Source organism: Protopterus annectens, chromosome 1.part0, assembly GCF_019279795.1.
Source record: "Protopterus annectens isolate FY-2018-M chromosome 1.part0, PAN1.0, whole genome shotgun sequence".
NCBI lineage: Eukaryota > Metazoa > Chordata > Ceratodontiformes > Protopteridae > Protopterus > Protopterus annectens.
Window position 1 is genome coordinate 710,514,552 of NC_056725.1, and position 72,089 is coordinate 710,586,640.

The following is a 72,089-nucleotide window of genomic DNA, read 5'->3' on the forward strand; positions in this document are numbered from 1 at the left end:
CAGCAGCATCTGTGGCCAGTGGTTGGAGACACTGCCCACAGCAACAATCTATTTGTGTTTTTGTTTTTCTTCCTCCTGAATGAGACTGAGGTACCTGTGAATAACCACAACCATGTCTGTTTACATTGCAAAGCAAACTAGAGACCGGTTGTCTAAAAGAGCCAGTCTTGATGTTTACCAAATCTCATCTTTACGGATGCCCCCCCCCCCCCGCCTTCTAAAGCAGCAGGATGCAAGACCGTGTGCAGTGGTAACATACCTCTCAACTCTCCAGATCTTCGCAGAATGTCCCAATTTTTTTTGCCTTATGAATTGGTCTGTTTCTCATAAATTTTGTAGTTTTCTGGCAAATCACTGTTGATTGAATTCAGTAAATAAAGACACCCATTTGAGTTTCAGACTTCATATAGTTCAGAAAGTGCATGCCAACACAAAATCCGATTATTGTAGGAACTTAATATGTGTGTGTGTGTGTGTGTGTGTGTGTGTGTGTGTGTGTGTGTGTGTGTGTGTGCGTGTATATACATACACACCACACACATTTTTATCTATATATATATATATATATAAAATGTATGTATAGCACGTGTGCATGTCAGACCTATGTCCCTCTTGGACAGGACCAGTTGGTGCTGTTCACAGACTGCAGCTGCAAATATAGACCATACAACATGGTCAATAATGGAACAAGGGTATAACATGGGTAGGCTTATAAAGGCCCGAAGGCCATTAGCTAGTAACTTCCTCTGAACCTATGAATCTGAGTCTCCAATGGACTAGAATGTTGGATTCTGTGGTGACTTGCCTAATGGGCTTAGAAGCAGAGGCTCCATGAAATGCAGCCATACGTATTGATGTGAGTGTTGTTTTGAAAGAGTGTGTTCAGGGTTATTGAGGGAGCTTGTTGTGTACTTCAGCTAGGATGTCTTTGGGGTTTAGGTAGGTTACATTTACGTGCCTCACCATATATGGGCCTATGTGTCTGCTTAGAAATGTGTGTGTGATAGGTGCAGAGTGTGTATTACCAACCTCATTCACAGTACAGGTGCTTTTATGTGAGAGCTTTGCCTCCAGTGACATTGTGTAAATACATCTCTCACATTCCATATATTTGTTTGAGAATTAACTGGTTATCAATAAACATGAGATAATTTCTACATTGCCTCAGTATGCCCATATCCACCAAGCTGGTAAGGGAGATAATGGGAAAGTTCATATTCATGGCAACAGACCCTTTTATCAGCTGGAAAGGCTCACCCAGACTCTGCTACAGTTTGCTCTGAGGGAAAGGTTAGTTTGCTTTTTATTTGCTGTATTCTGCATTACTTTATTGCCTTTTTCTATTTTGTATACTGATTTGTTTTCTTTACACTGTTTTACTTGTATTCTGCTTTTAACAAGAAGTTATGTACTCACCATAACGTTCGATGTATGTAGTCCATCTTGCCTCACATTCTTACCCGTGGGTTTGGAGCCGAATGTCGGCTCCGACTCGACCAAACCTTTTTAGCTTGAAGTCTTTCTATTGGCTGGGCTAAGATGGTATCCCCTGCTGCACTGCTCTCTATCCCCAGATCTAGTTTGCTGCGAGCACCAGCACTCATTCTCCATGCATAACAACACCTAAGGAATAGAAGAACAAACCAAGAATGAAGGGAGCTCTAAAACCAGACCTAACCTCCAGATCCTCCAGGACGGGGGAAGGAGGGGGGGGTAAGAATGTGAGGCGAGATGGACTACATACATCGAATGTTATGGTAAGTACATAACGTCTTGATGTTATGTAGTCCAATCTCGCCTACATTCTTACCCGTGGGACAGTGTCCCCAGCACCTAAATCCTGGGAGGCTCAGTGGAAAATACTCCAGAGCACTGTGGAACCAAAGGAAGACCTGCCCCTAGATACCACATCCAACTTGTAATGAGTAACAAAGGTGTGAGGAGATGCCCAAGTAACCGCAGCACAAATATCATCCATAGACAATCTGGCCTGAAAGTTGTAGATGTAGATGTAGATACAGATCGATTTAGAGTGAGCCTTCACCCGGAACGGTAAATCTTTACCCCCTGACGAATAAATGAAAGAAATACAACTGAAAATCCACCTGGACAATGTGACTTTGGAGGCAGGAGACCCAATTCTGTTTTCCGAAAAGGAAACAAACAACTGATCAGATTTTCTGAGGTCTTTCGTTCTGTGCAAATAAAAACATAATTGTCTGTGCACATCCAATTGATGAAATTTGAATTTTGCCTTGTTTGAGAAATGGGGAAAAAATAGTGGCAATTCAATAGATTGGTTAACGTTACCGAGTGACGCCACTTTGGGAAGAAAAGAGGGGTTCGGTCTGAAAGAAACCCTGTCCTTATGAAAAATCAAATAAAGGAGTTTGATTGATAAAGCTTGAAGCTCCAAAACGCGTCTGGCTGATGTGATGGCTACTAAAGACAGTCTTCCAAGTTAAGAATTTTAAATCGCAAGTGGCTGCAGGCTCAAAGGGGGGTGAAGTAAGACCCTGCAGAACAAAGTTTAAGTCCCAAGGCATAACAGGTTCCGATACCGGAGGATGAAGTAAAGTGCACTTCAGGAAAGCCTTACATCATCTATGTGCCATCAGGCTAGGCTCGTCTGTGACATGAAAGGTAGAAATCGTCACCAATTGGACTTTAATGGTAGCGGCCGCTGAACCCTGGTTAAAGAGCATAGACAAGAACTCCAATACTGACGAAATTGGAGCTGTGTAAGGGTCAATCTTTTCGGCATGTGCCCAGATTGAAAACCTCTTCCATTTGCTGTAATAAATCTTCCTGGTCGAAGGCTTATGAGAGGAAGATAAAATATGAACCACCTCTGGCGAAAAATGATGAAGCCTAACTAATGATGGAAGTGGAGTAGCCAGGCTGTCAACCAGAGGGTCTGAAGAGAGGGATGGAGCTGCCCTGACATGTGTGTCAGTAAGTCAGAATCAATGAGATAGGGATGGAGAAAGGGGAACCAAATTCGACGAGGCCAGTGTGGTGCAATCAGAATCATTCTGCTTCAAGGATTGCGCTTTCTGAATAACCTTTGACAGCAAGGGGACCGGAGGGAAGGCATATAGTAGACCGGAGGGCCAATCGTGGACTAGAGCGTCCCTGGGTTACTCCCCCTGAGGGGGGATCAACGTGAAGTAGCTGCTGCATTTGGCAATGAGGGGGCTGGAAAAAAGGTCGCAGCAAGGCTGACCCCACCTGCGGAAGATCTGTTCCGCAACTTGACAGTTCAGGGACCACTCGTAAGGCATCAGAATAGCTCTGCTTAGCCTGTCTGTGATCACACTGGACATCCCCGGAATGTGCGTTGCCACCAGAAAACGTTGGGAAGACACTGCCCACTGCCACACTCGCATGGCCCCTCTGCAAAGGTGTTAAAACTTGGTTCCTCCCTGCTTGTTCAGATACCACACCACTGCCATATTGTCTGAGTGGACTGCAATCGTCCCGAGAGGAAGAAAACTCTGAAGTGCTTGCAACGCCAGTAGCACAGCTCTCATCTCTAGGACATTGATATGCAGATGCATCTCGTGCTCTTGCCACGTGCCTTGAACAGTCCTGCCTAGATAATGCCCCCTCACCCCATCTGGGAGGCATCCGTGGTCACCGTGGCAATCGGGGGCGCAGGAACGAACGGCTTTCCTGCATTCAGGTTGTCGGTGCGAAGCCACCAACTGAGATCCTGTTTGCACCTGTCTGTGAGTAGAATAGGGTGAGAAAGTGGAAGACGTTGAAGAGACCACTGGGCAAAGAATAGCCACTGAAGGAACCTCATATGTAACCTTGCCAGAGGGACTAACATAATCGTAGCAGCCATTGTCCCCAACAGTTGAGGACCCATCTTGAATTTGCTCTCCTCAGAGGGAGCAAGGTGTGAACTTGTTGTTGTAGGACTCTGATTCTTTCCTGTGGTAGAAACGCCTGCATGAGGACGGTGTCTAGTTCGGCGCCTATAAAAGTGACACGCTGTGAGGGCAACAAGCCAGATTTTTCCCAGTTCAATATGATGCCCAACTGTTGACATAGGTTGATAGTAGCGTCCCTGGTCTGATGTAGTAGATGTCTGGTGGTGGCAGTAAGGAGCCAGTCATGCAGATATAGAAACACTTGGAATCCCTGACGTCTCAGGTGAGCAGTCACCACTGCCATGCATTTGGTAAACACCCTGGGGGATGTGGTGAGACCAAAGGGCAGGGCTCAAAACTGAAAATGACTGGCTCCCAGCCAGAAGCGTAAGTGACTTCTGGATGCCCTGTCCATCTTTATGTGGTAGTAAGCATCCTTGAGGTTGATGGAGCACATCCACACTTCTTTTCCCGACAATGGGAGAATAGACTGCAATGTGACCATTCGGAACTTGGACTTTTGCACATGGGTGTTCAACTGACTGAGATCCAATATGGGTCTCAGGTCCCCTGTCCTTTTTGGCACCAAAAAGAATCTGGAGTAAGTCCCTAATCCGATCTGGTCTGAGGGGACATGTTGGATGGCTCCTTTTCCTAGCAGCTTTGAAACTTCTGAAGCTGCGTAATACCTTTGACTGGGTGGAACATACGGGATTTTCTTGATTGGAGGGGGATTTGACGAGAAGGGAATGACATATCCTCCGGAAATTATTCGTAGAACCCATTGGTCCTGGGTGATGTCTTGCCAGGCCTCTGGGTATAATGATATTTGACCCCCGACTGGCTCCGGAAATGCACAGTCGGGCCTCCCATCAGGAGCGGTGGTAGGGAGAACCATGAAGCAATCGCGGTCTCCTGAGTTGCGGGGACCTCCTCTGCCCCTAGGGCAGTGTCTCCCTGAAAAACCACCCCCTCCCCATGCCTCTGGAGGGGGGCTCACCTTGTGCACCAGGGAAAAAACCTCTCCGATTTCTTGAACCACATTTTGCCACCCCTCTGGGCCTTGGTATAAGGCCTAGAGGGAAAGGAAAACCGGACTCCTACGGCAGATAGAGTTTTTCCCTCCTGCTCGCACCTGGTGAGAGTGTCTTTCACCTTGGTTCCGAACAAACAGGAACCATCAAAAGGGGTGCCTGTGAATGAAGACTTGAAGGCCTCCGCGAAATGTCAAAGGTGCATCCAGGCCTGCCTCCTAAGAGCAACTCCTGAACTTGCTGCCCTACTCGCTCCTTCGGCTACATAGGAGATTAGCCTCATGGAGGAGTTTGCAATGGATTTGAGGCTAGACATCTGAGCGTTAACCATCTGAGCCACAGCCTCAGAAACGTTACCCGTGAGAGTATCTCCAAGCTCCTTGAGGAGATCTCTCTGGAGCCGTGTAAAGTGCGATAAATAATTCAGTGACCGTAAGGTAAAGGTCGCTGAAGAAAAGGCACGCTTCCCGTACTGGTCCATGGTCCTAGACTCCTTGTTAGGGGGATGGACGGTGGAAGAAGTCTTGGCTAATTCCTTCTGAGTGGCAGCTGCCACTACCATAGCATCCACAGGGACACCCTTGGACAGAAATTCCTTATCAGGAGGAGCAGACAAAAATTTATTGCGTCTCCTGGGGACTGGTTCCACAGAGTCAGGGGTTTCCCACACCCTTTGACAAACCAAATCCAGAAGCTCGTCGAAGGGTGGAGATGCCCAGGAGTTGGAGGGCTGAGCACCAAAGGCCTTCAGGAAGACCAACTCCTCCTCAGAGGGGGCTTTGGATGGCCAGTCACCTCTTTGTTTCAAAATCTCTAGGATGTCCGAGAAAGAAACATCCTCAGAGGATGACTTGGGGGACCCCTCCGATTCCTCGAGGTCGGTGTCTGATGTGAGAGACTCATTCTGGGAATCTATGTGCTTCCTCTTGCATGTCTTCTTTCTGGGTGGCTCCTCAGGCAAAACTCTGAAGGGCCCTCAGAAATGTGGGGACCACTCATGGGGGTACCCTGAGGCCTTGGGGCTCCGCTGTCTAGAGATAGATGATCAGAGACCTGCACTGGTGTAGTAGGGGACAGAATGTCTGACCCGCATGATGCCACTGATGACCTGGCCAGCACGCTCTGCATGGCCTCGAAGGCTGGTCCCCTCCAAGTATGAAGAACAACCAGCCTCCAAAGCCACCAAAGGAGTCAAACTTCCCCACGCCGAAGCACCGAGAGGGAGACTAGGAGCCGAGAGGTGTCCTGAAGCCTCTCCCTCGGGTCCGACCGAAGAATCCTGAGTCCTGAACCCCATGGACGGCGCCGACCGGGTTGGAGCTGACGTCGGCACAGATAAGCCAGGAGGGGCTGTCGGAACTGACCTAGGGACATCATGCGGAGCTGAGCACTCTGGCTCCGAAAGCGGAGGTGTGCTCGGAGGAGGAAGTATCGAAGCAGGTTGAGGGACCGGCTCCAGAGCCGAATGGGTCAGAGCCAAGAACAATTTTGCCAGAACCGGTGACTGAAGGAGTCTTTGCACCACTATCGATGTCCACATCTGATAAGGTCCTGAAGGATTTAGAGGATAGAGAAGGAGATCGAGACCTCCTCTCCAAAGACGACCTGCAAGGAGGGGATACTGGCCTAATGATAGGCGATCGGCTCCGAACATGTTCCAAGAAGATTGGAGCCGAAGCAGGTTCCATAACAACTGACACTTCCTGTGGCTCCAAAGACACTGGAGCCGAGGATGTCGAAGCAGACTTTGCTATTTTCTCCGGTGGCTCTGAGGAGACTGATGGAGCCGGAGATCTCTTTTTTGATTTAGAAGATTTAGTCTTAGAGCTGGAAGCACTCTCCAGACCCTCCTCAAAGGAGGGTTTCAGAAGTCCCTTCCAAATCGATTTATTCTTCTTTTTCTGAAGAACTCGCAGACTAAAAGCATGACAGAAGCTGCATGACTCCTGGAGATGAATCGGTCCCAGACAATATACACAGACGGAGTGTCCATCGGTAATGGACATTTTGTAACTGCACCTATAGCACTTCTTGAAGCCTGAGGGCTTGTGCTCCTTAGTATCTTTGGACATAGTTAACCAACAATAATAAAGCACCAAGACAATCAAACACTGAATAAAAGGACCAATGGTCAAACAGTCACAAGGCGGGAAAAATCTACAACACAAAAATACCACAAGATCTCTAAGTTAAACGATCCTAGACACAAATACAAGGGAGAAAGGACTAATACCTCTAATTTAAATGGTACTTAGTCCCGGTAAACTTAAAAGACACAAGGAAAGCAAGGGGACAGACTAGGTCCTCTAACTGAAAACAGCTAGTGGGATACCACATAAAAAACTATCCAAAACACAATTTTTTTCACAAGACAAGAACACACAATAGCTATTAAAATAGCGTTTTGTTTGCAACAAATTTCTCTGATAAGGAAGAAAAAGGGTACTTAGCCACAGCCAAGAGTGAGACCACGTCCGAGCTTCACGAGCGGCAAACGAGATCTGGGGATAGAGAGCAGTGCAGCATGGAATACCATATTAGCCCAGCCAATAGAAAGACTTTGAGCTAAAAAAGTTTGGCCTAGTCGGAGCCGACATTCGGCTCCGAACCCACGGGTAAGAATGTAGGTGAGATTGGACTACATAACATCTGCATATTAAAACGTGAAAAGACACTACAGCTCTGTTTCTTAAGAGTTAGAAATATTCCCCACCCACCCACTCGGTTAATGTTGTATTTTTTACTGTAATTGCCTGTCTGTCCCTTATGTTAATTTGACCATATATCTCATTCCCTCTCTGCTTTTACTGGCTGGTATGAGTAAGCACAAAATTATCATTTTGTGAAATCACTCCCCTTCAACTATTTAAATTTATTGGTCATCCTACTGTATTCTATAGTACCAGAATACAAAAGTGACCACCCCCTTTCAATCTATCTTGCCATTTTAAAAATAGTGACTCTCCACTAAAACTTAAGTTACCTACTTTCACATCTAACTCCTCTAGTGCACACTGCAGTGTTTTGGATAAACCATTTTTTCATCTTACCTTTAAGCATCTATTGCAAGACCACCAGTTATTGGAGAGCCCGCATTCTGCCTCTCAGTAGTCATCTTGGGATTAGTGCTTCTGTTTTCTCCTGGTGAGAGAAGGAGTGCAGTTACATTATTTCCTGGAGACTGCTGATCACCAGAAAGCTTAATAACTGCTTTATAGGTGACAGCTTGGAATCTGTGCTTATATTCTGATCCTGTTAAGAGAAGTAGCAGAGTCCATTGATTCCTGACTTTTTTCTGGTTGGAGAGTGAGAGTCTGTGCTTAATGTACCTGATTGGTCTGGTTGCTATTTGAGGCATCTATCAGAAAAAGTCTACAAGCCTGCAGACCCTTGCATCATCTGTGACAAGACTTTGGCTCACCAATGGTCTGGTTGCTATTCAAGGCATCTACCAGAAAAAGGTTACAAGCCTGCAGACCCTTGCATCATCTGGGACAAGACTGTGGATCACCAAATAGGCCATGGCTTGCTTCTCTTATTGGGATTGGTGCTAACATTTTGCTTCTGGTGAGAGAAGAAGCAAAGGAGTACCGTATCCCAGCAAAGTGAAGCTGTGCTGAGACCAGCATTAGTAGTAGCCAGGCAGTAGCCATTCATGCGACTCCCCTCTTTTCATCATTCTTGACAAGCTAATTCTTTATTTTTCTGTAAGTACGGCTTGATTTCTTCCCAACTTCAGAATATCTGCCTAAATACTTCATCCTTAAATTTTCAGGGTCTAAGTATTAGTTTCCCCTCAAGTGTTTGGCAGTGCTCTGTACAGACTCAGACACTTTGAGTGACATTTTTCCTGTAAAAGGAATATATAAGGAAACAGCTCCAGGACTTAGTAATATTGGCCATCCCTCCTGGTATGTCTAAAGGTCAGTTCCCTGTGCTTTCTCCTATTAACCTGGTGAACGTGGACATTCTGAGGCAGTGTAGCAACTGCCTCATGTACACAGACGACCCTCTCCTCTTACCTACCAACACTCAGACTTGTGAGAGATGCACTTATATATCCAAATTGGCAGCCACGCACTCTGAAGCCAAGACCGGAATAGCTGGTTCAGAGAAGGTCAACACCTGCACCACACCACATGCAACACATAGCCCTCCAGAACACCCACCATCACAGCTCTCACATAAAAACACAAACCACACACCCACCTTCGTGGAGGCTCTCAATAGAAATCTACCCAAACAGCAGAGACCTCCAAGGCAGAAACGCACTCGACCACCACAACACAGCACACACCACAAGACACATAGCTCACCTACACAGTGTGCTCCTCAACCTAAGCCCCTAAGGAAAAACAGCTCTCTTCATTTCATTTCCACTCCCTCTCCTTTTTTCGTTTCTCATAACTCACCCTAGTGACTCCCTTCATTTCATTCCCACTCCCTCTCCCTTTTTCCTTTCTCATAACTCACCCTAGTGACTCCCTTCATTTCATTTCCACTCCCTCTCCCTTTCCTCCTTTCTCATAACTCACCCTAGTGACTACCTTCATTTCATTTCCACTCCCTCTCCCTTTTTCCTTTCTCATAACTCAGCCTATTCACTTTCACTGTTCTACTCTCCTGGTAATTCTTCCCACCTCTCACCTCATGAAACTGAGTGCATTAAGTGCCTGCACTCCAAATTATACTTGTGTACTACAAAATACTTGTTTTAATTTCATTCAGTACTTTGTTACAACACCTTGCTCAAATGTTATTTTTCTCTATATCGCTGTGTTTTTAGTAGTTTTGAAAACTGTATTGTACTTAACTTTGTTGACATTATTTTATTTATTTATTTATTTACCATTTGTTGACCGGGAAAGTCCGACTAGGTTCCACAGAGCCTGTTTTCAGTGGAGGCCTAGGGAGAAATGCATATCTTTGAATCTATTAGCTTTGTAATAATTGTATAGGGAGCTTTTCTCCCTGGGCCTCCATTGAAAACGGGCTCATTTTGGCCCAATGGTCTTTTCCGGTTATCAAACTGCAAATAAATAAATAAACAGTCAGCTGTCTATCAAGTGCCAGAATCCGATACATAACACACACACTCAGGTCACTCCATAACAAGTACAAGTATGACTCTGTCACTATCCGCGTGGGTATGAATGACCTTAGATGCACCTACCTGGAATACATGAAAAAAGTCATGGTGTAGCTCTCGGATTATGTGGCCCAGGCAGGTATGTCCCTAGCCCTGAGCAGCATCCTGCCATCTTCCAGATTGATACAGCAGTACAAGCATAAAATGATTGACTAACAATTGGCTATGTTTCTGGTGTCATTCTAAGGGGATCCAGTATCTGTCTGCTTGGGATGACATGACTGACAGACTCCAATGCTTTGCCAGAGATGGCCTGCATCTGTCACCCATGGATTTCCAGATACTGGCTAAGGCTCTTGCCACCCCTATAGTGCCTTTTCTACACGATGTTCTAAAGACCAAATTACCACCGTAACAGCTATAAATAAATGCATTCTGATGGTCATGCTGCTCAATGCTATAAGTCTAAATCTCAAGATGCACTTGCTTGAAGCACTCCTCAAAATGGAGAACATGGACATTTGTGCTGTAACGGAGACCTGATTTAAAGCAGCAGAAAGCACCCCTGCAATACCAGGCTACAACTCACTCCACACCTTTCGGCCCCAGAACATGGGCCGAAGCTCCAAAGGTAGTGGTGTCTCCATATTCATAAAGGATATGCACACCTTCAGACTAGCAGCCCAGCATAATGCATCTGAGACACTTCAGATACAACTAACATTGTAACATTGGTAGAATGGTAATTCAGGTCGTAGCCTGCTATAGGTCCCCAACCATGTCCCAAGACTCTCACTCCACATTCCTAAGCACCCTGGAAACTATTAATGTCCAACCCAACACACTCATACTAGGTGACTTCAACTACCCTCCCATCAACTGGGAAAACTACTCATACACTAATACACTGGCCCAATGCTTCCTGGAATTTATGAATTCCAAAGCCCTGGACCAGCTCATTCTTGCCCCCACTAAAGGAAGCAACATCCTTGACCTGGTTATTACTAACATGGGCAACCATTGCTCTACACCAAAAGTCAATTCCTCCCTGGTTAGATCCGACCACAAACTAATCACCATGGAAATCCACATCTCACCCCCCCCCCCCCGCAAAAGAAATCACCATGAAAAACTTCTCCAAAGTTGACTTTGGGCTCCTAAAAACAGAGGTGGCTGATTTCACAGCACCCATGTCAATGGAAAATAGATGCATGACTGCCGAATCATACACCAATGCACTGTACAAACACGTACATAAATAAATGGAGCTATCAATACCCAATAGAACCAAGACACTCTCCTCCAAGAAGCCAATCTGGTGATCCTCTGCCATTAATAAACTCTACAACAGAAGGAAGAAACTGTTACAAAAAAAGGTGAAGTCCCAAGATTGGAAAAACTCCCTTATTAGCCACAACAAAAAGTTGGGATCGCTCATCAAAACCTCTAAAGTCAGCTATGAAGGCAAAATTGCGGCAGACACTAAAAACAACCACAAAGCCTTCTATAGTTATATCAAGAATCTCCACGGCAATACCCAGGTTTGCTCTGAGTTACTGCACAATGGTACCTCCTATACTGAGCCAACAGATATTGCCAACATACTGGCCGACAGATTCAGTGCCAACTTTACCCCTCCCCCCAAAGGACCAATCACAATACAGGAGGAATGCCAGGTACCCAGTATTACTGCAGCACAGGTTAAAGTTGCATTGTCCAAGACCAAGAATACAGCTTCCATGGGACCTGATAATATCCCTGGATGTGTTCTACATGAACTACATGGTGAACTGGTACCACATCTGTGTGCCCAGTTCAATCACAGCCTCACCTCAGGCCTTGTCCCTACCAAATGGCGGACTGTTACAGTCATCCCTCTCCATAAAGGGGGAGTGACTACAGACCCTGGAAATTATTGCCCCATTAGCCTGACAAGTCTGATATGTAAGGCTATGGAGCGCATCATCATGCACCTAATTAATGATACAGGGAATCTCCAAACTCTAGATCCCACGCAATTTGGTTTTGTGAAAAGTAGATCATGCCTGCTCAACCTGGTTGACTTCTTTCAGTCCGTCACCAGAGCTGTGGATGAGGGCAAGGCAGTTTATACAGCCTACCTCGATCTGGCCAAGGCCTATGATACCATTCCCCACTCAGGAATTATTGATAAACTCAACAAACTAGGCATCAAGCCCTATATCACTAGGTGGGTTGCAAATTGGCTCACAGATAGAATCCACAGTGTGAAAGTAGCAGACTCCAAGTCAGACTGCCGACCAGTCAGGACTGGAGTCCCACAGGGATCAGTCCTGGGTCCCCTCCTATTTGGCATCTACTTCTCAGAAGTCCAGGCCAACACAGAGGGACTCTGGGTAACAAAGTTCGCAGACATCTGCAAGCTGGGAGCCATTATTAACTCCCCAAGTGATGTAGACATCCTACAGAAAGACCTCACTGAGACCAATGACCGGTGTCGAAACCATGGCCTTAAGCTTAATGCCAAAAAAAGCGTCATCCCCTTTGGGAAAAACTCAGGTCACACTAATTACCACATCGATGGGAGCCCACTGAAGGCGTTATAAGAGATCTGGGGACACAGATTGACAGCAACCTCTCCTTTGACCACCACATTGCCAATGTGGTCAGAAAGTGCTTCTATGTGGCACATCTCATTACCAAGGGTTTTGCATCCAGGAAGAAAGAGGTTATCATCTCTCTCTGCTCTTCCCTCATTAGGCCAGTCATTGAGTATAAAAACCCATTGGCATGTACCTCAAGAGACACATGCAACAGCTGGAGAGGCCACTAAAGTACCTGACAAAGAAGATCCTAGGCCTTAAACACATGTCCTACATGGACAGACTCAAAAACCTCCAGCTATACTCTGTCTCATATCGTCTGCTAAGAGGCGATCTCTGCTTGACTTACAAAGCCATGTCTGACCCAGCTCTGTTAGAAATGCTACATCTAAAGAAATCCCAATCCCTCCGGACCACATGCTCCAGAGACCTCAACCTCATTACCACAATCAACAGAACATGCTGGAGGGACAAGTTTATAACCCAGAGACTGCCCATGCTCTGGAATAGACTTTCTAGACACGTCAAGCAGAGCACCTCACTGGCCCTCTTCAAGAGAAATTTTGATGAGTGGATGGGAAATAAAGTTCACCCCAGAGATCACTGCAGTGGCTCTACTTGATAGAGGCACTGGGAATTAACTTCAGGTGGCACGATGCCAGGGCACTTCTACGGGCTAGGCTTGTAAAGGCTCCAGGGCCATTAGCCTAGTACACACCTATGAACCTATTAGACAGCTGGAGACATTTTATTTGTTTTGATGAATGTACTCATTTTTTAATTGTAAACAGTTCTTGCAAAGGACTGTAACAAACATGATTTTTGTTTCTGTTCTGAAACAAGTTGAACCTGAAAAAAATGGAAAAAGTGTCCCACTCTTCTAATGTGGTCAGTAGCTTCATATGTGTTAGCACAATCTACCTGTGTATGTATGTCATGTCTTTCAACTGTTACCTTGAAAATATGGACAAAGAAAAAATAATTAGGGAGAAGCTTTCATATTAGGTACTGTTACTGGGTGCTGTTAACTCAAAATCATTTTCAAATTTAGGAAAGATGGAACAAAGGTTTGAGAACAAATTAGATTTGTTCCCTCAAATTCGTGAGACCTGAAAGGTGCGTGTGTGCATGCGTATTGGACTTTTATGATTTATGACTGAATATTAAGCCATTTTTGGTTTCAATAAGTTAAAGAAATATCTATATGCACACACACACACACACACACACACACACACACACACACACATGAATGAAATATTTAGTAGCAAGGCTTCAATAACAAGATGGCGGTGGGTTACTAATGGCATTCTGTATCTTCACAGTAACCAAGCTGTGAATCCCTGCAAGCTGTTTTTTTGTGTTGCAACTAGTGGTGATGGTAGATAAAGCTAAAACGAGGTGCTAATAGCTTGTATTTGTATTGCACAGGGACCAGTTTGCACACATTTAAAGATCACTACTTGCGAATGTTCTTCTTTGTCATTTAACGAGATTGCTTACTAAAGCTGAGGCCTATGCTGAGGTAAATTTGGGTATGAATATGTTTTGTGAGTAAATAACTTAGACCTAACCTTGCTGAAAAAATGTATTATGAACTACAGCTGACCTAAGTAGTAATTTTTATAAATTTATTTATTTGTATGTTAATCAAACAGTACATAACATACACAGACTCCATTAGTAGTTTTCCATGATGGTAGGTATAACAAGATTAGGAAATTGAAACTCTAATTTCATCCACAAAAGATTGAAAGAAAATAATATTTACTTTTCATCTGGAAGGGGAAAACAACCCATTTTTGGAAAAAAAAATGGATTTGCTGTTTTTATTTGTTTTGTCCTGAATTCTAATCTTACAGTTATCCAAACTGGTTATAAAGGTTGCAAAAGAAGTACCGCTTGACATGTAAAGTCAACCTATTTTACAAATGTGGAATGCATTGGGTAAGTTACTTATCCTGACGTCTGGTATTGTTGATGTGATAGTCTAGGTCTACAAGTAGTTTTATTACGGTGATTGTGATCTTAAAGTGCTGGGTCATTCATAGCATGGGAACTTTAGTGGGCATGACCCCCTCAGAAATATGCAGGATACTTTGTAGAGAGACAGGTCTTTCAGTCTATCAGAGTAACTAATGTTAGTAAAACCCAAGATCTTTTTGTTGAGGTAACATTGAATTATTATGAATTGTTTTCAGTACTTTGTGAGGTATGTGCCAATGGGGGCATTGTTTTCAAAGATGAGCCTAATAAAGAATGAATACAGTAAGGGTACAACTTATTTAGAACTTGAAGAGATGCCGCAAAGGATAAGCTGTGTAAGGTAGAAGGATTTTACAACTACAGAGTCATGGTGATTAAAGGAGATTCTGCAAGCAATACAGAGACCCAAGTACCTGGTGACTGTGCCAGAGTAAGATATCTGTATGGTAAGTGGTACAGATATAAGCTTTACCAGCATAAACTATGCTGCATTTGAAGGCATTGAAGGTAAATCAATGATTAACACACCAAGCATTTGTTGGAGATTTTGAATATCAGAATGGGATTTGATAACTACACCCGTTTCAAAGCCATCATAATTACACTTCATGCCAAGTATGTATATGTATATATATATATATATATATATATATATATATATATATATATATATGTGTGTGTGTATGTATATGTATATGTATATGTATATATATATATATATATATATATATAGGTTCATAGGTTCATACTAGGCTATCTGCCCTAGGGCATTTATAAGCCTAGCCAGAGTGTGTTTGGCTTTCGCCACCCATTTTAAATTAATTTTGCTATGCCCTTTTTCGAGGTTAGTATAATGTGCCTCTGTCTAACAGGGACACAGAAGTGATACCCGGGGTAAACCTAAGATCTCCCATCCACTCATCAAGATTCCTCTTGAAGAGAGTCAATGAGGGACTCTGCCTAACCTGGACTGGGATTTTATTCCAGAGTGAAGGGAGCCTCTGGGTTATGAATCTGTCCCTCCAGCATGTCCTATTTATTTCAGTGCTGAGGTACAAGTCTCTCGAGCGCGTAGCTCGATGGGATTTTCTGAGGTGCAGCATGTCCATTAATTCCGGGTTGGGCTTTATACGTCAGGCACAGATAGCCTCTGAGCAGGCGGTATGCCACTGAGTAGAGCTGGAGTTTCTTTAACCGGGCAGCATATGGCATCTGTTTGAGCCCTTTGTTCCTCTTGGTGAGGTACTTTTGGGGTCTTTCCAGTTGCTGGAGGTGTCTGGTAAGGTACATCCCAAAAGGGGCATTGTACTCAATTATAGGCCTGATGAGGGATGACTAAAGAGGCACGATGACCTCCCCTGATCTAGATGTGAATCCCTTCATGATTAGGTGGGCTATATAAAATGTTTTTCTAACCACTTTGGCCACGTGGTTGTCAAATGAGAGATTGCTATCAACTTGGGTCCCCAGGTCCCTAATTACTTCTTCTATACTTAATGGATTACCACCTATGTGGTAATTTGTGGGCACTTTGTTTTTGCCAAAGGGGATGACTATACACTTTTTGGCGTTTAGCTTGAGGCCATGGCTCTGGCACCAGTTGTCTGTTTCTATGAGGCCCTTTTGGAGGATGCTTGTGTCGGCTGGAGAGTCGATTATGGCGCCCAGTTTGCAGTCATCTGAGAACTTGGTCAGCCACAGTCCTTCCGTGTTGGTCTGTACCTCCGAGAAATATATACCGAACAAGAGAGGTCCCAGGACTGAGCCTTGTGGGACGCCACTTGTAACTGGTTTGGAGTCTGACATAGCTCCAGCAATTATAACCATGTGGGTTCTGTCCTTGAGCCAGTTTGCAACCCATCTAGTGACATAGGGGGTTTATATTTAAGTTGGTGAGCTTATCTACAATGCCCGAGTGGGGTATTGTATCGAAGGCTTTTGCGAGGTCCAGGTAGGCTGTGTGGACCTTCTTCCCCTCGTCAATGGCCTTGGTGACTGTTTCAAAGAAATCAACCAGGTTTAAGAGGCAGGATCTGTCCTTAACAAAGCCGAACTGGGTAGGATCCAGTGTCTGTAGGTCCCCAATATCTTTATTTATGAGGTCCATGATGATCCTTTCCATAGCTTTGCAGACCAAGCTAGTCAGGCTTATGGAGCGATAGTTTCCAGGATCCGTTGAGGCACCACCTTTGTGGAGAGGGACCACTGTTGCTGTACGCCACTCTTTGGGTACATATCCTGTAGTAAGGTGGAGATTGAACAGTAGTTTTATGTTTGGGTTTAGCTCTTCCAGTAGTTTTATGTTTGGGTTTAGCTCTTCTTGGAGTTCATGTAGGATGCAGCCCGGGACACCATCTGGTCCCATTGATGCTGTATTTTTTGCTTTGGAGAGGGCAGTTCTTACCTGAGCATCTGAGATGTCAGGGGGGCAGCACTCTGCTGGGATAGATATTTGCCCTTTTGGTGGGGGGGGGGAGAAGTTTACGCTGAACCTGTCAGCTAGGATGTTGGCAATGTCTGTGGGTCCGGTGTATTTTTTGTCATTTTGGACTAATTCTGAGCATATCTGGAAATTCCCACCCAGGTTCCAAACATAACTAAAGAAAGCCTTGTGATTATCCTTAGTGTCCTGTGCAATTTTTCTCTCGAAGCTGGCCTTAGACGATTTTATGAGTGCCCGTAGTTTTTTGCTAATACTGATCAGAGATGCCTTCCCTTTTTGGGATTTTGCTCTGTCATGTAGTAGCTTCCTCCTTCTACTGTATAGTTTGTTTATGGCTGGGGTCCACCAGACAGGACGTCTGCCTTTGGAGGATTGGGTCTTGGTTTTATATGGGATTACATGATCCATGCATTCCTGAAGGTGTTCACAGAATGCGTTTATAAAGGATTCTGTGGTCTGAGCTGTATTTTCCACAGGCCCGGGGGCTTTGAAGGATTCCACCTCGGTTTTGAGGAATGTGAAATTTGCTTTAGAGAAGTTTTTCACTGTGGTTTTCAGGGCAGGGGGTGGAGTCGGGATGTGAATATCCAGTGAGATTAGTTTATGGTCTGATCTTACCAGTGAGGGATACACTTCTGGTCTGGAGCATAGAGTCCCCATGTTGGTGATGATCAGGTCCAGTATGTTTTCCCCTCTTGTGGGAGTGGTAACAAGTTGTTCCATAGCATTTGAGTTTATAAATTCAAGGAACCTTTGGGCTAGGGTGTTGGAGCTAGAGTAATGCTCCCAGTCTATGTTTGGGTAGTTGAAGTCGCACAACATAATGGTGTTTGGAGAGACCTTCATATTTTCCAGTGTTCTCAGGAAGGCCGAGTAGGGTTCCTGGGTTTGGGAGGGTGGTCTGTAGCAGGCTATAAACTGGAAGGCAGTTTTATCCACTGTTAGTTGCACATGGATAGTCTCTGATGCTTCGTGCTGTGCCACCAACCTGGAGGTGTGGGTATCTTTGACGAATATTGATACTCCCCCTCCTTTTGTGGTTTGGTCCAAGTTTTGGGGCCGAAAAGCATGGTATGAGGTATAACCTGGTAGTGCTGGGGTGCTTTCAGGAGCCTTGAACCAGGTTTCTGTTATTGCACAGATATCGATGTTCTCCATGCTAAGGAGAGTTTTGAGTGCGTGCATCTTGAGGTTTAGACTTCTGGCGTTGAGTAGCATTACTCTTAGTTTCTTATGCCTTGTGATACCTATGCAGGTGGGTTTGTATTTTGAGCCTTGCCTAAAAAAGGCACTATGGGGGTAGCAAGAGCCTTTGCCAATATCCAAAAGCCCAGGGGTGACAGGTGCAAGTCGTCCCTAGCGAAGCATCGTGGCTTGTCGAGCATGTCATCCCAGGCTGACAGGCATTGGATCCCCTTTGAATGATACCAATACTTAAGCCAATTGTTGAAATTGATCATCTTGTCTTCATACTGTGGCATCATTCTTGGTGAGGGAAAGATGCTACTCAAGGTCAGGGTCATACCGGCCTGGGCTACATGCTCAGAGAGCTCCTCTATGTCTCTTTTCATGTAGTCCAGGGAGGTACGTCTCAGGTCATTCACACCAGCATGGACAATAACTGAGTCATATTTGTACTTGCCTTGGAGTGACCTGAGTGCTTGTGTTATGTGGTGGATCCTAGCGCCCGACAGGCAGCTCACCGTGACCTTCTCCTTGTTCAGCTTGGTGAGCGAGACGTCAGTGTGCCTGACGATAGAGTCACCTATTACAAGTGTATCAGGTGTGTTGTTTAGCCTTAAGGGCTCCGACTGTTCGGCACACTGGCTTTGTGAGCTATGTGTTGCACGTGTTTTGTTTTGGGGTAGCGGTTGCTTGGGTGTCTGCTTTGGAGGTCTATGCTGCTTAGGCAGATTTTTATTTAGAGCCTCTGAGTATGTTTTTGTGTGTTTATGTGTTTGGTTTGCTGTCGGGGTAGGTCTATGTGAGACTGGAATTGTAGTGAGTGTGGTTTCCTTCTACTCCTGACTGGTTTCGCCAATACTGAGTTGAGAAAGCTTTGCCTCCAGTATGGCTATATGGTTGCATCTCTCACATGTGTTGGAATTTGTTGGGAGGAGGAGAGGGTTGTCTGTGTACATGAGGCAGTTGTAACATTGCCTCAAGATTCCCAGATTCACCAGCTGGACCGGAGAGGAGATTGACAACTGAACTTTGGACATGCTAGAATAGTATTGGGAATTCCTTTATAATTGAAAAAAAAAAAGGGCCAATGGGGAACAAGGTACTCAAGGGGAGTTTGTGAGGGTGTAGTGCTTTTAATTTTTTAGTGCTGACTTATATAATTGCTTTAGTGAGCAAGTGCCAGGTATCTTAAATGCAATGTGTTACAGGTAACTTAAATGCAAAAACGACAAACAGTAACTTTCTTTCAAGTGAAACAAGGAAATAAGTACAGTAAGCAATGCAGATATCACTAGGGATCCACAGAAGCGCTGAAAAGCCACATTTTAGGTGGAATTAGCGTTTCAGGGAAATAACAAGCATACAAACAAAGCTAGATTTAGCAGGCCTGGATCTAGTCTATGCTACAGCAAACAAGGTGTACCAATTTCAGTAAGAAGCAGTTCAAATATGCAGGCACTATAAGCCTTTAACCAGAAATTCCCAGCTGAGAAGGGCAGAGTCCAGCCCCTCCTCCCACAAGAATGCAGACCACGAACCCTTTTAATGTAAAATAACTGGCCTGAAGCCCAAGTGCTTAAACCAGAATTAATATACTTTTAGAATAACAGACACTGAGCCCTCAATCAGCAGTTCCCAACTTAGAAGGATGTAAGCTACCTGTCCTGCCACCACAGTGCAGGCCACAAACCTTCCTAATGTAAAACAACTGGTCTGAAGCCCAAGTGCTTAAACTAAAAGGCTTAGAATGAGTTATACCAAGCAGTAATAAATACAATTGAGTACTTTTAAGATGATGCAAAAGCAAAATAAAGTAGGAAGAAACACAAATACAGTAAAAGCAGATAATTTTTTTTTTGAGTGAGCAAATGAGATGGGCCCAGGAGTTACAGGACAGAAACAAGTGCAAATGCAGGCCTTCAAATCAGAAAGTTGAGAGCGATGGAAGACCGGCCAAACGGCCAATAACTACAAATTCTGGGCCAGAACCACTCCTTATGTGGTAGACAGGTTACCTAGTGCTTACCACTCTCACTGATAAGCTAGAAGGCTTCCCTCCAACACAGAAAGGCTTGGGGGGCTCAGAAGCTTACAAATAGTCCTGGATACAGCAAATCTGTACCTGGAACACTAATTACAGGAAAGGTAGGAAACAGGCTTACAATTTTTTTTTTTCAGAATAGTAGTAAAAACAATTCACATGCAGTGCAAGCTGGCACACTTGAGTATGTAGCAATATTAGTCCACACACAGTTTGAAAAAATGTAATTAAATTAAAAAGGACTAAAAGCAAGTGCAGAAAGGGTTTATTAGGTAGAATGCGGTAAAGAGATGGGACTGGGGGAGTGTCCTAGATCAAATCTACAGTGGGGCGGGCACTGCAAAAGTCACCAAATTTAAACTACAACCAAGAACGGGGGGGGGGGGGGAGTTTCAACAGAGATGTGAGGAATCAGAGTGCAAATTATAAAATCAAAAAAATATATACTAATCTCTGTATATTTGCAGAACAGTAAGACAACAGATATCTAAGCAACAATTTAGCTATATAATACAGAATAATACAGAAAAATATACTCAGCTCTATATATTTGCAGATAGTCTTGTAAGGCTGTCTCTCAACACACAGTTTCCACTATAAATAAAAGAGTCTACTTCATAAGATCGACAGACCATTTGATCGACATTCATTTGGTCGACAGCTCATTTGGTCGGCAACCAGTATTCAAGACACTTAACAGTGATTTGCCCCCCTCCCCAATGTTTTGCGACCCTGGAGTTGATATAGTTACGGGGTGTGGGGGGCAAAGCCCCCACCTATTTCCGTTTAAAATGTGTAGTTTTTGTTGTATTTTCATGTTTTAAATGGAAATAGGTGAAACTTTGCCCCCACTTCTAATGTGGGCTGTGCCCCCACACCCCCCTAAGTATATATATCAACACCAGGGTCGCACAACATTGGGGAGGGGGGCAATTCACAGGTTTTTGCCTTAAATACTGGTTGTCGACCAAATGAGCTGTTGACCAAATGAATGTCAATGTCGATCTTATGAAGTAGACCCATACATATATATATATATATATATATATATATATATATATATATATATATATATGTAGACACATATACAGACACACACACACAAATATATATATATATATATATATATATATAAAATACATACACATACACACATACATATGTGTGTGCGTGTGTATATATCTATACATGGATCTACTTCTAAATTTCGATGGTCCAAAACCTCCATCTTCAACAGACCGTGACCAGAAGATCTGTGTGTGTGTGTGTGTGTGTGTGTGTGTTTGTGTGTGTGTGTCCATACTTTGGCTATGTCCACATTCAACAGGTACTGAAGTCGCAATAACCACACTAATCTGATTAAGAGTATCACTCTCCACCTGTCCAATATTTGAGGGCTCACTGGTGTAGGCCTACTTGGCTGTGTCTGATGGATTAACAGATGATGGCTGAATGTCAATCTCAGTGTTAGATTCACCCTCTGCACCCCCCACTGTGCTTCTGTTTGGCCACCATCATCAGAGTCTGCTGATACACTTACATCAGGTGGTAGATGTCCCACACCTGTACTGTCAGGATTACCTGTGATAATAAGCAACAAATACAGGAAGAAATTAATAGCATATGGTAACAGACTAACAGTGGTACTACTCTTACAGATAGTACAGCAATACGCACAACAGTCCTGACACCCACATCAGAAAATAAAAACGCCTTTTAATTCCTCATCAGTAGTGACAAAAAAAGTTTGTCTTGTCTTGTGTAGATGCTTGTCTGCTCGATATATTAGAGATGGTCATGTAAAAAGTTAAGGACACCAGCATCACAATGAAGATTAACACATGGTGTTTTAAAATTTTGCTTTTTATATAATCAATTAACCATACTTTTAACAAGAACTTGGGAGGACACATCTAGGCCAAGCCCATGTATAATCAACCTGAATGTGTTTATCAAAGATGTATTCTCCCCCCAAAAAATACAGTTATAAATGTTAAATAGGAGATTGTATTTGCTGTTAATATTTTACTATCCATTTTTGGTCATTATTTTAGTATCCAAGACGTATTTAACAATTGATATAGTTAAGCCTATGTGGACAATCCTCCTGGACCATCCTTGTCCTCCCTGAAACAGCAGCACCAATGTCAGTCACATGCTGCTGTGCACTTCCCTGTGAGCTGTCTGGATCCCTGACAGTGGACAGGAACTCTTCATTTGGTGTCAGTGGTGGCTACATAGCAGCCCCCCCCCCTTAGCCATATGGTCACGGACCACTCCAGCTGCTCTCCTACAAGCTAATGAAATCGTGTCAGTGGCTCTGTGGTGCACCTGGTCATATGTCCTGCTATGCCTTCCCACTGCATTAACATCAGCTGCTATCTGCTGCCAAATTCACATTCTGCCAGATATATCTCCTTACTTCCTCTCAAGTAGAAAGGAACCATGTCACCTAAATGCTTCGACAATTACCTGGCTATGGAGTCAGGTAAGCATTACCTCAACCACAGCTGTTAATCACCTTCTGCTCTCGAGAAATATTTTGAAGTGTGGTTTGGCATAGTGATAAAGGTGTTTACCTCACAGACACAAGGTACAGTGCTTGATTCTCACATTTTGAAAGGTAAACTGGCTAGGCTTAAAATGGCCTACAACAGCAGCTAGCCTAGTAGTTATCTATGAAACTATACTGTAATGCATCTAGGTCTGAGTATGTAATATATTTTACTGTTAAGTTTACGCAGTGCTGGGCATTGTTTCTGAGGTTTATAACATAGTTAAAGAATGCTTTGTTGTTATCCTTCAACTGTGTGGATGTTTTTATCTTATATTTGGCTTTATGGCTTCATCAGGGTCTGGAGTTCCTTGTTCAGTTTAAGAAAAGCATTTTTGTATCTTGAAATTTAATTTTTTTTTTTGTTTGGCATGTAATAAGTTTCTTTTATTATAGCACCTGTTTATATTAGGGTTCTGCTACAGGGAGAGGGGTATTTTTGAATCTGACATTGTAATTATTTCTGAGGGTGGCAAATGCATCTATGCAACTATTTACATGTGCTTAGAACTTGCTAGTTAAGGATTTCACATAAGCAATGGGGTTGATGCCTCTCAACCTCTTAGAATAACAAATCTGGACAAAGCATGGGGGAGGGGTCAAAGGCCCAATAATAGGTATACATTTTAAATGTTACTATTATAAAGTTAGACAATTGATAGACTAAAAGATGTTGCATTAGCATACATTCTCTGAATAACAAAGTCTGAAACACACGAGTCTCACTGATCTGCGAGAAAATCACAAATTTTAAGTGCAACAGACAAACTAGGAGGCAAAAATCTGGACATGCTGCTAAAGTCTGGACACTAGAGAGGTATGCTGGGGTTCTCAAGATGGAATGAGGTTTTTTGAAGTTAACCAGGTCATCACTCAGTTTTAGTAGCCTTTGTATAACTTCTAAATACTGATGTATTCAAAGTTTATTCAGAATTCAGTCTTGCGCAGAATGTGAATGATTTGCAACATTTCTCTCAACTGTCTAGATGTTTACAGAATATCCAGATCTTTGACTCATATTTTTGTTCTGCTTCTCATAAAATGTTTGGTTTTCTGAGAAATTACTGAATACTGAAGTCACTAATTAATGATATACATTTGAAGTTTTTACTTCATATCATTCAGAAAAATGTATGTTACTGCAACAATCTGTGACTGTATCAACTTTCTAAATTTGTAATTGCATAATGTAAAATATGCCTCCATTCATGTGCCCTTGTTACCCATTATTGCAGGCTCTGTTCAGATGTTTTGCCCTAAGAGTTTAAGGGTTATGATTGTGGTTTGATTTGATCATAGAGGACATTATAGCTGGTGGGGTGCAAAACTGGCCCTCACTAGTAATGAACAAATCTCATTGCTTGTTTCATTGTCTGAGTTAATTGACATTTTTATTATCATTAATGTGTATTTATTGATATGCCACGATACTATCTTGTCCAGTGGCATATTATCTCATAATGACAGGATAATTCTTATCTGGATGCAAAAGATCGCCCATGTCTACCTGAACAAGTACAATATTCCTCTTCTACCAAGCACATTTTACTGATTACACTAATGGTTCAGTTGTGTGTCTATGTTAGCATATGTGTGTGTCTGTGTGTTTTATATATGTGTGTGTGTGTTTATATGGTTGTGTCTGTGTATGTATACTATATCTGTGTTTGTGTGTATGTATGTGTGTGTGTGTGTGTATATTATATACATGTGTGTGTGTATGCCAAGGACATTGATATACATGGGTGCCAAGCTTTGTAGTGAACGGCAAGTGCTCCAACACCCAGTAGAGTGACACCATTTGGTCAATGCAAACAGTTGTCAAGTGTGTGAGCTAGACAATCCCCGAGAATGTGGAATGTGTGATCGCAGTTAGCATTTATAATTAGCAGGGGATGTGGGGGGAACATTAGTAGGGCATATAAAGTATTTGACAAAAACACAGCAAAAGCAACAGCAAAATTGATAGCAGCAACACACCAAACAGCCAATGCCTTTCTTCACTTTATTTTAAGACCTGGTACCTCGGCAGTTCGCCTTCAAGGATCACAATAATTTACTGCACACTTTTAACTTTTATAGTGCATATCCAAACAATTAAGCAATAATTCAATTAATGCAAAAATTCTTTTAAAGTGACCTTGTAAATAACAGTGTTAACTTCTCCAACTCTCATGAAAAACATACAAATAACAAAATGCAATACCTTTATACATCATAAATAATTCATTCTCTGTTAAAAATATTTCTGTGTACATATATGTTATTCAAAAATATTTTTTCAAAATATTTATTTATTTTATTATTTTTTTATTTTATTTTTGTATGTTTTTACTTCTTTTATATCTCTTGACTCCATCATGTGCCCAATTCTAAGTTTAAACCATGGGGCCTTAAGGTATTAAACTTAAGAATCATTTTTGTCTCTAATTCTAAAAGTTTATTAGTGATGTTATCACCACTACAAACAAATGGTCTCCCCAAAACTCCATATCTTAAACTATCACTATTGCCCTTATGAATATCCAAAAATGTTTAGCTACTGGACTAAGTAAATTTGAATTCCGAATGTCTCTCAGATGTTCCAGAATTCTGACTCTGACCATCCTCTTGGTCTGGCCAATATACCAAGTATTGATGCAACTACAAGTCAAGGCATATACTACCCCAATAGATTTACAATTAAAATGATATCTAGGGGCATGAATGATATCATTAATGGAATTAATGTTAATAACCCTATCACAAAGACTGCAAGAATTACATTTAAATGTGCCTACATTAGTCAGCTGTGTGACTGTTGTATTACAACAGTTATTATTCAATATGTTCTTCAAATTTTTTCCTTTTTTAAAGGAAAAAATGACATGATGGGGAAACAGTTCACCAATACTTTCATCCTCACTCACCAGATACCAAAACCTTCTAACTATACTAACTAATCTGTTAGAGAAGGTGGTGTACTTTGTAACAAAAAATAAATCCTCCACATTCCTCTCTTTTACTGAAGGTCTAAAAGTACCATATTCAAATTTCATGAAATCCTTATCATTCTTATTGTTTATAACCTTTACCATTGAGTTTCTTAAGTGTTTCGTGTCATATCCTCTTTCCCTTAGTCTCAAAAAAACTTCATTTAATTCATGATCAACATCTTTCTTTATGCTAGTATGAGAATAAATTCTTTTAAATTGTCCAAAGGGTAGTGCGCTTAACAAATGGGGTGGATGCATGCTAGAGGCATGCAAAAACATATTAACTGACGTACTCTTTCTGTAAGGTCTAAATTCAATAACATTATCTCTTATGAACAGAGTTAGGTCCAAATAATTAATTTCATTCCTGTCTATTTCATAAGAGAAAGAAAGTCCATGTGCATTATTGTTCAAACTTTCAAAAAAATCACAAAATTCATGCATTTCCCCTTTACAAATAAAAATTAAATCATCAATAAAGCGCTTATATAAAACTACCCTATTCTTGAAAAATTCAGTGGGATATATGAAACTTTTTTCAAAAAAATCCATATATACAACAGCATATGTTGGGGCAAAGGCCGCCCCCATAGCTGTTCCCTTGATCTGTAGAAAAAATTCTTTGTTGAACATGAAATAATTATGTGTCAAACAATATTCTAATAATAAAATCAAAAAATTAGTTCTGGGTCCCTCACCCAACATATTGTTAATGGCCTCTAATCCCCATCTTTTATCTATGCTTGTATACAATGATTTAACGTCAATGGTCACCCAATAGTACTCAGGATTCCAGCTTAACTTGGAAATAACTTTAATTAAATCTTGAGTGTTACTAATATGAGCACTTACTTTCTCTAAATACACTTTTAACTGGGAGTCCAAAAAAATGTTAACATTCTCCATATAGGAGCCTATTCCTGAAACTATAGGTCTCCCAGGAGGATCTGCCATGTCTTTGTGAATTTTGGGTAAGGCATATAGTATGGGTGCTGTGGGATCTTTGACGTACATTTTTTTAACATCACCCTGTGAAAAGAATCCCAGTCGTTCACCCTTCTCCAATAAAAATAACAAACCTTCATTATAAGTTTTTAGTGGATCACATTCAAGTTTTTGATATTCTTCATCATTGATGAGCAATTTGTAAACCATATTGCAATAATTGGATTTACTTAAAATCACCCAATTTCCCCCTTTATCAGCACACTTAAAAATATATTGGTCTTTAATATCTTTTAAATTTTTTAAAGCTTGCCATTCCTGCCTATTAAGGTTAAATTGTTTCTTTTCCCCACAGAATTCCTTAAATGATGCCTCAACTTCTTTCAAAAGCACCTTTTGAAATAATGTTATTGCTGGTACAACAATAGCTGGAATAAAACTACTTTTAACATTCTTAAATTTAGGCATTTCCAATTTTCCATAACCAGTCCTGTAGTTTACATTACATTCATTTTCAATTTGAGAACATACTGAGGGTTCATCATTTTCTTCTAAAAAACATTCATCATATTCATAGTTATGTATGGATAAATTCATAAGACTTTCATCCAATTCTATTTGTCCAAGTTGTTCAAAATTTTCTGTACCTGGAATTTTCGATTGCACAAATTTATTAAAATACACTCTAAGTAACAATTTCCGAATAAAAGCCTTAACTTCCAAATAAATATCGGCATATGTCGGAAAGAAAGTAGGAACAAATTTGCTCCCTTTACTTAATAAACTAAGCATATCACTATCCAGGTACAAATCAGACAAATTTATACATTGCAATGTGTTAGATAGATTCGTATATACAGTTTCTGTTGTCAAACCTTCATTTATAACGACCCTTGCGGCCATTTCTTCCATTCCTTCCTTTATTCCGACCGTCACTTTGAAAATTCACATTTTTGGCGGAATTGGAGTTGGAAGTCTCATTAACATCCTCAGGAACTTCTCTGTTCGAAACCCGGCTTGTATTATCAGTCCTAGCAAAAGAAACGTTCTTAGCTGCAACATTGCGTTCAGCCGACGAAAAAGAGGAAGCTGAAACATTTCTTCGGTTGAAACCTCACGTCCAGCTCCTCCCTCTGGATTGGTTACGTCCTAGTTCACGTTGCCAGCTGAAGATAATGCCGGTATCATAGTCCTTCAAGTCCCGGACTAGCTTTGCACGTTTTTTAAGCACTATATCTGCTTCTAATTTACTTATTTTTTCATTAATGTCAAGCATTTGAACTCTATAATTGACTTCAACCAAGAGTTCATTTTGCAAAGTAGAAATCTCTTGTTTTAATTTTTCATGAGTTCTTTTATTACGCTTAACCAGCGTCCGTAGCCAGCCCAAGGTGCATTGAAGAGACGTTTGTTTCCACTCTTCCAATAAATCGGACTCTTCATCCGAAAAAGGTGCAGCCGGCAGTTTTTCTACTCGGAGCCCTCTGGGTGTGATATTTAAACTCAGATATTTTTCTAATAATCTAGTATCAAAGTAAATAGCGGATTCTTTAGCCATTAATTTGTTCAATGTGCTGAAACGACCATCAGCATCCGCATTACCCCTTAAGTTCCAAGGATCATTGTCAGTGAACTTCCTTTCACGTTCTGACACCATCTCCAAAAATGAAAGAGTGTCCAGAGTGGAACTCCGTTCTCAGCTTCCATTATGCGACATAATGGAGTCAAATGCAAAATTGTTTGAATAGTCCAAAAAAAATTCTTTACTGCCGAGGTACCAGGTCTTAAAATAAAGTGAAGAAAGGCATTGGCTGTTTGGTGTGTTGCTGCTATCATATAAAGTATTTCATGATAACTATAAGAATCAGAGGAGTTTAGAAAGTTCACAAAGACAAGAACGGGATATATGTAATGCTTCCAAATATGCAAGAAAGTCAAGAAGATTTAGGATTTTTGCTTGGAATTGTTTGCAGAGGTATTTTAGTACCCCAAACAGACTCAAAGAATGTTTCCTCAGGTAGATCACACATTCTGGAGGCTTTATGGGGAAGAAAGAGGTAACTGGGAACATATTTTTGGGACTACAATGGGTTGGCAGACTTGAAAAATTCATTGTAGACTACTCTGTTAGAAATAATGCATATGGCCACAGGCAACCATCACAAGTTACCTCACCAGCTGGATCTCCTCACAGGACAAGAGGTATGTCATCCATCCCTACTTGTCCATTCTTCAAGTAACATTGTGGGTGATAGGATTTTGATCCCTTTCAGGCACCTCTTTTCTGAGCATGTGCTCAGGGTTTTACAGGAGGCAATGAAACCCTCAACCAGAAAATCTTCATGGCTGGCCTATTCTTTTATGAAAGCCCATTTGTCAGGCATTTCTGCTTGTCTACCCTTGACTCCTGCTTTGACTTTTCATTTTGAGATCAAACAATTTCTTAAAGGTGTCCTGCATATTAGGTCTCTAAGAAAGCCTATTCCTCCTCCTTGGGACTGTACTTTTGTTTAGGAAAAACTGACTCAGGCTCCTTTTTAGCCTGTAGATTCTGCTTCTTTGCAACATTGTACCTGGAAGACTGTTTTCTTGCTTGGTCTTACTTCTGCTCAGAAGGTTTCTGAGCTCCAGGCCCTTATGGCCTTTCCTCCTTTTTTTGTTTTTTTCATAGGGACAGGGAGTCCCCGTGTACTAATCCTACTTTTACGCCCAAAGTAGTCAATGAGTTGTCCTTTAGTCAGTAGTACAACTACCTTTCTTTTTTCCTTCTCCTCAGACTGCTAGTGTGAAGGTCCTGCATACCTTGGATTGGCACAGGCAGCTCAGGTACTATTTGGATAAAACTAGGACTATTCGTAAGTCTGATCAGCTTTTTGTTTCTTTTTATACCAGGTCTTTGGGTTTGGCTGTTTCCAAACAAGCCATCTCCACCAGGATATCTAAGGCCAGTTATTTTTGTTATTCTTTTTCATGGCAAATCTCTGTCTGCTTCTGTTAGAGTTCATTCCACTAGGGCTGTTGCCTCTTTTGGTGCCTTCTTCAAGGGGCTGGACACCATTCCATCTTTGAAGTTACTATTTGGTCTTCAGTGCATGCCTTTATTAAGCATTATAAATTGGATATGGTTTCTTAGTACAGATGTATGTAAACTTAGTACAGAATGTCAATGGTTTCACATCTAGGTTATACAAGAAAGAATGTTGGAAGAATACGATATTGTCATATGATAGTATGCATCCACGTTATACATATTCGAACATTGTACAGGGACAGGCGAGTAGGATCTCCAGAATATGTCTGGATAATGGTGATTATGACAAAGAATTAACCACATTCAAGGGCTGCTTACAACAGAGGGGTTATCGGGAAGATAAAGTGGATAAGTTGATAAACACAAGTAAATGTTTCAGGGAGAGCAAATATAAACCTTGGCTTAGACGTACCCCAGCCCAGCCCAGATAGACAGAGACAATAAGAGACCCACAGCTGTAAGGAGTCCCCAAGTAATGTTTACCTATAGCAGCAACATAGGTGATATCTGTAATGTCGTACGGAATAACTGGAATATTTTAACCAGTGATGAAGGGTTGTGTGATATAGTAGGATGTAGACCCAACTTCAGATATAGAAGAAACAAGAATCTGAAGGATTTGCTATGTAAAGAAAGGTTAATTAGCCATAATACAGTGGCCACAATAACGACAGGCACGTTTTCTTGTGGGAGGTGTACAGCTTGTGGCCACATTAATAAGAAGACTAACTTTGAGCACCCTGTTACACATAGGCAATTTGTACTGAAAGGGAGGGCCACCTGTCGTACGACGGATATAGTATACTTAGCTGAGTGTAGTCATTGCCCTAGTTTTTATGTAGGAAAAACCAACCAGATGTTAAAGACGAGGATATTACAGCACCTATCTAACATTAGAAATGGAGATGTGCATAATGCATTAAGCAGACATGTGATGGATAATGTCACACATAATTTCACCTTCAGGGCTATAGTAAACATAAGGCTTAACACCAGAGGGGGTGATGTGAAACATTTGACAGAATTAGCAGAATCCAGATGGATCATTGAGCTTATGGCCAATCGTACGCCTGGTTTAAATGATGTGATACCTGTTAAACCCACCCTTCAAAATAGGCAGGTTTTTTATTGAATCCTATTGGATATGCACTGGTTTAAAAGAAGGGATTGTTTTATTGTAATTTTATCTGATGAAGGGAAGAGTCCCGAAAGCGCTCATCTTGTGCTTATGTGCAATAAAGATTTTAAGGAATAGCAGTGTCCTGCAGCGTTTTTTGATACATAGGCAGAAGCCATGTCATAGATTTGTTGTAGTTGGCCAGATTTCACAACCACCACAGAATAAAATATGAAATAAAAGAAACAAAAAAAACTCTGCTAATGTTTTAAAACCCTTGTATTGCTGATGTGCTTTTAGCAGCAGCTGTCAGGTCGTAAAATGCCTGAAAGGCTGCTTTTCTCAATGTGTAAAATGCACAGATTACATTAGAGAAAGCTGTTGTTAGTACAACTGCAATTTGAGATGGAATTTGGCTCACACCTTTGAAACTTCCTGCAGGCAGTCTTCCCCCACCCCCCTCAGCCAAAGTTGCGCATGCTCAGAAAGGCAAACCTGAAATGTAAACAAAGGCTGAATCAAAACAAAACATCCCTGGGATTCTATTCTCCCGACAGGAGAATAGTTGACCAAGCCCTCAGGGCTGCTGCTGAACACTCATGGGTTACACACGTCTTCTTGATGATTGCTGAAAACTCTCCCTTCTGGACCCATGCCCCTCTGAAAATTACCTTGAGGATTACTTTTTTTCTGACTGTTGTTCTACAACTGAGTGGGCTCCTCTGCATCCTTGAGGAAAAAGCACTGAGGCAGCTGAAATTTAACATGCATAGTCATGATGGTTTTGTCTGTCTCTTTTTCCATGCTGTCAAAGTGTGCATTTACTTCAAATCCAAGCAAACAAGTTCCTTTGTGTGAAGAGTTAATAAAGGTCGCTTTGCTGTCCTTGGCAAAATTGGATACAGGAAGCCCTCAAAAAGAAAGTGTATGTCATGCACACACCGGATTCATTATCTAATAATTGGACCAGTAAGCTCTTTGGTGCTGGAGATCTTGCATAAGCAACTGCTGAGATCAATATAGCTAGTTAAGGAGTCTGATCATACATTCCTATTACTGGGAAGTTGTAGGATATAGCCCACTTCTTTTTTGGGGACAGGAATTACATGATCTAACAAAGCCAGATTCTACCACACCATACTGGTGCCTACTTTCAGAATATCTACCAGAGAAAGCCCGGGAGGTTTTCTGGGTGGACTTGAAGGCCTTCTCCAGCACTCACTGTGGGGAAGACATTGGGTCTGTAGGCAAAAACCCCTCTAGTGCATAATCATCTTCAGGGTTCCCAGAAATTGGTGACGTGACTCAGTTAGTGAACATGCTTCTTGCAGTATATGGGCTTTATGGGAATCTTTGGAGGGGAAAAGATTTCAAAAATGAGGAAACTGACATTTTTGAGATGAAACATGCTTCAGGAGCAACAGAAGGTCCTAGATAACTCTACCTCACCACAAGACTGTAGGTTCAGTCAGGGGTCTTAAAGTTAGTTTTGCACCACAGTGCTCCCTCAAAGTGTTTGTAGCCATAGCCGGCCTTAGGCATAGGCCAACTAGACAGCCGCCTATGGCGCTGCTCTAACAGGGGCGCTTTTCCAATATTTATTTGCTGTAAGAAGACCAGGATGGGGGCATTGAGTGGTGTGGTTGGGGGCACCGTCTAACCCTTTTGCCTAGGGCACCAGTTGACCTAAGGCCGCTCCTGTTTGTAGCTATCCTAGATGTCCTTTCTATGGTTCACACAGAGATCTGGAAAAAATCAGTTTCTCTCTGGAACCATAAAATGGACTGTGCAGGCAACTGAACACTGAATGATTTTGTTTTACTCCTTTATATATGTACAGGTAACATTGACTGCCTTATAGTTCTGAACCATCACTATTTTGCTTCATATTTCTGCCCTGTTCCTTCCTTTTTGTTTTAATTTTATTTTCTAGTAAATCACTGAGGATTGCACTCATATTTTAAAATGGTCCCTGATTCGGTGGGCTTAGTCCTTCTTTATTTTTTCCTCTGTAGCTCTCAACCAATCAGGGACAAATTAAGAAATAATCAGGGACATGTTTAAAATATTAGTACTACTAACTTGAATCATTGATAGAATAAGAAAAGGTGAATTACTATACATTTTCTGAAGTAAAATAAGTATACAACTCTAATTGTTTGTCATTATTTATGAAGGGTAAATCACCACCTTTTCTCCAAAAATCATCAGTTTTAGGAGGGATTAAGAGGGACACAGCTTAAATTTGACTAAAAGTCACGTGCAGTCGAGAGGTTGATTCGTGACCAAAAAGTTGAAAGGTATGAATGCCACACTTTTTTTTCCGGTAAGAGTCACTTTCTTTTCTGTAATTTTAATTTCAGTATTGCTTTTTGTCAGCAAACTGAGTCTATAAGAAATGGAAGGTCGCATCTTTTCTAAAGCACTTATTAATACGGTACGCATTATAATACAAAACGACCGACATAACGATTAATAAATCAAAGAAACAAGTAGAATGTTCTGTTTTTACATGCAGGTGGGTAAGCTTTGTTTATAACTGTTACGCCTGGTATTTATAATCAGCGCTGGTGAAAAGCTGACTGGTCTAAAACTTATTAATGTACTACAATACTACTTACAGACTAAGATTAGATTTCATACTGGTCTTCATCAGGTATGCTTTCGCGTTTTGTGTTGTCAAATTCTTTAGGGCCTTCTGCATTTCCAGCTCCTCCATCTTTCAGGATTTTAAACAAACGCGTAATTTAGACAATATATCTACGCTCTTAATATGTCTTCACTTATGTGCAGATTTTGTACACTTCATGGACTGTTCTCCGATCAACTCCAAGAGCTTCTATCCCGGTTAACCTTCACATCTGTAACTTTGCTGTCCCTGTTCAGCAGTATGATTCTCTGCCGTTACCCTGGCAACACCTGTAGCATGCGGGGAAGTTGCTAATGTAAACTGTTCTGTTGCCTTGCATAGTATTTCCTGTACGAAGGCAAGTCACTTGACAAAAATTTACGTTTGACGCTTCTCTCTGTTTTTTCTCCTTTTCTTCACGTGGAATTCTTTGACCTGCGAAGTCTGGTTTTAGGGTGTTGCCAAGACAAGTTCTAGGTCGTTACAGCCCTTAACCTTCCGCGACAATTGTGGAACAACCCCCTTCCATATTATGTGCAACAAATTGGCAAAAGTGTGAAACACTTGCTAACAAGCTTACCAACAAGTAGGAAGCTAATAGGATACTTAAATATGCTACTTTATACTTATAAAAAAATATTTTGATGCAGTAATATTACTTTATTTACCATCTATATCAGTTTGAAAAAAATATTAACTTCAAATGTATGGCAGAACCTTTCAATGTGGAACATGGATTTTTATAAGCTGGAGTGGCCTTAGGTCAACTGCTGCCCTAGGCAAAAGAGCTCCACTGTGCCCCCCACGACACCACCTGGTGACCCCATCCTGGTCTACTAAATACTGGAAAAGCACCCCTGCTTACAGTGGCGCCCTAGGCGGCCAGCTAGTTGGCCTATGCCTAAGGCCGGCTATGTTTATAAGACTCAAAATGAGGAGTACAACTGGTTATTAGGTACACCTGAGAAGTACGGGGAAATTTGTTGGTATAGTGGTGTAGGAGCTGGTGCTGCTGCTGCTTCACTAAGTTTGGTTTGAGGATAGCATGCTGTCTGAGAGGAATGAGTACAATTGGAGAGGTGTATTTTATGCCCATGACATTTGTCCTGGACCTCCCAGTATGCCCATGACACTCAGGACCCAAATGATGTGGGGTTTGCGCTAGGTTAAGGGCCATAGTTGTAGTTAGTCTAGTAACAACCTATGTACATCCTCTTTAATCTGCCTGTGATTTTGCCAGGGACTGTGGTTTCCACCAGTATCCCAAAGACATGCTGTCCAAATCCAAACAAAATTTCTCATGTGCCCCCTTAACGTTCTCTGTTAACTAGGTTAGAGTGGAGAGACCATTTACAAGCTCACCCTGGGAAGGCAACAAAAACAGGAGAGATTAAAAAATAGCAAATATCAAACCACAAAACAAAATGCAGCATCATAGCTCTCAACCAATCAGGGAGAAATCTCAACAGAATTAGGAACAAATCGAAAAAAATCAGGGAGAATCTGGAACACTTTAACATATTAGAACTATTTATTAACTTGAGACATTGACAGAATGAGAGTGTGAAATAATATACATTTTCTGAAGTAAAAGAAGTTTATAATTCTAATTATTGTCATTCTTTATTAAGTGTAATTCCCCACCTTTTCTCCAGAAGTTACCGGTTTTAGGAGAAATTAAGAGGGACAGAGCTAAAACATCAGACTAAATTAGAGAGACATGAGAGGTATGTACAGCATTTATGGAAGAAAACATTTATTCTGTAGTGTTATACCCCCTCCCTAGAATGATCAGTGCAGGTAGGGACATTCGCACATTGACAGACTCCTGAAAGGTCGTGTGCATTCCTACATTACTTGGCAAATGTCTATAATGCTAATAAGGGAGAATACTGCATCATACATCATTCATGCAGTTGTAAGTAGTACATTCATCATTCAGACTCTTTGCTGTTGTATTTGAAGCTTTTCTCCCTGGGCCTCCGCTGGAAAAGGACCTGTGTCTAGTCAGACTTTCCCGATAAACAAATGTAAAATAAATAATAAATAAAGAATATCTAAATAATCCACATGGATGAATCTTAGATTCAGTTAGCCAGGACACAAACAAAACATACATGCCTCTCAACTGTCCAGAAAATGTAAGTTAATCTAAAAGAGGTTATTCTAGCAACGTTCTAAATTTAAAAGAGCAATATTTAAAATCTCACCCCACCCCGATATTTTTAGTTTTCTTAAGAATTCTTGAGTAAAATGAGTTGAGACGTTTGAATATAAATAGTGCAGGGATACAAACAGTTGTGAACAAATGTTCTAACAGTATAAAATCAACAACGCTAAATACATTTCTACACAGAGAAGAAGCTAAATTTGTTCCAAAACCATGGGGAATGGAAACATACCTCTCAACTGTCCAGATCTTTGCAAAAAGTCCAGACTTTTGCAATAGATTTTTGGTCTGTTCCTTATACAATTTGTAGTTTTCTGGCAAATAATTGAGGACTGAAGTCACTAAAGAATGACAGTGATCTGAGTTTCAGACTTCAAGCCCTTCATAAAATGCCTGTGCACATAAAACCTTTTATTCTAGCAATTATCTAAGTTTATAAGAGCAATATTTAAAATCTACATATTTTTCGTTATTTGTACCCCCACATACTGCTCAATCTCTTAGAGCAAGAAATCTGGACAAGACTATAAATACTGGAGGGGCAAAGGCCCAAAAATAGGGACAAGTTATAAATATTGCTCTTACAGACATAGAAAGTTGATAGAAAAACAGGTTTTACATGATCATACATTTTCTGAAGTGTATGAAGTCTGAGACCCAAATGTCTGTCATTATTTTCTGACTTCAGTCCTTGATGATTTGCCAATGTTTTTCCAGAAAACCAAAATTTTATGAGGAACCAACCAAAGGTATGAGGCAAAAACAGTAAAGTTGAGAGGTATGACCCCCCCCCCCCCCATTATTTTTGGCTTTGTCAAGATTTTTTGTGCTAAGAGTTTGAGAGGTATGAATTAAGATTTGTTTGTGGCAATCAAAACTAGATGGAGGTGTTGGGTCAAAATGAGCATCACCCTGAAAGAAAAATAATGCCAATAAATAAATCATGCCAGAATGCAATATTTATATTTTATATAGATAAATAACTAATGAAAAAGTAGAACTATGCTCATTGGTAGCAGCTGCTAGCCTTGCTAGTAACCCACCACTGATACCCAATTCCAGCTTAGGTGGCAAAGGATTATAATGTGAATTCCGCAGTTCTAAGTAGTTCTAAAACCTTAGGTGGCAAAGGATTATAATGTGAATTCCGCAGTTCTAAGTAATTATAAAGCCCTAGGTGGCAAAGGATTATAATGTGCATTTCGCAGTTCTAAGTGATTATAAAACGCTAGGTGGCAAAGGATTATAAAATGAATTCTGCATTTCTAAGTAGTTATAAATTACAGAAATTTCTACCTTTTCAGAAGTTCTGTTTTAGTTAGTTATACAGGTCTACAAGTAGGGGAGTTGTTCCGTTCATTGCATTGCATTTGCACTGTAGGCAGGATTTAAAGTGTTCTGCTTAGTCGAAATTCTTGTTGATTCTGCCTGGTGGAACTGTTTCAGTGTAGATATTTAATTAAGGTATTTTTAAAATTTTAATTAAGTAGAGCATTTGGAAATTATTATTCTTTGTTGCAGATTAATATTGCATCACGTGTTTTTGTCGTAAGCATACCTCTCAGGTATATCTCATTATGAGGACTGTTCCTCATTTTGAGCCTTAACGGTAAATATGTTGGGTCATAATAAGCCATTAAAATAACTTTTTATAAGAATAAAGTAACTCAGTTTAACCATCCATCATACTTTAAACTGTTAGTAACCTGTATTGTTTTTCCCATTTGTTCCACATAATTCTGGATATGGCTAATAGCTATGGTTGCAAGGAACAGTCTTATGAATATTCAAAGAAAACAGTGCCCTGACATAAAATATTCAAAAAAGTAGAGCTTGGGGGTGCTAACATCTTTTCAGTGTGGGTGTGTCTTGGGTGGGGCTTGCTGATGCTCATGCAGGGGTAATCCTCCTAGGTTTACATCATATCCCATCCCCATGCATATCCCACTAACATCATAGCTAAACAAGTAAAAATCATGGACATTGAGAAGTTATATTGCTGAAACACTTGATTTCCTTAAGGGGTCATTTGTATATAGGTTCATAGGTTGGTACTAGGCTATCGGCCCTAGGGCCTATACAAGCCTAGCCATAATAATTCCGTGGCTATTTCTTCCCACAGTATTTACTTCCCTGGACCCCTATCTAGCAGGGTGACTGACATGATCCCTGGGGTGAATTTCCTATCTCCCATCCAATCATCAAGGTTCCTTTGAAGAGGGTTAAAGAGGTGCTCTGCTTGACATGTATGGGCACTCTATTCCAGAGTCTGGGGAGTCTCTGGGTCAGGAACCTATCCCTCCAGCATGTTTTCTTCATTGTGATGACAAGTTTTAGATCTCTGGAGCATGTGCCTCTGAGGGATTGGGATTTCTTTAAGTGTAGCATGTCCAACAGCTCAGGGTTTGACATGGCCTTGTAGGTTAAGCAGAGATCGCCTCTGAGTAGACGATATGTGACAGAGTATAGGTGGAGTTTTTTTAGACGGTCAGCATAGGGTATCTGCTTTAGGCCTGTGATTCTTTTAGTGAGGTATTTCTGCGGCCTTTCCAGTTGTTGCAGATGTCTTGAGAGGTACATACCAAACATGCCATTGTATTCTATAATGGGTCTAATGAGGGATGAGTACAGTGGGACAATGACCTCCTTTTTTATGGATGAAAAGCCCTTAGTGATGAGGTGTGTCACATAGAAGGATTTCCTGACTGTTGTGACAACGTGGTTATGGAAGGTGAGACCACTGTACACCTGTGTCCCTAAATCTCTTATCACACTTTTGGTGTTTAGTGTACTGCCACCTATGTGATAATTCATGGGTACATGTTTTTTCTCAAAGGGGATAACTATACATTTTTTGGCATTGAGCCTGAGCCCATGGCTCTGGCACCAAGCATCTGTTTCTGTAAGACCCTTTTGTAGAATATCCACATCGTTTGGGGATTCAATAGTGGCTCCCAGTTTGCAGTCATCTGCGAACTTTGTTAGCCAGAGTCCCTTAGTGTTGGCCTGTACTTCAGAGGAGTAGATGCCAAACAAGAGTGGTCCCAGGACTGAACCCTGAGGTACTCCGCTTGTCACTTGTCTTGAGCTGGATTTGGAGTCGGCTACTTTTACAGTGGGTTCTGTCAGTAAGCCAGTTGGCAACCCATCGAGTGATGTAGGGATTAATGCCCAGCTTAGTAAGTTTATCTGTGATTCCAGAGTGGGGGATGGTGTCGGAAGCTTTGGCGAGGTCCAGATAGGCTGTGTGGACCATACTGCCACCTATGTGATAATTCATGGGTACATGTTTTTTCTCAAAGGGGATAACTATACATTTTTTGGCATTGAGCCTGAGCCCATGGCTCTGGCACCAAGCATCTGTTTCTGTAAGACTCTTTTGTAGAATATCCACATCGTTTGGGGATTCAATAGTGGCTCCCAGTTTGCAGTCATCTGCGAACTTTGTTAGCCAGAGTCCCTTAGTGTTGGCCTGTACTTCAGAGGAGTAGATGCCAAACAAGAGTGGTCCCAGGACTGAACCCTGAGGTACTCCGCTTGTCACTTGTCTTGAGCTGGATTTGGAGTCGGCTACTTTTACAGTGGGTTCTGTCAGTAAGCCAGTTGGCAACCCATCGAGTGATGTAGGGATTAATGCCCAGCTTAGTAAGTTTATCTGTGATTCCAGAGTGGGGGATGGTGTCGGAAGCTTTGGCGAGGTCCAGATAGGCTGTGTGGACCACCTTACCATTATCCACGGCTCTGGAGACTGATTGGAAGAAGTCAGGTTTAGGAGACAAGATCAACCCTTCACGAATCCAAACTGCGTGGGGTCCAGTGTTTGAAGGTTGCCAATGTCTTTGTTTATAACTTCCATGATAATACATTCCATGGCCTTGCAGATCAGGATCATCAGACTGATGGGGCGGTAGTTCCTGGGATCCAAGGTGGATCCCCTCTTGTGGAGTGGGATAACTGTAGCTGTGCGCCACTGAGTGGGCACAAAACCTGAGGGGAGGCTATGATTAAACATGACACTTAGGTGAGGTGCCAGTTCATTTTGTTGTTCATGTAGTACACAGCCTGGGATGTCGGCTGGTCCCATGGATGCTGTATTCTTAGCTTTGGAGAATGCGTTTTGTTACCTGTGTGGCCATTATTATTGGAAATTGGCAATCTTTTGGTATTGAGATGGGCCCTTTAGGGGGTGACAGGGGGGTGAAGTTTGCACTGAATCGATCTGCCAGGATATTGGCAATATCCTTGGGAGCAGTATATTTAATGCCATCCTGTTGTAGCTCAGAGCAGATCTGAGCATTGCAATTTAGATTCTTGACATAGCTATAGAATGCCTTGTGGTTGTCTTTGGAAACTTTGGTAATTTTATTTTTATAACTAGCTTTGGAGGATTTTATGAGGGATCTCAGCTTCTTACTGAGGCTGGTAAGGGAGTTTTTTGCATCCTGGGATTTTCCTCTTTTCTGCAACAGTTTCTTCCTTTTGTTGTAAAGTTTGTTTATGGCAAGGAACCACCACAGTGTGTTCCTATTTTTGGAGGAGAGCGTCTTGGTTCTAGGGGAAATGGCACGATTCATGCATGAGTGGATGTGCTCATACATTGCCTTAGTGTAGGATTCAGCAGTCGAACTTTCAGTTCCCGTCTGCATCTGTGTCATGAAGTTTGTCACTTCTGACTTGAATAGCATGAAGTTGGCTTTGGAGAAGTTTTTTTACGGAGGTTTCCTTACTGGGGGGCTGGGATGTGGATGTCAAGGGTGATTAGCTTATGGTCAGACCTGACCAATGGGGTGACCATAGGTGTGGAGCATCGATTTCCCATGTTGGTAATGACCAGGTCTAGGATATTGGAGCCCCTGGTGGGACTAAGGATTAGTTGATCCAGGGCGTTGGAATTTATGAATTCCAAGAATCGTTGGGCAAAGGTATTGGTACACGAGTAGTTTTCCCAGTTAATGGCAGGGTAGTTGAAATCACCCAGTATTAGGGTGTTTCTTGTATCTTAATATTTTCCAGTATGTTTAGAAAGGTGTAGTGAGAATCTTCGGGCATGGTGGGCGATCTGTAGCAAGCTACAATTTGGATTGCAGTCTTACCTAGTGTTAGTTGCACCTTGAGAATTTCAGACGCATTGTGTTGGGCAACTAGCCTGATGTTGTGAATATTCTTGGTGAATATGGACACTCCTCCACCTTTAGTGTTTTGGTCCTGGTTTGGTGGCCAGAAAGTGTGGTAAGAGTTGTTGCCTGGTATTGCAGGGGTGCTTTCTGGAGCCTTGAACCAGGTATCACTTACTGCACAGATATCGATGTTCTCCATTTTTAGGAGTGCCTCGAGAGAGTGCATTTTGAGGTTTAGTCTTCTAGCATTGAGTAGCATTACCTTCAGACTTTGCATGCTTGTACCTGTTACGGTGGTGGTTTTATCCTTTGAACTTTGCCTAAAAAAGGCACTAGGGATGGCAAGAGCCTTAGCCAGTTACCTGAATCCCAGGGGTGAAAGGTGCAGACCATCTTTGGCAAAGCCTCATGGTCTGTCGATCATGTCATCCCAGGCAGACAGATACTGGATCCCCTTTGAATGACACCAGAAGCTTAGCCAATTGTTAGTCAATCATTTTGTCCTTATACTGTGGTGTCATTCTGGGCGAAGGCAGGATGCTACTCAGGGCTAGGGTCATACCTGTCTGGGCCACATGATCCAAGAGCTCTTCCATGTCTCTTTTCATGTAGTCCAGGGAGGTACATCTCAAGTCATTCACAACATGGACAATGACAGTCATATTTGTACTTGTTGTGGAGTGACTTGAGTGCATGCGTTATGTGGCAGATCCTGGCACCCGACAGCAGCTGACTGTAATTTTTCCTTATTCAGCCTGGTGAGTGGGATATCAGTGTGCCTGACTATTGAGTCCCCTATGACTAAAGTGTTGGGTACGTTGTCTTGCCTTAGGGGCTGTTATTGGGTGGCACACTGGCATTGTGAGCTATGTGACACTTTGGTTGTGATTGCTGTTTGTTTGCGTTTGAGCTTCGGAGGTCCTTGTTGCTTGGGCAGGTTAATGTTAAGGGCCTCCACATATGTGGGTTTAGTGTTGCTAGGTGGGTGTTGGTGGTGTGGGTTTAGAAGGGCTATGTCTTGCTTGAGGTGTAGTGCGGGTGTTAACCTTCTCCTCTTGACTGTCTAGCACAATCTTGGGTGGAGAGAGCGTTGCTACCAGTTTGGCTATGTAAGTGCATCTCTCACAGGTTGTAGTGTTGGATGGTAGGAGGAGAGGGTTGTCTATGTACATGAGGCAATTGCTGCATTGCCCCAGTATGCCCAGATTCACCAGGTGGACAGGAGAAATCACAGGAAGCTGACCCTTGGACATGCCTGGTTTGGTGCTTTTTTTTTTTTGTGAGTGAAGTACAAGAGCTGTTTTCCCTTACCTTAGCAAGGTACTTTGCAGTTATAGGCTGTTTACTACCTACAATTAATTTCTCCTTATTAACAAGGAGAGGTGAGTGCTAGTATCGGTTTAAGACTTCCTAATGCTTTCCAGCAGGTTTTAAAGCAAGTGCTAGTCACAGGAATGCTTAAAGGTAAGATGAAATAAAATGGTTTATCCTAATCACTGCAGTGTGCACTAGAGGAGTTAGATGTGAAAATAAGTAACTTAACTTTTACCTGTCTAAAAAGTTAAGTTTTAGTGGAGAGTCACTATTTTTAAAACAGCAAGATAGATTGAAAGAGGGTGGTCATTTTTGTATTCTGGCACTATGGAATACAGTAGGATGGCCAATAAATTTAAGTAGTTGAGGGGAGTTCTTTCACAAAATAATTTTGTGCTTACTCACACAAGCCAGTAAAAACAGACAGGAAATGAGATATATGGCCAAATTAACATAAGGGGAAGGTAACTAGAAAGACAGTGGTGTTTAAAAACACTACACTAACATTTCTGCCCGGCCCACAAGAGACAGAGCTGTGGTCTCTTTTCAAGTTTTAATGTGCAGTTAAAAGCAGAATACAAGTAAAACACAAGGTAAATAAAACAAATCCCAGTATTCAAAATAGAAAAAGGCAACAAAGTAATACAACAAATAAAAAGCAAACTAACCTTCCCCCCACACACAGCAAAGTGTAGCAGAGTCTGGGTGAGCTTTTATAGTATCCAATGGGCCTCTATTACAAGAGGTTTAGGATATCCCACAGTGAAAATTCTGGCATGATTAGGGTTTTCTTGTAGTTTTTACTAAGTGACTTGTCTGTGTGACCTTTTTACTTTTTGGTTTGGATGTTAGTTGGGATATTTTGCAGACACATTAATGGTTATAGACATCAGCTTGTTGTAAAGACCCCGTGTTTCCAAGTATACTCAAACATTTTACTTATGCTCTGCAGATGAGGTTCTAAGAAGGCCAAAACATTTATGTTCACAGCTACTGAGGTTTGATTTTATTGACATGAATGTATCCAAAAAAACTTAAAGAAGTAAAAAAGTTGTGGATATTCAGAAGCCATTTTGCTGAAATACTTGATGTTCTTAAAGTGTCATTTGCATAAGTCCTATGGCCCTCTATTACAGAAGGTTTAAGGTATCACACAGTGAAAAATCTAACTTGGCTAGGTTTTTCTTGCATTTTTTTCCTCACTCCTTCTCCAAAACATTATTCTACATGCATTGCTCCCACAATTTCCACTCTTCTGTGTAATTTGTTCCTACCATTTTCTAAAGATCCAACTTCCAGTTCTTTTAACTCTGTTAAAATATGTAATACTTCAAATACATTTGGTTTAGACTTGATTTCCATTTTCTAGTAACTGCTTTTTTTTGCATCCACCAGAACTTAACAAGTCCTTACTATGTGTAGGCAATTCAGATCCTGTATTCCAGCTCAAAAAATCATTTCCATCATCTCTTTAGTCACGCTCATTTGCTCACACAATATTTCTGACAGAGTACTCTGTAGGGAGTTTTTGAAGTCTGCCAACTCATTAAACCCCCAAAACACATTCCCAGTTACCTCTTTCTTCCCCATCACACCTCCATTTGCCATCTACCTGAGGAAAATTTTTTGGAGTCTGCTTGGAGTATAAAATACATATGCAAATACTAATAAGCAAAAATCTTTATCGCCTAGACTTTGTTGCATAATGTGGAGACATACATATGTTTGCTGGTGAATTGACTTTCCTACAGATTGATTATATGTCACTGTTTTTATCTCATCTCCTCATGTATTAACTACTTATTCTTGAGCCTCATATACCTCTAGCCTTGGCATACTTAAGTCTTCCATAAATATTTCCATTTGTGCTCTTTCTTGATTTCCTTATTTCTCTGCATTATACACATTTTCTTAAAATTTCTGAAATATCTCTAATACCTCTACAGGATGTCTGGTTATTTTTCTTGTTATAGACTCCTTAAGTCTGGCATCAACCCTTTCTATTTTCTGCTGCCTAAATCATTGTGCTAAAAGTTTTTCTGCTCTGGAATTATCAAAAACAATTGCTTAACAGCATTCTTTCTAATCTCATTCATATTATCCAGATACTCCCTTGTTTTCTCTTTTGCACTCTGCAGTCACACCACTATATTGTTCTGTGAAATTCCCCTTATTTTGCAATACTTTAACTTTTGTCACCCCTCTAAATATTTCCAGTTACTTCTTAACCATATCTCTTTTTCTTTTATTTCTACCCTATTTTTAAACTCCACTTTCATTTTATCCCAATTACTAGCTATAACTTCTGAAGAAATGTCCATCTTCCCTAATAACTCTCAAATAATTTCCACTATCCATTCCTTAACTTCCTCTTTTTTAACATGTGGGTGGGGATGTGCCAGTGTTTAATTTTTACTTCATTACCATGCATTTTTATCTTAGTTTTTATAAGTGCATGATCTGAAATAGTTAATGGATGCGTGTCGAAGCTTTCAATTAAATGCACATGCTCCTAAGAAATATAATTTATATGTAGTCTAGCCTAATTATTGTAGTTTGGGTAATAATATGTAAATTGTCTCAAGAGTTCCTACTACTGAATTTATATCTTCGATACCAAATATTTTATAGGTTCATAGGTTCGTAGGTGTATACTAGGCTATTGGCCCTGGAGCCTTTACAAGCCTAGCCCATAGAAGTGCCCTGGCATCGTGCTGCCCAACATTAGTTCCCAGTTCCTCTAGCAAGTAGAGCCACTGGAGTGATCCCCAAGGTGAACTTTCTATTACCCATCCACTCATCAAGATTTCTCTTGAAGAGGGACAGCAAGGTGCTCTGCTTGACATGTATGGGATGTCTATTCCAGAGTATGGGCAGTCACTGGGTGAGGAACCTGTCCCTCCGGCATGTTCTGTTGATTGCGGTAATGAGGTTGAGGTCTCTGGAGTGTGTGGTGTGGAGGGATTGGGATTTCTTTAGATGTAGCATTTCTAATAGAGCTGGGTCAGACGTGTCTTTGTAAGTCCAGCAGAGATTGTCCCTAACTAGGCGATATGAGTCAGAGAATAGCTGGAGTCTTTTGAGTCTGTCCATGTAGAACATGTGTTTAATGCCTAGGATCCTCTTCTTGAGGTACATCTGTGGCCTCTCCAGTTGTTGCAGGTGTCTAGTGAGGTACATGCCAAATGGGGCATTATACTCCATGCTTGGTCTAATGAGGAAAGAGTAGAGAGATGATGACCTCTTTCTTCCTGGATGCAAAACCCTTGGTTCATAGGTTCATAGGTGTGTACTAGACTAATGGCCCTGGAGCCTTTACAAGCCTAGCCCATAGGATTACCCTGGTATCATGCCACCCGACCTTAGTTCCCAGTGCCTCTGTCAAGAAGTGCCACTGGAGTGATCCCCGGGGTGAATTTTCTATTTCCCATCCACTCATCAAGATTCCTCTTGAAGAGGGCCAGGGAGGTGCTCTGCTTGACATGTATGGGAAGTCTATTCCATAGCATGGGCAGTCTCTGGGTTATGAACCTGTCCCTCCAGCATATTCTGTTGATTGTGGTAATGAGACTGAGATCTCTGGAGCGTGTGATGTGGAGGGATTGGGATTTCTTTAGATGTAGCATTTCTAACAGAGCTGGGTTAGACATGGCTTTATAAGTCAAGCAGAGATCGCCAAGTAGGCGATATGAGGCAGAGAATAGTTGGAGTTTTTTGAGTCTGTCCATATAGGACAAGTGTTTAAGGCCTAGGATCCTCTTTGTGAGGTACTTTTACGGCCTCTCCAGTTGTTGCAGGTGTCTAGTGATGTACATGCCAAATGGGGCATTGTACTAGATTGGCCTAATGAAGGAAGAGTAGAGGGAGACAATGACCTCTTTCTTCCTGGATGCAAAACCCTTAGTAATGAGATGTGCCACACAGAAAGACTTTCTGACCACAGTGGCAATGTGGTGGTCAAAAGAGAGGTTGCTGTCAACCTGTGTTCCCAGATCTCTTATAATGCCTTCTGAGTTCAGTGGACTACCATCAATGTAGTAATTCATGGGAACCAGGTTTTTCCCAAAGGGGATGATGACACATTTTTTGGCATTGAGCTTAAGGCCATGGTTATGACACCAGTCATTGGTCTAGGTGAAGACTTTCTGTAGGATGTCAGCATCACTTGGGGAGTTAATAATAGCTCTCAACTTGCAGTTGTCTGCAAACTTTGTCAACCAGAGTCCCTTCGTGTTGGCCTTCATGTAGAACACAGCCAGGGATAATGTCAGGTCCCATAAAAGCTGTATTCTTGGCCTTGGACAGTGCTGTTTTAACCTGTGCAGCAGGAGGAATACTGGGTGCCTGGTAATCTGCTGGTATTGTGATTGGTTCTTTGGTGGGGAGAGAGTGGTAAAGTTGGCATTGAATCTGTTGGCCAGTATACTGGTAATATCTGTTGGCTCTGTATAGGAGGTACCATTGTGCAGTAGCTCAGAGCAATGAAATGTGCCAGATTCACTTTATAATTTCGAAATACTGAAATACCAAATTTCAGTATTTGGAAATCATAAAGTCGAACATCCATAATCCCGAAATAACACAATCATGAACACACACACACACACCATACACCATATAACACATACATCGTCCAACCCACACTACAACAAACAAAACACACACAAATACAAAAACACAAACAAACAAACCTACACTACATGCGAGCAGAGGGCAAGCCATCCTGCACCCCCCACACACCCCTTACTTGTATATACTAACTCCAGGATTGCACTCACAGACACAAAAAGGAAACGCACACCTACACATTTTGCAGTCCCTCGCACACACACAAACATCACACATATACATATATCAACACATCCAACACTTGCACACATTCAGACACACTTAAACTCCCACACAAAACCCTTACAAAACACTCACTCACCTTCAATTGCACCTACATCCATACACGACATGAACCACGATACACTCCCAACACCGCACACCACGTACTGTAAGCTATAACCGCAAATTCAAGATATTCGCGATTAAGCACTTTCACGATTTTGAGTCTTTGACTTTGATTTCAAAATACTGAAATTCGGTATTTCAGTATTTTGAAATTATAAAGTGAACCCGATGTGCCACATAGAAGGACTTTCTGACCACAGTGGAAATGCGGTGGTCAAAGGAGAGGTTGCTGTCAACCTGCATTCCCAGATCTCTTAACGCCTGCAGTGTTCAGTGGGCTTCCATCGATGTGGTAATTAGTGGGAACTGAGTTTTTCCAAAGGGGATGATGACACATTTTTTGGCATTAAGCTTAAGGCCATGGTTTCGACACCAGTCATTGGTCTTAGTGAGGCCTTTCTGTAGGATGTCTGCATCACTTGGGGAGTTAATAATGGCTCCCAGATTGCAGTTGTCTGTGAACTTGGTCAGCCAGAGTGCCTTTGTGTTGGCCTGGACGTCTGAGAAGTAGATGCCAAACAGGAGAGGACCCAGGACTGATTCCTGTGGGACTCCACTAGTGACAGGTCGGCAGTCTAACTTGGTGTCCGCTACTTTCACACTGTGTGTTCCATATGTGAGAAAATTTGCAACCCACTTAGTAATACAGGGGTTGATGCCTAGTTTGGTAAGTTTAGCAATAATTCCCAAGTGAGGAATGGTTTCATAAATGTATTCAGAAATATTCTCTGTTTTGTTATATTTTCCCTTCTAGGTCCCCCAGATGCATCCTCACTATTGCAAATTAAGTTCCAGTCCCCACTTGTAAGTAATATTCCCTGCTGAAAGCTGATTATTTCTCCTAAAATGTTCTTAAGCTCTATAATAGCAGTTTTAGGTGGAATATAAATACATGGCAGTGTAATCCTCTTCCCTTGTAAGTAGCCCCTTACTACCACAAATCTATCATTATTTTCTGTTTTTCCTCTTATATCAGTATTGGACCTCCTATAGCAATTAGTATAAGGACTCCTTTTTCCTTTGTCCCTGATACTCTGCTGAATATCCCTCATGAAATCCTTTCTTTATCAAATTCGCATGCTCACTTCTTTCCAAATGTGTCTCCTGTAGCATTGCTACTTGCACTTTGCATTTCTTAATATAATCCAAATAGCATACATGCAGTTGTTAAGAAATAGACTTTTACAGCTAGAAGCATGTATTCAAGTACAAAACCTGTATTGACAAGTGCACACTAAAAATACAAGTACAAATACTAGTTACATCTTCTTTTTCTTTCGGCTCTTCCCATTAGGGGTCGCCACAGTGGATCATCCGTTTCTATTTCTTCCTGCCCTCTGCATCTTTCTCTATCACATAACCCACCTGCATGTCTTCTCTCAGCACATCCATAACCTTCCTGTTTTTCTCTTACCTGGCAGCTTCATCCTTATCATCATTTTCCCAATATACCGAGCATCCCTCCTCAGCACATTTATTTATTTATTTATTTATTTATTTATTTATTTATTTATTGACATTTGTTAACCGGGTTAGTCCAACTGGGATTTTGTCCCATTTTCAGTGGAGACCCAAGGAGAAAAGCTCCAGATAGTACAATAAAACATTACAGTAGTAGACAAGCACAGCAAACAGAATAGAAATAAAACTAGCATTAATTATAATTATATTGTAATAAACAATAGAAAAACAACAACACTAACAACAGTTAAATGACAGCAAAAACTTTTTTTTTCTCTCTCAAGATACTAAGTAACTGTACAGGTGGGGCAGAGTGTGACAAGGATCAACTGAGAGTGATTCCAATGTGGGGGAGGAGAGAACTATGTAGGGTCATAGCAGGGACAGATTCTGGAATTGAGTAAATGTCTTAAGTTTCTTTTTAAATAGTGGGGTGTGAGAGATTGAGCGTATCTCAAGGGGAAGTTTATTCCAGGCTTGGGCCACAGAGTGTTTGTAGAGTAGCTTACCTACTGATTTATTTGGGTGGTAAATATCAAGCAGTTGTTGATTAGAGGTGCGGAGGGGTCTAGATGGGGTGTACACAGAGACAAGGAGAGATAAAGATGGACAGTAGGATGGTTTAAAGAGCATAGAGTGCAGCATGTGAAATTGGTAGAGATGTAGTAGTTGTGGGAGTTCTAGCCATTGTAGAGACTTTAAAGCAATACAGTGGTGTGTGTTGTTTGGGGAGTTAGTGATGAATCTGGCTATTTTGTGGTAGGATTGTTGGAGTTTAAGAGTAGTTTTTTGGATATTTGTGAGAACTGGAGCAGCATAGAGGAGAGAGGGGAGGAGAAGTGCTTGTCCTAGGGTGAGTCTAGCTTCGGGACTGCTGTGCAAGTACCTTTAAGATTCTCCATGCTGTTCTTCAGTATTTTCACAATAGCTTGCATGAGTATATTACACTTTTTTATTGTAACAGGGCCTCATCTTAGCCACACACACTCAATCATACCTCTCAACCTACAAATAGCTCCTGACCTTCCGTGTTCAAAATGTGGAGCACTACATGTCATAATATGGAACAAATGGACAAAATGTGGAACACATACTAACATCCTCAGCAAAGGACCTCACAGGCTGAGTAAAATGTGTTACTTTTTATTTATAAAAAGTTATTTTGGTGAATCACTATGATTCAGTATTTTTACCATGGAGATCATTTAAAAAATTCTTAACACTGAATGTATGACAAACCCATTCAGTGTGGAACTGTGTGGAACAGAGTTTTTAAGACTGGAAAAAAGAAACATTCCTTATAATGAGGTACACTTCAGAAATATGGGTAACGGGGCTAGCCTTATACCTAGGTGAACTAGGTAAAAGCCTAGGGTGCCATTCTTGGAAGGGCACTATTTCAAGTTATTTATTTTTTGCAACAATGAAATACATTGCTTCATTACTGTAAAAATAAATAAATAAAGCACACCACTCTGCTACAACAAGAAATGCCCATCTCTCAGCATAGTGGGCACTCCATGGGTAAGGTGTTCCACTTGACTTGACCATTCATGTCAAGCAATGCCATATTAGACTTGAGTGTTGTGAGGTCATTGAGCAGAAACTTTGCAACATTCAGACTAATAGGCACAGACTGGTGGCACTCACAGTACTGTCTTTCTGCATCACATATTTAAATAAAAGCTTTAACTCTGTCTGTCTTTACTGATCAGCTGTATCTTCAGCCTGGGATTCAGGGCATTTTGCAAAATTATGGACAATTGAGAAGGATGGTGTGAGATAGAAAGCAGTAAGGTAAGTATAATTAGTATTATTTTTGATGTGATACTGGCAGTGATCAACCTGATATTTTTTTGCAATATTTATAGCTTTATGGTATGTGTGGAGCAACTTGCAATACTTTTATGTGTTGTAACTTATTTGTCTGGACTGGCAAATGTGAAACTTATTACATGGCTATCAGACGCACCTCTCAAGTGTCCTTATTGTAGAAGAATGTCCAGATCTTTGCTTCATATTTATGATTTGTTCCTCATAAAATTTGTGGTTTTCTGGCAAATCATTGATAATTGAAGTCACAGCTTAATGACCCACTTTTGAGTTTCAGACTTCATATCCTTCAGAAAATGTATGCTAACACAAAGTCTGTTATTCTGGCAACTTTCTAAGTTTATAAGAGCAAGTTTAAAATGTGTTTTTATTTATGGGCCTTTGTCCTCCATTATTTGGCATAATCGAATTACAGTAACCCCCCCCCCAATTTGCAGTCACAAGCCCCTCCAAATCTCCAACCACATAGCCTTACATCACCACCCACTATGGGAATGCTTTATTAATATTAATAAGTGTTGGGGGCAGCTAAGTCAAAAACATCTGATTTAGTAAGAGGTATTGAGTTGCATATTACAGAAATAAAGTAGAATGAAAAGTAAACATTAAAAAAATTATACCTACTTATTGTTTTCTGATATATAATTATACTTATAAAAGTTTATGTAACAACAGGAAATAAAAAAAGGTAAGACTACTAAGCATTGAAGGGCATAAACAATATGTTTAATAAAACTATTGAATGACAAAAACAATATACAATGTAAAACTGTATAATGAATTTGAAGAAGGATGATTTAAAATGTAATTGTTAATGCCTCAACATGAATTAAAGTAAGCTGTTTATTAATTCATTTAAAATAAATGAAAATAACATATTTATAACCACATTAATATCTTAAGTATTCTAATATTATTTAAAACAGCCTATTAAATAACTATGTTTGTTTGTGTCTTTCGGCTTTTCCCGGTTAGGGGTCGCCACAGCAGAACTCCGGTACGCTAATGATTGGTAGTGGATTTTTATGTACCGGGTTACCAGCCCTGACGCACAACCTTCAACGAAGGCATGCCCCATTCACATATGCCTCCACACAGAAGACGCTCTAGCTGAGAATCGAACTGGACAACGTCTTGCTATGAGGCGACAACGCTACCGCAGCACCACCATCGCATATATGAACTGAAAATAACTATTAACTATGTTAACATGAATTGAAAATATCTGTTTATTAAGGTATTCAACATGAAGTAAAAGCATCTGTTTTTGAAATACCTTGAGTACAGCAACATTCCCATGCACAGCACTACAACAGCTCACCTGTCTTTCCTAAACTCTGCATCACTAGCTACAGTAACAAACTTATTTCCTGTCTCTTCATTGACCTCTCTAAAGCCTTTGATACAGTCTCTCATAAATTTCTTCTCCTTAAACTAGCAAACTTACAGTTCTCTCCCTCCACCATATCTTGGTTTAACAGCTATCTCTCTGATAGACTCCAATCAGTCAAATGGCTCTCGGCTTTCTCCCCTCTTCTTCCTGTTAAAACGGGTGTTCCACAAGGCTCCATCCTTGGGCCCCTTCTTTTTAACATCTTTACCAACCTTCTCTACTCTTCCTGTCCTGGATCCTCACTGATACAATACGCAGATGATTTTGCTGAGTCACCAACTCAACTAAAATCAGACACACAGTCCTCTTTTTTAACGCTGTAGAAAACTGGCTATCTGTAAACCAATTTATCCTTAATCCAAAGAAAACCAAATTACTACTCTTTCTCCCTAAAACCCTTAATTACATAAAGTCTTCCTTCTCCATACTGTCACAAAATAATACTCAAATACAGGTGGACACTAGTACAAAACTCTTAGGTGTTACTATTGATGACAGACTAACCTTTGATTTACATTTCAATAATTGTATCCGAAAAACGCATCTCAAGCTAGGTCTCCTCTACAGAAACAAAAAATATCCTGCCAAAACAGCAAAACTAGCCCTTTCAAATGCCTACCTCTTACCCACTTTACTTTATAGCTCCCAAATTCTCACCAGCCTCAACACTGGACTACTAAACAAGTTAGAAACAACTTATAACAGGATTGCCAGATTTGCTGCCCAAAATTCTTACAAATCCTATCACTGTCTTTTTCACTAAAAGAACTAAATTGGCTAGAATTACCTAACCTGCTTCAGTATAATCAGTTTCAGATTATTCATTCCATTCTCTACAAACCCTCTTTCTGTCCAACTATCTCATCTCTAATCTCTCATTACCTACCCACTATATTACTCTGCAGTTCTGAACAAGGCCTACTAAAAATCTACAAACCAAGGACCAAAATGGGTCACACCTAGTCTATAGCATTAACCCTTCCAAGGCCTGGAATAGCCTACCATTAGATATAAGATCCCTTGAACATCCCAATCAATTCAAAACTGCTACAAAAAATACCTTCGTGAAAAATGGACTTGCCAATGTAATTATCCCCTGTAAACACTCCCCTATAACCTTCTACTTCTACTTCTCTCTTCCTTCCCTTCAATAAACAAACTTACTACTATATCTTCTCCTCTTGGTACATCACTGTACAAACATAACTAGTAAAATATTTCAGCTATGCAACTATTGCACTATTATGTATATAATGTGTAATTATGAATGTATCCTTCTGATGAATGTATTTCTATGTATTTCACTTGCCACAGTTTAATGTATGGCATTATAATGTGTGGTACTGATTAATGTATTCTATATGTATTCAGTATGTAAAATTTCTGTTTTTCTGTTGGAGCTTTTCTCCTCGGGCCTCCACTGAAAATGGGCATTTGTAGCCCAGTCAGACAAACCCGGTCAACAAATATAAAATAAATAAATACATTTTATGAATAGTAAGAACTGACATTCAAAAAAGATTCTTCTTCAACTTATCTTTATTTTATGTTTCAATTAACATGAATGAATGACAGAAGTGTGTGCAACTACTGGCACTTCTTGCTGTCATGGGTCTACATCCTGTGTTTCTTGTTCTTCATTTTCCTTTTGATTTATGTCCTGTGCTGCTGCTTCATTTTTCTTTAATAAGTTTATGCCCTGTAGTTTCTTCTTCATTTTCCTTCTCCTGGTTTTCATTCTGTGGTTGTTATTCTTCATTCTCATTATCCAAATCAGTTCCTTCCATCCGTGATGTTAATGGGCAATCACTGTCAGTAGGTAATTTTTTGAAATTCACAGATGTTTTTTAGTATTGATGTGAATGTTTAATCAAAGTCCCCCTTCTGTACAGTGCACCACATAAATTCATTCAGGGGTAGGGCACCATATGCATTCTTGTGCCATTCATTTATTTGCATTTTTCTTGGCATGGGAACACATTGCCTCCACTGCATTTGTGTACTCCACTAATAGTACTGACAAAGTTGGTACTGTGCTTTATGGTGACTCCTGCTGATAATTTATCTGCAATATTACAGAGATTGCTCTGTAGGCTGCCCACTGGTCACAAACAGTTGTGGTGCTAGGAAAAAAATGTTTTTGTATAACTGGCAGCAGGGTGTCTGCATCTCTCTATCTATGAACATAAGATATTCAATTTTTTTGTTGTGGAGTCAAAAGCTCTGAAGACCCAGTCATCATTTGGTTCACAAATATGCTTGCATCTCTCTGGACCTCCTTTCCAGGACCTCCTGAACCATAGAGTTTAGCATCTGTTTCCATGAGCAGACATCTCAGAGGAACTGATGGCAGTCTACCCATGCCTGTGAAGAGTCACAGACATAATCAGCTACTACAGTGACTGACTGGGACCTTTCTGGCCCCCCACTACACAATTTTCAGCAATGCTGGTAGTGGTATCTTGCTCCTAGAGAAGAAAGTACCACTTAAAATCCACCCTTACTCCTGAAAGTAACATTTAAAAGTCCACTCTTAATCCTGCACTTCTTAGCTCTACAGTTCCAAGCAGTGAATGACTTGTGGGTAGCAATACTGGCAGGATACCCACACTTCAGGCATTTCTTTTCATTGGGAATAATTCTGAAGGACTGGGAGAAGGCAATAAGTGATGCCATAGATGCAGTCACCTGTGCAAGGAAGTTATCATTGTATTTTGACATGCTGATTTTTTTTATCCTTTGAATACCTTAAGTGGAAGTGAACAAATGGATAAAGAAGGGACAGGACACTTTATTTTTATACCTAAAGCATTCTATAATATAACATCATTGCAGAATAACCCATTAGTGTAAACAAGAGAAAGTATTTTAGAAAATTGTGTAAAATGTATATATGTATATTAAAGTGATATTTTAATTGTATACCCTTGTAATATATAATTATAAGATGAGGCTATGTCTTGTGAGGAAGCAGCCGGTGTTTCCTACCATAAAATAAAATGTAGAAAAAAATATAACCAATATCTGCTGGGTAAAGCACCCTCTGTTCAGCAAAGCACGATACAGAATGTTAAAAAGATAACAGAGGAATGCACCACGAGCTGCTTGGTTGAAACACTGCAAGGAAGTCCTTAAAATCCAAGAATTTAATGTAACAAAAAACAGACAAAACAGGAGACTGCAGTAAGTGAGCGCTTTCACGTTTGAATCAGCGCTTCTTCAGACATTAACTTCCTTGCAGTGTTTCAACCAAGCAGCTCGTGGTGCATTCCTCTGTTATCTTTTTAACATAAAATAAAATGTGCTTGTACTTCATTTTCTTGTCATGTGCTTTATTTCTTTTCTGGCTATTTCTATTCCTGCCCTAAAGCTAAACAATAGATTATTTGTATTTCTGACTCATTACTCATGGTTGAAGTCAACCAGAAACCCCCACATTTATGTAAATCACGTAACATAATCTAAGAATGCCCACAATAACATGTTACTACAGGGGGATCTGTAAGTACATTATACCCATTAATTTTGGCTTTGTCAATATTTCTTGAGTTAATAGGTTATGAGGTGTGCCATCAGACCTCATGGCTTTGACTGATGAGCAGGGGTGTAGTATACCTCTCAACTGTTCATAATTTTGTCTCACAAATAATTTGGGAAGAAAAAGTGGTGGAATACACCTAATAAATAATGACAGTAATTAAGAGTAATTAAGAGTTATCAACTTCTTTTGCTTCAGAAAATGCATGTATTTCATATTCTCATTTTCCGTCAACTCCTCATGTTAACAGTACTAATATTTTTAAATGTGTCCCTGACTTTTTTTTTTTTTCTTTCTTGGATTTGTCCCTGATCTATGAGGCTGGGGCTGTTATTTAAAATTCTCATATTTTTTCAACTCCTTATGTTAATAGTCCTATTATTTAAAATGTGTTCCTGATTTTTTTTTTTATTTGCCCCTGATTCTGAAGGTTAAGAGGTTGAGCGCAATTGGGCTGGGGTTGCTAATTGAAACTAGCTGATGCTCTTGTCCTTTGTTCAGTTTTAAGTAGTCAGTACTATCTGGCTTTTTAGGACTATTGTGCATTTAGGAGAAGAAAGATGGATTACTTAACTTGGCACCTGAAATGTGAAGACAGAATAGGTATAATTGCTTGGCTGAATATGAAGGAAAATGACTAGCTTCTTGCTGTTATTTGCATATTATTCTGGCTTTGCAGAAATAGTGTGATTTGTGAGAAGCAACTTGGAACATTTTAATGTGTGGACAATGTTTGATTGGAACATAGGTGAAATGCATGACAATCCTCTTTTATCAGAATCTGATATCTGAATTATACATAGACATGACTATAAATGCTTCATGGGGGCTGTCTAGATGAAAACAGCTGACCTTCATGTCACTTGCTCAGTTGACAGTCATTTGCCATCAAAAAGGGGGGAGGGATAAAGTACAGCACAGAATACCTAGACCTTCGTAGTTTCTGGTGGACTGGTGAGTCCCATGCATGAAGACTAGAAACCAGTTGGCATAATGGTTAAGCTCTTCATCTCCCATGCGCAAGGTACAAGGATCGATCCTGACCTCCAGCCAATGCCTGTTTGGAATTTGCATGTTATCCCTGTTTTTCTGTGGGGTTCCTCCCAACTCCAAAAACATGCTAAGTGTTGCCATCTCAGACTCACCAATGAACAAAGCTATGGGCAGCAGCACAGGTTCTAGATGGTACCCTACAGGGGAAGAGTTGTATATACCAACCACTTGGGTTACCTACTGTGGTGCACAATAAAAATGATAGGAGAATATGGGTCACAGACTGCATGCTGTAGCAGGGCTAGTCACTCAAAGGTGTAAAATATGGCTCTACATGACACAGTAATTTATTTATTTATTGCATTTGTTTACCAGGAAAGTCCTCTGGGCCTGAGAAGAGTCCATTTTCAGTGGAGGCCAGGGGAGAAAAGCTCCACATATAATTACATACAAATAAAGTGTTAACACAATAAGTACAGTGTGCATAAGACAGTAGTAGCACATAAATTAAAGAATAACTGCACAGAATAATGTGATGATAACATACAATCATTTGAAAAAAAAAACAGAGGAGAATTATTTGCTACTCAGGTGCCTATGAAAATGAAAAGTGTAAATATGTAAGTAAGATAATGTCACCAAATAGGCATGGGTATTTGCCAGAGATTCGTGGGTTGAGGCCCCTTTCTACTCTGACTTATGCAAGAGATTGGGAGGGGTTTATGTGCCCCTATTGGCCAGTGTGTGCCCACCATAAAGTCCATCAGGTCTGGGTTAGTAAGTTACTGGCCGGCTGGTGTCCAATTGCTCAGCCTGGGTTACCTGTGATTTCTCTGTTTAGAGAAAGCTGAACATAAAACAAATCAGACTACCTAACATGAGCTAAGAATTGCTACACTCAGCTTGAAAGTGGATGACATGATGGTACAGAGGTGGCTAGACAGGTTTACTATCAAAAAGTTGAATGTTGGTTCAACAAACACAGAAAGTCGAACGGCAGTTAGTCGACATCCATGTTGCCAAACATTAAGAGATCGAGAGTACATATCAGTGAATGCAAGTGTGCATTCACTGATATGAACTAAATGTTATGAGTAGAGTCGTGGTACAGTGCAGATTGGGAAATGTATCCCTTTCCTCACTGTAGTACAATCTCAAAATTAGAATATTTAATTTGCAGGGAGTGTGGGGGGTGCAGGGAGGCTTGCCTCCTGCTAAAATGTGAATGATAGTGTAGGTGTTTAACTTACATTTGCACCTACACTGCCATCACTGTTGATTTTTGACATAAATGTCGAATCTATTGAATTCAATCAACAGTGTCGACATTTTAACCTAATTAGTATGCAGGAAGTATGACAACATTTTTGAAGTATTGAACATTCATTTTTATGAACTTCAATATTTTGATAGTAAACTAGCTAGACATCCTATGTATCTAAGAGACAAGATAGAAGGGCAGTGCAGCAAAGCCAATTGGGATGGGATCCAGAGTCTACAATTCAGGAGTAGGACAGGCTAGAAAGGGTGTGGGAAATGTAGTGAGAGAGACTTTAGAAGGCAGTGAGGGATGTCATCAGTATTAGTGAGAGACCCATGGCTGTCAGACTCCAGACTAATAGGACAGCCATGCCCCACAGCAGGGTTATGATAGTGAAGACAAGAGTAGATTTAGACAGCAGTTGCAGGACCTACTAGATAAAGCAGGGCAACATGAATTGATGTTGATAATGGGTGACTTTAATGTACATATCAAGACAGACAGAACAAGATATGAGGACTGCCTGGGTCCACATGGGTGAGGCAACAGGAAGAAAGGAGAGACCATTCTAGACTTCTTTCTGGCAAATCTCTTGATAGTAGCCAACACGTTACAGAAAGAGAAACAGTCACAAGATAACATACAAGAGTGACCAACATGCAGCTCAGGTAGTCTTCCTCATAGTAAGGAAAGGACACTGAAGTAGAATCAGTGATTTCAAAGTAATCCTCATTGAAAGAGTCATCCCAGAGCATAAATCACTGGTTGCCAAAATCAGCTGGAAACAGTAGTCAGAGAAGGCTCTAAGGCCAACAGAGACCAGGCTGAAGACCTGGAAGTTGACTGGAGAGAAAGTACAACAGTTCAAAGAATTACATAGGGCGCTAGCACCTCAAGAAGAGAAGGAAATAGGTGCAGTTGAAGAAGAAAGGCAGTACCTCAAAGCAGCACATGTGAGGACTACAGAAGAGATATGTGGCCAAGCTAGGTATGGCAACAAAGTACATACTGAAATCTGGTGGTGGAATGCAGAAGTCCAGGAAGTCATCAAAAGAAAGATGGAATGCAGGAAAAAGTGTGCGATAAAAAAGACTGACCAGGCTGGAAAGAAATACTGGTTGGCTAACAAAGAGGCTAAGAAAGAAGTTGCAATAGCAAAGAACAGGACATCGGAGGGACTGCATCATCTTCTACAAAGTGACTCAGTAGGTGGCACAAAGAAACTATATCAGGTTGCAAGGTAAAGACAGAAAGATAAAGAAGATAGTCAGACACCCTTCATAAGGGATGCCAGCAACAATCTGCCCACCAGTACACAGGATATCAAAGGCAGATGGAAGCAGTACTTCCAGCAGCTTCTGAATGAAGAAAGCACCATAGAAGCTGTGCTGCCCCAGACACAGCCTACAGTGAGAGAAGAAGAGAAGCCCACCCTAGAAGAATAAGAAAGATCAGCACTAAGGAGAATGAAGTCAGGGAAAGCAGTAGGCTCAGATGAGGTCACAGCAGATATGATAAAGATGCTGCGTGAGCTAGGGGAGAAATGGCTCCTGAGGGTACTCATAGCAGTGTGGAGAGAAAGGTATCCCAGATGATTGGAGAATAAGCATAATTGTAGAACAAAGGGGACAGCCACAACTGTGGGCAGTACAGAGTATCAAACTCCTGTCACATTGCATGAAAGTTTTGGAGAGTGTGATTGATAAATGGATACACAGAGTAGTAGAAAGTAAGATGGCAGATGAGCAGTTCAGATTCAGATCAGGATGCAGCACAACTGATCCAACGTTTGCAGTGAGATAGATAGTTGAGAAGAAGCTAGACTTGGAGAAAGCATATGACAAGGTCCCAAGAAAGCCGATTTGGGCAGACCTGTGGTGGTTCAAAGTCCCAGAAACATTGGTAGAATTAGTGCAGGATATGTACAAAGATCCACTGACTCAAGTAGAAACAGTGTTCAGTCTCACAGAGGGGTTCCCAGTGAGAGTAGGTGTGCATTAGTTTTCAGCTCTGAACCCATTGTTGTACATACTGATGATGGATTACATTAACAAACAGGTCAGAGGAGAACATCAACAACGTTGCTGTACACAGATGATGTAGCATTACAGGCAGACTTTCAGAAAGAACTTCAGCAAAGGATAGAGTAATGGAATGCAAAACTGAAGGCACATAGGATGAAACTAAGCACATTTATAATATACTGGTAATCACAGCAAATTTGGGAAATCAGAAAAAGAACAGATTTGAGATAGAAGGGAAGATAGTGTAACAGGTTTACAGCTTCCAGTATCGGGGGGGGGGGGGAGGAAGTCTGAATGAAGAGGTCAAAGCTTGAATTAGAGGGGCTGCAGCCAATTGGCACAGCATGTCAGGTGTAGTATATAACAGAATAATGCCAAAGAAGCTAAAAAGTATGGTGTACTGCCTTCTGCAGTAAAGGCACAGCAGTAGAGGAAGCTAGAGCTGATGGAGAAGAATTGCCCGAGATGGATGGTAGGGTGCACACTGTGGGACAGACCAAGAAATGAGGATATAGGAGCAGAAGCCGTGGTAGCTTCAGTTGCAGAAAAGATCACTGAGATCAGATTACAGTTGTTTGGGCACATGTGCTGGAAAGCAGAAGACAATCTGGTGAAGAAGATTTGGGACATTAAGGAAGATCCAGCTAAAAAGGTGGATGGATTGTGAGAGAAGTTCTGTGACAGTCAGGCATGAGTACTGAAGAAGGCAGGAGTATGGCATTCAATTGAAAGAGATAGCAACAGTTAACACAATACCCTGACCCCATGTAGAAAATGGGAAAAGGGGGCTGATGATCGTGATAATGATGATGATGGGGGACTCTCATACACCAAGGCTGTATGAATGGGTTTTGACAGAGTTTTTTTTTTTTTTTTTTTTTTTTTTGAGCAATGACTGTAAACTGAGTGACTCCTCTGTCCTGAACTCCATCTAATCTAAAACCAGCCCTACTCGTAGGTGTACACAGAAGGTCATTGTAGCTTGTATGGGGAGTTGGGGATGATGTCTTTATTTCTTTAACTTGTCTTCCAAATCTCAGAGGTCACCATCTTGTCATAGGCTGGGGACAAAGTAATCATTATTTCTTTAACTTTCTTCATATGCTTCAGAAGGGTGCACAGAACTACATGTGTATAGGAGCAGTATACCGTCAGAATGTAAGTGGGAAACATTACTGTAATTATTATCTTTTTCCTCAACATCGAACATGAGGTACATATATAAATGGCTACCTTTTGCAGGAGGTAAAAAGCATTCTGTTTATGCATGTCTGACAGCAAATGTTCTTGTTTGTTTTTTCAGTATGTCCAAGTGTGATATCAGACAGGTACACAGAAGGTGGCTGTCATTTGCACATAGGGTGAGGAGGCATGCTGTATATACACGTCAGCAGTGACTTGACACGTATGACTAGCCATTTGTCCCTTAATTTTCATCCCAATTTAACGTCGGTTGAGGATACACAGAAAGTGACTACCAGATAGTATAGGAAGGCAGGCACTATTTCCAGATATGATTTATGTATCATAACAAGCATTTGTCATCTATGTTTAATGTGCATTGCTATTTTGTTAGCTTTAAGTGTTAAGCCTTGGATGCAACTCATTTCTTCCTTGAAATAAAAAGTACTGTTGAATTTCTTTCCTTATGTATGATTTTTTTTTCAGGCGATCACCAAATAAAAATGTGAGAAAAGACTTCTAAAATACATCTTAGAGCATCTATGGCTTCTAATGCCCAGCAGCCCATATACACCACAAATTAGTTCAGTTAAGACAGTGTAGTCTTGGTCAGTTAGGGTATGCTGAAAGGATTGAGAGAAAAAACAAAGTTTAAGAGCAAAACTGACTTTCTTCAGATGATCCTTGGGTGAAAACGTTGTCTAAAAAACATAAAATGCACCTCAGAATATTTAGAAACTCCATGGCTTCCTTGTGGCATTGTGGCTCCCAAACCCCTGGCTTAATGCAGTTATTTCCATCCCAGTCATTAAAGTACAGTCTTGGCTTGTGTATGTTAAAAGGATTCCGTGAAAAACAAAGTTGAAGAGCAAGACTGAATTTTTTCCCTAATCATGATTTTTGTTCAGGCCAACACTGGATGTAAAAGCTTGTTTAAAAAAAAACTGTAAAATTAATCTTCGAAAAAGCATCTAGAAACTCCCCATGAAGTTGTTCTTTAAATAGTTATAAAAGAGCAGTCTTGGCTACTTTAAATGTTTTGAATGAATAACTAAATGATTTTTTAAAAAAAAAAAAATGATTTTTTTTAAAAAAAGCTCAAGTGTAAGACAAACTGAGAAAAAGGAAAAAAAATAATTTGGATGGAATGGGTAGGCCAGGATGGCGGCACTAGGTGGTGTGAAGGGGGGGCTCATTGGAGCCCTTTAGCCTAGAGTCCCAGCAAACCCAAGGATGGCTCTGAGTAGAAAGGCTCCTGCAAAGTAGGACATCTAACAAAAAATCTGGGCAACTAATTAGCATGAAATTGGAAGGTCAAATAACATATAGCTAGCTGTCTGGGATACTTCTCAGAAACAAAAGTTTAAAAACTGAGAGTGACAAAAATGACACAGAAATATAAGCATATTAGCAAAGACACAATATAAATTCTGTAGACTTTCATGAATGATATTACAATGTACCTCAGAGACTCATTTATTTCTTATTCTGAAAAAGAAAGACATAATCATATGCAATAGGGGAGACAATACAGAAAATTGTGTGAAGCAGTAAATCAAGCCAGAAAATGGGAATGTACCTCCAAAAATAGGTACATCATGTGAATGGGTAAATCAAGCCTGAAAATAGGTATGTATTTCCAAAATAGTTACATCTAAAAGGTCTGCATATACTTCCAAAATAGGTGCAGTTCAAAGGTATACCCAGTTTCTGTCACCAATATAGGTGACACCCAAATCTATGCAATATTGGTCAGAGGTATGATGTTCACATATAACCAATTTTGTCCTGCAAGGTTGTGTTTCTGTAAAAATGTCATACTTTGGGCATTTGAAAAGGTGCTAGCCCTGTGTAAGTGTGTATGTCCTGTGATGAGATAGTACCCCATCCAGAATAAGATTTTATGCACTGCAGCCATGGAATGCTGAAACTGATTCTGGTCTCCCTCAACTCTGAAATTAATTACACAGGTATTCAGTGAGAAATTAATGAAAAAAATACTGCAACCAAGTGTGATATATTGGTGACCAGTCCTGTCAGTCAGCTAAATTACCTGAGACAATTTCAGGTCGGTACAAAGTATGAAGGGAAACAATATTTCTTTCCAGTTTGTGATTCACAGTCCATGTATGACCAACGTCCTGAACAGGGTATATGGAAAGAGAGTTGGAATTTGTGAAAAAAGCTGAATAGGTTTGCTATGTATGGGGAGACCATGACAGTGTCAAAATGGAACCAATGAGAATCCATTTGAAGGCAGATGTCCAGCTATATGCATTACGTACAGCATACAGGGTTCCCATACCCTTGATGCAGAAAGTTGAAATTAAACTGGAGAGAATGGAAAATGGTGGTATTATTGAATATGTGACATACCTATGGTGCAAGTGCTAAACTAACATGTTGAGGTTTTCTTAACATTTTTTTTATTGATAATTAACATTTATTATTTGATGTACATATCCTCTGTTCCCATGTAATTTGTATTGCCTATATTGTTTTCCTATATACTGTGAAATTTCTTTGTCTTTTACTGGGGCTGTGCCTGAAATGTCAGTTTGGGTCAGTGCGCTACCCCTGTAAAGAAATATAAAAAAATGTAAATGACTTAATTTAGCAATTAATTGGGAAAGATTCACTTTACCCATCTACAGGATGTATTAGCAAAGCTCAGTGGAGCTACTGTTTTCCTTAGAGAATGCTGAGAGTGAATTTTGGCATATACCTTTCGATCCTGACAGCAGTAATGTAAATACTGTCCTTGTAATCTATCAGTATAGACTTCTAGGAGGAAGTTTAATTATGGCATTTAAATGATTAAGTAACAAACATTACTGCTGCCACCCTTGGAATTTCTTTAATTAATCACAATGTTCACACTAAGAATAACAATTTAATCATCAAACTATTATGACATTTAAATGTTTAAGTAACAAAAGTTATGGCTGCCATCCCTGGCATTTCTTTAATTAATCACAATGTTCACATTAGGAATAACAATTTATTTTTTTATTTAATTATTTTACATTTGTTGACCAGGATTTTCAGTGGCGTCCTGGGGAGAAAAGTTCCACAATAAGTAAAAAGTTTTAACATTATAAAAAATTACACAATATGAAAAAAACGTATAGTATACTACAGTATGAAGTAACAGTATATACATAGATATAAGGTAGGCATAATTAATAATTCAATAGGTATACAGTTTCAGACAGCAGACTGGTAGCCTAGACTATACAAAGTATCATCATCAAACTAGCTCAAACAAGAGCAAATATCAATAACTACTTTTTTCTGTCACTGGGCTGAGAGGCTGTGGAACTCTTTACCAATAGCCATACACTATGCTAAGAACTTAGAACTCTTCAAAAAGGTAAAAGATACATGGTTCAAAGATTTTGTATTTGACCCAGGATTATCTTCTAGCAAACTCCTAAATAGTCCTATGAGGCCCTGCATTGGGATTTGATAACACTAAACACTGAATGCTGAACTATATGTATTTCTCCATTTCCGTTAAAAGATTGCATTTGAAATTCCTATTGCTTCTGGGATGTTTCAGAGGAAATGGCAGAGATACTGCAGGGCTTAGAGGGAATGGCACTATTTATGGATTATATTCTTGTGTGTGGAGGTACTGTGGAAGTAGCTTGACGTACATCTCATCATTATTTTACAATGGACAGCATCTGTAAGATTTAAAAGAAGAAAAGTTTATTGTTGGGCAAAAGCTCCTTCATTTTTTGGGAGAACTAATTGATGAAACTAGGATCAGGCATAACCAGACAGTAGATGCTGTCATGTAGCTCACATCACTGGAGAATATTCAAGAACTAAAAGGGTTTTTGTGGTAGATGTTTGATTACATACATTCCAAATCTTTTTGCATTGGGTAGGCCATGTATGAACTTTCAAAGAGAAATATGCCTTTGTGATGCATTGCTCCAGAAAGCACAAGGGGGAAGAAATGCACCATACTCAGACTGAAAAGCATGATTGGTTTTGTGAGTGGAGTTGTTAGAAGTTAGAGAACCAACTCTATAATCTGGAAAGCTTCAAGTTTATGAAAGACTATGGGCTTTCCTTTATCACCAGCAAAAACTTATAAAACAATCCAATGTACTGTCAATGACTTCTGATAAGGCTTAGAAACTTCACATTCACAAAGGAAATAAGCAATTGGCAAATCCCTTCCTGTGGCTAATATAGTGCTTTGGAGCCCCTGGATAAATACTGTGCAGGAGATGGACACTCATACAGAAGTCATACAGATGTTAAGTGCTATAAAGCATCTGTTGGGGAGGACGGTTCCACAACACCATGAAAGAGAGATATAACTAGATATCCTGGCTAGACCTATTTGATCTGAGTGGACATAATATATATGAATAAAATTGCACTTGCAGGCAGAAAGTTTTCCCTGTGAAAAAAAAAAAGAACTGTCAGAGCATAGTGGTTATAAGAGAACCCAGAATCATGGTACCTTAAACCCTGAAACCAGACCTTTTCAAGAGGACCCATGAAAGGCACCAAAGAATATCCAGGTGCAGATAATGCACCATAACCTCTGCTTACTGACCTAGAATTTTATCAGACACAAATAAATAATAAAATGATTTGCCTCTTATCATTATGCTGTGACCTAACTAGACAGATGAAAATACTTTTGACTCTTAACAATACCATGCAGGAAAAAAGTAAAACTTAACCCTTGTAAACATTATAAGTACCTTGGATTTTTGAAAGGTTTATTAATGTACACAATTTATCTTTATTTACAAGTACACACATAATCTTGAAGTTAAAAGCTACCTTTGCTTGCTTTGGAATTCCAGATGTTGTGAGAGGTAATTAGGGCAATTTAATGACATTTGTAAAAAAAACTATTTATTGCACTCCCACACCTCCTATTTGTAAGTAAATTGTTCCTGAAGTCACTGCATCTCTGGGAAATGTGCAAATCACTGGTGACATTTCGCTGTTTCAGGACTCATAATTTCAGTTCTCAAAAGTATTATAGGCACCTGATAAATGGGCCTTAGTTCTCCAGTGATGAATCTGGAGAGCTAGTAGTTCAGCTGGGTATTAAATATATGCTAGTTCCCTTAAGTCTCATTGCAAAGATCATGCTGAGATTACAATGCAAACTGCAACGTTAATATTTAATTGGAATGGTCATTTGCTTGCTCTCAGCTAGCACAGATCGACTTCTGCTTGGCTGGCCCTGACCGTACAGTAGGAAGTCCTGAATGGAAGAAAACCTGAACAAGTCTTCACACTTTGGAAATGACATTGCTCTCAAAGTGTCTCGGTGAACTAATAAGAAGACTCCATGTTTCCTGCTTTATATCACAAGAGGAGGACATAGTTTAAACTTGCAGTGTTTTGAGTGAAAACAAAACACTGGAGGAAGCAGAAATTCCATGGTATAGCGGATATACCTTCACACAGCACCAACTCTTTTGCTTTTAGAAGACACAGCAACTGTTTCTGAATACATCTAGCAGCTTCAGGTAAAGTAATGCAACTCCACAGGAAAATGCTTTAACCTGTTCTGAATGTTGTAGGAGATTGAATGCTTGAACGGATTTACAGTTGCTCAATCTGGCATAATCAGTAAGCCAGTTTATTTATTTATTTATTTTTATTTTTATCTATTTGTTGACTGGGTAAGCCCACTGGACACAATTGTCCATATTAAGGACATTAAGGAAAATCCACCAACTTAACAAACTCCTATAGTCTGTTTCTTTTTTGAAACAGAATACTGGAGTTTACATAGTGTTTTCCAGACTACCGGAGAATCAGTTTGATTTCTGGATAGTCCGGGGAAAAAATAGTGCAAGTTCTTGCAATTAGCAAGTGTTTTGTCTGACTTCTCATGGGTCGCTCAGTGACAGCCAAAGGGCTGCACAGTCCCCAGTCTGTTCTAAATGAAGAAATCAAGTAGAGATACCTACTGTAATAGGTGCATTTTTTGATTGGTTGTTTTTTAATGGTTTCTTAATGTTTGTACATGTAATAGTGCAGTTTTAGAGTACTCTTTTCTTTACTCTGAAGGTAAAGTTGAGGTGCTAGAAGTTTTTTTTCATAATATGTCTAAGTAATTTTATTATTTATTAGCAGACTTGTTAAATATTTTTCTCCATCTTGCAGTTGTATGCATGCTTATAGCAACAAAGTACTAAATACCAAATATTACTAAGGGCAAATCTAATACTTTTAGTATTCTCAAGAAAAAAGAAAAACATTAGTGAGGGACAATAGTCTTCAAATTAGGGACACATTTTAAATATTGAACTTCCTGAACATCACCAAAAAAAACAAAAAGCCTTACTATATATTGAACAATAAATCTCAGACGGTCAACTTATTTAGAGTCCTAACAAAACTAAGCTTATGCTCTTTACCAGTAGCAAACACACTAACCACCATCCACCCTTTACTATCTACTGCTCAAACTATACTTCAGTACAAACAATAAATCACACCAAGCTTCTTAGGGTCACAACAGACAAAGACCTTAACGACTTTAAACACTTTGCACTAGCAATCAAAAAGGTCCACTTTAAGCTAGGCTCACTATACAGAATTAAACCCTTCGTAACTGATACCACCAGACAATTCATCTCTAGAACACACTTACTCTCCACCCTCTTATATGCCTCACCAGTATTTGCTAATCTAAGAAAAGGTGACTATACAAATTGGAGTCCTGCTATAATAAAATACCCAGATTTGCCACCAACCACCTATCGAAATCACATTACTGCTCAGCACTTCACCAGCTCAGATGGTTGGAACTCCCTAATCTACTCATCTTCAACCAGCAAGGCCTAGCACACTCCACCCTGCATCACTCAGAAACATGCCCAGCTCTTAGCAAAGCAGTTCAACCCCACATCAACTGTAGACATTCCTACTGAAAGTAAGTAAATCAAATAACAGCCACGGTGACTCCCTTTATGCCAACAAAATATCAAAAGCTTGGAATACCATGCCTCATTAAATACTCAACACACTACCAACACATCCCAATTAAAATCACTACTTAGACAAGACCTGGCTTTGCTCCTGTACTAAGCCAGGCTAAACTCTACTTTTTTTTCTCTTGCTTACACGTCCAGTTCCATTACAATGCTTACATATTCTTTCTTTTGCATATATCTACTATACATTCTATATATGCAAAGCTTTTTCCCTCCATTTCTGTGCTATGTACTTCCTTTGTAAACCTTCTGCTATTGTACACCTCTTGTCTATATTAACTCCCTTATTACGAAAAACATGAAATAACAATGTACTATTTTTATTTGTCATTTCTGTATGTAATCTGCCTTAAAAGGCTATGATAAATATTATCACTGTATAATTGTTAGTTTTTTTATCATGTTGTATGGAACTTTTATCCCCGGGCCTCCACTGAAAATGGGCCACCAATCCAATCAAATCTCCCCGGTAAACAGATGTAAAATAAAATAAAAATAAATTATTAGAATGTTGATAAGATCCGAGGACTTGATATATCATGCATTCTCTGGCATAAAAGAAGTCTGTAACTGAAATGTTTGCCATTGTTTGTTGATGATGGCCACTAACTTTTTTCCAGGAAAAAAATAGTACAGACTGAGTAAATTTATGAGCCAAAATCAGAAACAGTGGGGGGGGGGGGGTATGCTAATACTATTTTTACTAAAAATACTGGTGTCTCAGTATTTTGCATTCAGGAAGGAGGGAGAAATTCAATCTATAATCACATCTTAATTTAAATATTATCACCAAGTTATCAATGTGCTTGTGTTTCACAAATTCACTTAATTTAAAGCAAAAATGTGCCTATATTTAATATTTCCAGACCACATCAACATGTTAACCATTAGGAGTCAGAGTGTAGTATTTAATGAGAAATGTCATTTCCATTTTATACAAATATGTTTCCTCACATTTGAAGACATTTCAGACAATCTATAATCAATCAGCATCATGAAATTTATTAAATTGTACAACTGTGGAATTAAATGAATAATTACAGAGAATGTTTCTTAAATTACTCTGTTCTTGGAAGTGAAAAATAGATACAAATGGATATGTTTATTGAATAATTAAATATGCCAAGGTTAGAGGTAGATGAGGCTCAATTACTTTGAAACCCACTTAATAGATGCAAAACTGATTGATCCCCAAACAATCAAATATAGACAATAAACCATCAAAACAACCTAAAAAGGGAACTGCCATATGTACAGCGAGTGTAATCCTCTAAATCTTCATAAACCTCCCACTGCCCAACTCTGCTAAACTATATAGCCCTCCCAGGACCATCACTCCAGCCCTAAAAACTCTCCTTCTGATCCCTGAACCTAAAATCCTTGACTGCATTATAACTCTACCACTCCCTCCACTCCCTAAACCTAAATTCTCCAATTTTCCCTAGCCCAAGACTCCACTCATTGAACCCTAACTCTAAAACTCTACCCCTACACCATAAATCTAAATTCCCAGATTGCTCCCAACCCTAAAAACTTACCTCCACTCCCTAAACCTAAATTCCGTATCCTGCACCCTGACCCTCATTTAGAAAGTTAGAATTGTAACTGAATGACATATTCTCATTTACCTATGCTGCTGAACTGCAAACAGGTGCACATTTTTGAACAGTTTGACCACTAATAAAGCAGCATTTGAACACAGTTCAACATAATGGTACAAATCTTACATTTAACAAAAGTAGTTTTGATAAACCTGATGGAACCAATTAAAATAAATGCTACTGGCCAAACATACACTCCTGCAATCGTCATCTAAAGACTCCTTTATTCGGTATATTAACCATCATAATAAACTTGCCACATTCAAATCACCATTAACCTACAACTAAATTAGAATCTACAAACTGGGCTAAAGACTCTGCAGACCTCAACCCTGTAAAATAAGGGACTCAGAATTTCAAGAATATATTTGGTATGGTAATCAAGAAAAGCTGGCTCTATTTGCAGATATTATTTTATACCTGACAGAACCAGAAAGTGGTCAAACTGTTAAAAAACGTGCACCTGTTTGCAGTTCAGCAGAATAGGTGAATGAGAATATGTCATTCAATTATACTTCTAACTTTCTAAATGAAGGATTTCCTTAGAACACAGATCTCTCAGTGCTTCCCATACAAAGATGTCTTCCATAGTCACTCCGTACTAGAATTTATTTATTTCATGAAGTATTTTTATCACTGCAGTTGATGAATAAGATGGTTTCATCTGGACCCAGATGTGTGTTTTAATGGGGCTGTTGGTTGATCTTTTAGTGGCTGTATAGGAAACAAATTAAGACTAGGGTCTTTGGAAACATAAGGACACAGATTGGACTATGTTTATCACTGGACATTTTATTCACTAATAGTTTACCATTTTTGCGACAAAGACTATTGACTGACCTAGGTTCTGTTTGTTGGTATGCTGAACTTATTCAGAGAAGCAGATAATTTTTATTTCAAGATGACTAATACTGGTTAAAGGCTAGATGATTATCAGTAGTTTAGAGACTAGTAAACCTGTTATTAATGTTATTGTTCATATTTACATATATTTAAAATGGTGTCCATTAGTAGAATAATCTTTTTATAAGATTGCATTATTATTACTCAGTCTGTGTTTTAAACTGTAATTTTACACATTTATTCTCAGAAAACTGATTGTTACTGATAATAAACACAAACAGCAGGTATTGAAAAGGGAATTATGGTGAAACTCTATTCCATTAGTTAATTGTTTGGTAACAGTGCTTAGGAAATAAGTACTTAAACCCGAATCTCAACTAGTAAAGACAGTATTATCACATCAGTTTATCTGGTTTCTGAATTGCGTATCCAAGGACTTTATTAAGATGTTCTTTGAATATTGACTTTTTTGTTTGTTTTTTTTTAATATTGAAGATTGCTAGTTACAGCTTGATTTGACATAGCTGAAGAGAGTTTGCAATCCTCTGTGTTTTAGTAAACTGATGATGCTACTGATTTATTTAGTTTATATTTGAAGTAATAGGGGTGGTGCCTGCAGAGTCTTCAACCCATTTTGTAGATTCTAATTTAGTTGTAGTTTAATGGTGATTTGAATGTGGCAAGTGCATTATGAAGGTTAATATACCAAATAAAGGAGGTTGCAGGGGTGTATGTTTGTTTAATAGTAGTTGTATTTTATTTGGTTTAAGATCTTCTCGTCTGTGGTAGCTGACTTCACTGGAGATTTTAAGTATGTGGTTCAGCATGCCATAAAATAACCTGCTTCCTTGGGATGGGGATTAGTTTTCTCACATAGGGTAGGATACCTCTGACCTGGTACTCAAGTATGACCTATACTTTTTTGATCGAGTTTCCTGGACGTATATCAGGAAGCTTACTGAACGAGTATTGAACCTTTCTATTTTGAGAAGTGTAGTAACAGATAATAAAATGAATTACAGATGATTGAGTATCTGAGTTGCTCAATAGCAGACCCTTATCCACATGGGAAAGCACGTGCTTTCTGTGACTGGTAATTTACTAATTATGGGGGACTGATGTAGCCTGTTTGGATGATTACAGCATGCTGAGTGGGCATGTTTAGACTTTCTAATATGATAGAGAAGGTATGTGAAATTGTGAACTGTGGTTTAGGAAGATATACTCTTTGACTGTACTGAAGAAATCTGGGTCTTAATCACATATTAGATTGTAATACTAATTTAATAATTAAAAGGGCTGGAGGACAGGTTATCTCTTTCTCTCTCTCTGGCTATGTCTTACATTGTATCAATTGGTTTTATTTGTCATGCTATTTGTATTTTATATATTTTGTTTGAGATATGATCAACTGAAAGAGACAGACAGATATATCAAGTAAAATACTGCTAGCAGATGCTTGAGAGATGACACGTTTAGATTGCTAAAAAACAGGGCTCGTTGTTGATAAAGATCTTTCCTGCTGAAGTGTTGATGAGGTTATAGCTACCTTACTAGTGCTGTAAAATACTTCATTTAGATAACAGGAGTGGTTGGAGGGCATAGGATGATGTCAGTCTTATGTTATCTGAAGATAATTGGCCAGGCATTAAATGTCCATGTACAGTGTACGAGGCCTGATGATATCAGAAGGGGATTTCTTTATGGAGGTGGCCTTCCTGTAAAACCATAAGTTGCACAGTTACATACATTATAAAATATCTCAAAGACGGACATGTCTACAGAAAAAAAAATCATCATCTCAATTAAAGCCATCCTATCAATTCATACCCTCATTAAGAAAGTGAATGAATACATGGGCACACACACAAATTCCGACAAGGGATCCAGTGCATCGAGCGCCAAATAAGGGCAATAGAGCTTTA